The 72089-nt window shown below is 40.8% G+C and overlaps 2 protein-coding genes and 2 pseudogenes across 2 annotated transcripts; 1 reads left to right on the forward strand and 3 right to left on the reverse strand.

Moving 5' to 3' along the window:
• Positions 1–2321: 2321 nt before the first annotated feature.
• LOC101404115 (olfactory receptor OR51C1-like) lies at positions 2322–3275 on the reverse strand. Its single transcript, XM_004433927.1, has one exon. It carries the CDS (start codon positions 3273–3275, stop codon positions 2322–2324), a length of 954 nt encoding a protein of 317 aa, XP_004433984.1.
• A 13785-nt stretch (positions 3276–17060) lies between these two features.
• On the forward strand, positions 17061–25766 carry LOC101398369 (E3 ubiquitin-protein ligase TRIM21-like). Its single transcript, XM_014790235.2, has 7 exons — positions 17061–17134; positions 18248–18703; positions 19199–19294; positions 20406–20636; positions 22524–22546; positions 23238–23338; positions 23622–25766. The coding sequence occupies exons 2-7, from the start codon at positions 18296–18298 to the stop codon at positions 24167–24169; spliced, it is 1407 nt and encodes a 468-aa protein (XP_014645721.1). The 5' UTR covers positions 17061–17134; positions 18248–18295; the 3' UTR covers positions 24170–25766.
• Positions 25767–33319: 7553 nt separating this feature from the next.
• Positions 33320–34286, reverse strand: LOC101398613 (olfactory receptor 52B4-like; annotated as a pseudogene).
• Positions 34287–43081: 8795 nt separating this feature from the next.
• LOC101404382 (olfactory receptor 52B4-like) lies at positions 43082–44026 on the reverse strand (annotated as a pseudogene).
• Positions 44027–72089: the final 28063 nt, after the last annotated feature.

A 72089-nucleotide genomic window follows, 5' to 3' on the forward strand; every position in this document is an offset into this window, starting at 1 on the left:
GAGCAGAGGAAGGCCTTATGGGACATGCTAAGATGTGTGCACCTTGAAGGTAAAGTTGTAGAGACATAGACCTCCAGATCTCTTCCAGCTCTTGACATCAGTGCAGCCATGGAATGACTAGCAATAAGAATGACCGTGCTATGGTGACAGGGATTACAGGTGGGAGAAGGCTCCAAGCTCAGAGCTGCTGTTGACAAAAGGCAAAAATGACAAAGCCAAAGGATCCCCACCATCCTAGACTGGGTGTCTAACATCCAAGCTTAATTCTTCTAACCTTCTGAATAGGAATTTTCCAGCCTCAGGGCCTGTATACAAGGGGTTTTGTTTTGCTTTGTTTTGTTTTAACTGCTCAAGGCTGCTCGTGGTCCTGAATACCATCATGTCAGCCAAGGGTTTCTCATAGAGATTGATGGGACCCTCAGCGAAATGAACACACTGGCTCCCTGATCAGAACCTTCTTGTTATTGGAGCAGAGAGAGAAGTGGGCAAAGTGGCCTAGATGACATGGTTGCTTGCTCAGTCCAAGATTTGTGTCCCTGATGAGGAACCTTGTCATATAGCACAAGCTATCTTTTCAAATGACCTCCTCTTCCGAACTGGCCAAACTGGATTTACTGAAACCTTTGAGTTGGCTACTACTAGACATAACATTCTGAAATGGTAACTCTAAACTCATGATTTGGTATCCTTGCTTCTTGGGCTCTATGGTAGGATCTGTGACCTTCAGACACACAGTGTTGGCAATGGCCTCCTCCTAGTTACTGATAGGCACAGGGTTTTGACTTCCTTGGAATCCATGGGTATGGTGGCCAGTGTAAATACACATAATGAGAACATCTGTTTCAACTAGAACCCCGTGTATAGGATTCACAGCTCCCCAGTCTGCCTTCTTGCCTCTGAATTCCTCATACTCCTCTCTCAGTTCATGGAAATGACACACAGAAATGACTACAATTATTAAATTCACAATTGTCTGGATGGCCATAGATATAGGCAAGGCACTTTCTAAGAGCTCTCTCATGGAGTTTTTTTTTAAATGTGAGTGTTTATTTTCCACCAGGAATATCCCTTTTTCAATTCTTCAAGAAACATTCTGGGTATTTTAGGACTGAGCAGGCCAAGGGCAATGGAGTGAGATATTCTTCAGTTTCTGGTAAAATTCTCCCTAGAGGTTGGGAAGCAGCTTTGGAAAAGGCTCCACAAAAAAACCTTAGCTCCTCTCTGAGCTGCACCTTTAGAAACAGCCTTCTTGACTGTATTGTATAGAGAGAATCACACCTTGTCCCCAAGGTCTCTGACATCCATCCTCACCTTATTCTATTCCAACTTATCAACTGTTTGTTACCCCCACAGGCCTCAGACGTTCAGATATCGCAGCCCTCTCCCTTCCTGGGGATCAGCTGTCAAGAATCTTTTGCCCCTTAATCTTCCCTACTTATTTACTCAACAATATGTATTGAGCACCTACTATACAGTAGGCATTATTCTTGGAGCTGGGGATACATCAGTGAACAAAACAGTGCCCGAATCCCTGGCCTCATGGAGCTTACATCCTAGCAGATAAGCTGTATTTGAAGTGAGTGGCTATTCCACCCTTACCATTAATGCTTGAGAAACCAGCACTATCCAGAAGTTATACTGAGCAGCTTTCCTAGGCCTAGTAGTGCCAAACTTTCCCTCTAGCTCAAAGCAGAGACACACAGGAAGAGAACCAAGAGAAAACTATCACTCCCTAAGCTGCAAATAATAAGTGCTGGATAAATTCAGCAGGAACACTGTTGTCCTGTGTGTTTCTCATCACTCACTCCCTTTTCTACTTCTTAGTACATGAGCTAGTTAATGTTAAATCTGGGAGAAGAGGGCCAGTGTTAAGGTGAATATAGCTTACTTATACATAGTCTTACTTATATACAATAGGAATATAGTTCTTCCTTAGGCTTGGAAATGAAATGGAAAAGAAGAAGTTTGGTGGGGAAAAGGAGAGAGGCACCTGCACAAATAGATATGCACACACATCCTTTCAGTTAGTGCGGTTAAGTCCCCTAGATAAGGAGATGTTACAGTATACATGAGGCTGAAATGGTTTGGCTCTAACCAGAGCAATGAGAGGATTATCAATGTGTTAGTTCAATATGTTTTCCAATGGTCTCAGTCCCCAAAGACTATAATTATAAAAGCTGATAGTGCCCCACAAAGGGCTCAACGGTAAGAGCTGAATCCTTCAAAAACCTCAAAAGTTAGCTCTCCACCACTAATCCTCCCCCACCCCAAGACCCAGGTTGACCCACAGGGGTCATGTGCCTCTGGGTCCTTTTGCTGTTCTAGGAGACATCAACTCTTTTCTGCTGGAAGTGCTTTAGTAGGCCCTGACGGATCTGCTTAGACTTGATGCAGTACACAATGGGGTTCATGAAGGGCGGGACCAAAAAGTGCAGGTTGGCCATGAGCACTGCCAGAGCAGAGTAGCTGTGCTTCTCTACACGGTGCAACACAGACAGCCCCAGTTTGGGCAAATAAAAGATAAGAACAATGCAGAGGTGTGAAATACACGTGTTGAGTGCCTTGAGTCGTTCCCCAGGTGATGTGATGCCCAGCACGGTCCATAGGATCAGAGCATATGAGAGCATGATGAGGGAAGAGTCAAGGCCCAGTGAGAGGAGGATGGACACGAGGCCAATCAAGCTGTTGATCTGGGTGTCTGAGCAGGCCAATCCCACAAGGTCACAGTGCAGGCAGTAGCAGTGAGAGAGCACACTGACCTGGGGAAAGAGCAGACGCTGCAGGAGGATGGGTCCCGGGAGGTTGAGCAGGACAGCCCTGACCAGGATGGCAGCCCCCACTTTGGCCATGGCTGAGTGGGTGAGAAGTGTGGCGTAGTGCAAAGGGTCCCAGATGGCAACAAAGCGATCGAAGGCCATGGCCAGCAGCACACCAGACTCCATGTAGGTGAAGGCATGGATGAAGAACATCTGTGCTGCACAGAGATTAAAGAGCAGCTCCCGAGCACCCAGCCAGAAGAACCACACCATGGTGGGGAAGGTAGAGGCACAGAGGCCAAGATCAGAGGCTACCAACATGGACAGGAAGATGTACATGGGTTCATGTAAGGCTGGATCTGTGAGGATCAGGAAGAGGATGATACTGTTACCCAGGAGAGAAACCACACAGATGAGGTTGATGGGGATGGAAACCCAATGATGAGAGGCTTCTAGGCCTGGAAAGCCAGTGAGGAGGAAGATGGAACGACCAGAAGTGCTGCTGTTGCAGGAGAACATAGTGATTCCAGGATGGAGTTGACCACCCTAGAAGTAAGAGGCATTTGTTCATGTGCTCATCACTTATGAAGTCCCTACTAAGTGTGGGCTGGGAAGGAAGAGCTGCCCCATAACCCTTTCTTAGGCCATGAAAGAAACCTCGTTCCTCTAGGAACCCCATTCCCCTCTATTTCCTGGCTAATTCAATCTTCTTCTCTTTGAATAAAGTTGTATTGAATAAATTGTATAAGTTGCTCTCTGCTTATTGCTTATGGCTATTTCTTTAGCCACACAGAAACTAAGTGAGAAACTCCTTTTTTACTTAAGCTATACCTAAAAGCCTACCTCCAGACTGTCTTCTCAGACTAAATAATGAAGAAAGGAGAATAATTTTCTGTTGAAATTTAGGGTGGTTTGAGGAACAAGAAATTTAGACTCCATTTCTATTTATTCTTGGAGGCAGGTTTTCCACAGTCTGACATATCTGTTAACAAATACACCAGAAAGGACACATTCAAACAAATGATGTATTTTCAAAACCATCCTCTGAGTACACTGGTTGGTTTTTCCTCTGGTGCTGTTATGAAACCAACATTTTCTGTATTTCTTTTCTGGAAATGCCTTTGAGGCCCAAAACAGGTTCTTTTGAACATGTTCGATGGTGATAAATTTCTCTCCTGTGGAGATGGGTTGGCTTAGAGGAAATATTCAACAGTTCTTCAAAGCTAAGTCTGGTGAACAAGATGGGATCGCAGATGCATTCACTTTTGTTAAACTCCTTCTTCCCCAACCCCACCTCATTGGCTGCTTAATGCTGGCACGTTTTCTTCTGACTCTGCCTTTGAGACAGTTCTATGGATGTGGACTCAATTAGATGGTACTTTCCTCTTAAATATCTCTTTTTCAGCCCTCTTACCATAAAAGCTGTTATGACAGCCCCAAGTATTTTGAAGTTCTCCTCACTGTGGGCAGAATGGTGGGGATGACAGGTCTTGAAGAGCACCACCTGAAGAGTCAGGCACAGAAGCATGAGCGTCCGAACCCCGGGATTAATTATGTTGAACAACGAGCCCAGAGTGTAGTGTGTAAGCTCATCTATTCCCATAACTTCACATAGCACTTGCAGGCTATACAGTCCCCCCAACTTCTCTCCTCAGCAACAGGACTGCATCTCCATTTATCTACTGAGTATCTTCACATCGATTTGCATTGTAAATTGATGTCCTGCAGAACCACAAATTGTAATTCCCCTACTTTTTCCCCAAAGCTCACCCTCCGATATCTGTCAGGCCTTCCTTCTTTTCCTGTTATCCAAGAAATCTCCAAGAAAAAAAAAGAAAACTCTCTCTTTTCACTCTGTAACATAGTCTTCAAGTCAACTATATTTGAACTATCCTCTCTTTTCAGATCCCAGTGAAACTAATCTAGCCAAAAGCACCATCATTTCCCTAGATATTATAACAGCCTCCTAACCATCCCACTTTCTTCAGTCTTTCTGTATTCTGATTCATCACCCACAATTCCATTAGAATCATCAGAATACTTAAGTACGGACATTTAAAGGAGTATGTGCAGGGGGAGGAAATGTAGTGACCAGATTTGAATTTTAGGAAGATGTCTCCTATCATAATTTTGCTTAATGATCCTCACTGGTCCCTGATGCTACAGGATCAGGTCTAAGCAAGAGCTTTACACTGGGTCCAGAAGGAGAAGGACCTTGTCCAACCTACATCTGTAGCCTACTCGATCACTTCTCCCCTAATCATTATAAATACTACTTATAAGACATCTTTCTACTCACCAAATTTACCATATTTGATAATTCTTAAAATATCTTTTTGGTTGAAATATACACATAGAAAAGCTTACATATCGTAACAGTAAAGCTTGATGAATTTCCTCAAAGTGAACACACCCATATAAAAAGCACCCAAATCAAAAAACAGAACATTGTCAACACCCACAGAAACCCCTGTGACCCCTTCCAGGCACCCCATCCTCTCAGTGATAACCACCATCCTGACTTCTAATACCACAGATTAATTTTGCCTACTATAACTATCTTTTCTATCTCTTCCTGTACTCTTTTTCTATCCTTCCTTTGTTCAACTTTGTCTATTTGTTGAAGGCATGAATAGACGATTTATGTTTTACAAGTACTCTCTCACTAAACTGGCTTTATGTGTCAAGCACTATGCTAGGAAATGGCGTATAGCAATGAAAAGTCACATAAGGTAGGAATACCCCAAAGGAATGTTCTTATTTGTTCCAATATGAATGAACACGATTCTACCAATTGGTTTCTGATGACAATTATTAATGATGATAAGAATAGTTGCTAACATTTATTCACCATGTGTCAGACACTGAGTAAGGATGTTATCTAAAATCTTCACAATAAGGAGCTGAGTCTCAGGTTGAATAACTTGCTACAAGCCAAACATCTGTTAAGAGAATGATCCCGATATCTCAGCTCTGCACTGATTCTCGAGGCCATGTGCTAGCAGACAGCTTGTGAAACTTTTCCCAAACTGTCAGGCAAGACATACATTATCTGATAGGCCGGGGCCCAAATGGAAAGTCTTTTTCTCTGGAAACAACTTACTCCATATAGCAAAATAGCAGCTTGGGGCCCACCTATGAGCAATCTTTTCACTGACTATCACGCCACATAGTGGCATATCATTTTGTACAAAGCTTCTGTCCACAACAGAGTGAAACGACAACCACACACCCACAATCCCACCTGAGGAAAGGTCAGAAGTGCCTTCTCAGTTCTGGCAATTGATATCCACTTGGCAACTTAGACACCCCCTTTCTCTTCGGTTCCGAGGGATCACTACATCACTATGCTGGAGTTCAATCCACCTTGCTGGACCCCATTTTCCCCCTTTTTGCCATGCCTCTAGCTTTCTGACACTTCTTCAGGGCCTTAAGTTTATTTTATCACAAAATAACAGTAAGAGTCAGAAATTAACACATTTGTCTCCTATAAATGCTCTCTACGCATATTGCTTACTTAATCCTCTATCCTTGTGGGATATTCTTCCATTTTCTGATGAAGAAGTTGGGGGTCAGAGAGGCTAAAGAACTTTCTCAAGGTCATGAAGCTAGGAGGTAGATCCAGGATTTAAATCCAAGCAGGCATAAAGACAAGGCTATTCACTTAATTGCATCATATAAAAAAAGCATTTATGGCACTTTGTGGTAATTAGATCCTTTGCCCTCAAGATAATTTAAAGGCCAGTTTCTCTGTCCCCCTCCCTCCAACTCTATCTCCCTCTAAAGCAGATGCAGAGGTTTGAGACAGGAGTTTGGTTACCCGCTAAGGGGAGTAGTCCTCAGATCAATCCAGCCTCTCTGCTTCCATCACTCCCAGTTTGCCTAAATTTTCCACGCAGATTGTGGCTCATCCTCTGGATGTAATGGCCAAGTTACCTTCCACAGCCCACCCACCCAAGACCTAAGAATGCAGCAGGGTCTGATACAAAGGAGGCTGCATCCTACTCCCCCCGTTCTAGTGCTGTGGGGGTGACAAGGAGTTCACCAAAAAGTTGTGCCCTTGACATGGGAAAAAAAGGACAACACTACTGACCTCACAAGAGTGGTTGTGAACATGGGAAAGACCATAAACTGTTTAGCACATAGTAGGCGTTTATTAAAATGTAACAGTAAGCACAGACACCCTAGGATTTCACATCCATTATCTCATGAAGTCTCCCTCCTCCCAAAGCCTGTGAGTGGCATCATCCCCTTTCTGTAGGTTAGGAAATAGAGGCTGAGAGGTGAGGAAACCTGTCAATGACAGAGTGAGCAGAAGAGACTGGCTTCTAGCACCGTCCATTTCACTCCAAAGCTTATGCACCTGTCCATTTCTCAGCACTCTCATCTCTAAAATCTTTGAAAATATTTGTCTCTTGAGATTATTGTAAAGATTAAATGAGAATACATGCAAAGCACTTAGGTCAGTGCCTAGCACATAATAAGCATTTAACAATAATAATGATGGCTAATATTTATTGATTATTTACTGCTTTCTGAGGTGGGTATAATTTTCATTCCCATTCTGCATATGGGAAAACTGAGGTTCCAAGTAGTTGGATAACTTGCCTAAGACCATGAAGTAAGAAAGTGTATGAGTTAGGGTTTAAATCTAAGCAGCCTGAGTCCAGAGCCCAGATTCTTAAACACTGCATTATGCTGTTTCTGTCTGCTAGCTATGATGATTATTAATATTATTAATGCTACAAATTCTCATCCCCAATGAAGATGAAATAGGATTACAGATTTATGGGATCTTCTCATTTACCACCCCTGCATCCTCCCTCACTGTTTATCTGCATCAATCCTTGAACTTCCCCATAGAAAAGATCTAAGATTATATGGGGCCCGTGTGCTTATTAACTGTCCTTGTGTTGCATACTGCATGAGTGTAATTATAGGCTCATGGCTTAGGAAGAAGAACTTTCGCCTCACAGAAGTAATCGCTAGAGACAGCAAAGGAGAAACATGATAAGACTAGATTGAAAAGAAAAACAATGAGAGAGAGACAGAGAGAGAGAGGAAGAAGAAGAGAGGGAGGGAGGGAGCAAGAATTAATGCAGAGCAGTCTCTTTCAAGGAAGTGGGGAAACAACTAAACTATCCTCTCTGCCCCTCTACTATCTTACTCATCCAGGTTCCAGAAGACCATGAATCGTGCAAAGATTGTGTCTTTCTCTAATTAGGGAAGTCTTTCCCCAAATGCCTCATGGCCAAACTATGAACTGCTGAGAAGAAATGACCCAGCTTAGAGAAGGTTGGAGACCCTTCTCCCACAAGAAGATTTCCATGGCAACCAGGCATCAGTCTCCAGCACTCAAGGGGATGTAAGGCTGTAAGCCTCTGGATTTGCCACCTGATCCTGGGACTGAAGGAGCCCCAGGCCTGGGGCCAAGAGGGAGGTGACAGAAAAACAGGACCCGGCACTGCAGCCCTAGGCTAGCAAGGACTATCAGGAGCTGGAGACCCAAGTTTTCCCCAAGCCCTTGATGCTGGTGTGCTTTAGCCAAGATTAGCTCTAACACTGCTCTGCCCAGAAGTAAGCCTAGCGTAAACCCACCTAGGCTGGGCACCTGCAACTGAGCAGTCACAAACGGTCTGCAGGCTCTCAAGCTCCCCAGAAACAACTCAGAACTCCTCCACCTCCTGCTGCCTTCTAGCAATTTGAAGCTTTTATTATGTTCTGGGGATGAACAGGGGATGTGTGGGGAGGTGTCCTCCCCTCCACATGTCCTCCCTCCCCACACTAGACACAAAGAGATGCTCAGAGGCTACTGCTTTAATACAGGACCCAGATCCTGAAAGCTATCAATGAAATTACAGTGAAATCTGAGTAAAAGGCTACAATTGGAGTTCCTCAAAAGGTTTTATTTTGTTTACAGATTTGGGATCCATATAGGAAAAAACCATGATTAAATAAATCTGATCCTATCAGTCCTTTTTTTTCTTAATTTCTTTAAATATTTTTAAACAGCAGATCCCCTTTAAATCTGACTATGTAACTGTTGCCTCATTTCAAAAGTTGGCCACTATAGTCCTTGATTAGATTTGACTAAAGCCTGGTTATTTACAAAGAGATGCCAAGGTCTGGAATAGATTGGGTATATCTCTAGTACTGAATGATATTTAATTTAAGATGATAGACAGGTAGGCAGGTAGATAGACAGTATCAACCTGATATAGAGGCCTGGTTGTGTAAATCACTGGCACCTGTGAATATGTTGCAACCCAGCCTTCCATGATCTTCCTTCAGGATTAACACAGATAAATCTGGGGGTGGGGCCGGGTCTGAGATATCTGCAAACGTGAACTCTCTTTAGCTTCCTTGAATGTCTTTAATAGCACGAGTCATATATGTTCTATTAAAATCATGTGTCACCTCATATGAGCATTTCAGATGTTGGGACAGGTTGGCATCTTACAGATATTTTATCCTGGGCTGGCAACACAGAGGAGAAGCATGTGCTCTAGACCCAGGCTGCCTGGCTGTGAATCCTGGCTTCCTTACAGATTAGCTATCTGACCATTGGCCCATTTCTTAACCCCTCAATATCCTAGTGTTCTCACCTGCCAAATGGAGATAATAAGACTGCCTCCCTCACTGAGTTGTAGTGAGGTTAAATGAGTTCATCAAGAAATCATCATCCCTTAATAAGTGTCAACATGGTCAGCTGTTTCTTAGCTGACAGCCTTCCCAACTTGAGTCAGCTTAGGATGAGATGGAAAGTGACCCCTCCACGCCAGCTCAAACTAGTCAGAATATGCTGTCTCAGGGGAGGTTTGGTCACGGAGCTGGAGCTGGACCCCAAATGGAGGCAGAGTCTATCCTCTATGCCTATCTTTGCCCCCCTAATCAGAAGTCCCACAATAGGATGCAGGAAACCTGTTAGATTCAACCTGTGCTAAGAGCAGCCACTGCAGGTGAACCTGGGGAATCATCTATACTTTTTGTCCAGGTTTGATCAGTTGGTTGAGGATTGAGAAAGAGCAGTGTTTTCTTTTATTATGAGCAGAGCATGTTTCTCAGCAAGGAACTATCTAGCTCAAAAAGGGCATTGGTGTGATAAGATCTCATTACAGATGCCCACCCATGCCCATTATGTTATAAGAGGGAGGATCAGCAAAGGCCTTGAGGTAAGTCTCACCTCTCATGTTATGGAAAGACCTGGAGGGTAGCTGCCTGCCCTAACCATAGACCGTTCAGAGTGCCCAGAGGCAGAACACTGATGTGGGCTGGTGGCGTCCGGCCTCGGTGCTCAGTGTCCTCACCCCAGGCCGCAGCTTTGACACCCTAGTCCCAGCACTCACCATGGCTCCAAAGCTTGTGTCTCCTCTCATCCGTCCCTCTGTTTGTGAAAAGCATTTTTTGCTGTGTCAACAAAGACCATACTTTATAATCCTCCTGGTGGGTGTAGGGAAATAACAGGTCTGCTGGGATATGGGTGCAAATCCAAGAGATTTTCATATTTGAACTTCTTGAGCCCCCTGAGTGCTGGGCCAGGCATCTCTGGGACTGGGAAGGAAGCATCAGGTAGCACATCTGGTGACTTTCACCGGGGCCGCCAGAAGGATACTAACATGTCTGTACTTGAGCATCTGCTCTTCCCAAAGAGCCAGCCCCGTGAATTGTCTGGTGACAGATGGAGGCTGGTGAGGACCAAGAGGATAGTTAGGGACTGGGATATATTCTATCCTTTTGGGGGCTACAGAGGCTGTGAGGAATATCCTTTTCTAAAGAGAATGAGCTCTTTCCAAATTCTGCTGAAGAGTTACCAGGCAGTGTAACCAAGAGATGAGCGTGTTAGAGAGGAGAAAAGAAGTTCTCTCTCTAACTTTATGCCTGTCCCTGGGGAATGAAGGTGGTTGAAAATAAAGCCATAATGATGAAGCAATATATCTCTCTTCTGGTAATACTCTTGGAGCTCATGCATCATGTATGATGTAGTAGAAAAGCTGTGATCTATCCTGAATCTCTCACTTACGAACTGTGTGATAATGAGCAAATTAATTTAACTCCTTGAGCCTTTTATGCTTCACTTGCAAACTGAGAATAATGGTTATTTCACAGGATCATTATCAGAATTGTATTAGACTATGAAGGCACTCAGAAAAAAACCTGGCACATCAGATATGCTCCATACATACTCCCTTTCCTTTCCAGTAGGAAATGGAGAACAGGCTTCAGTAATCAGTCTGGACTCCTCTACATTGCCCATGCACATGTCACACTTCCTCCACCACTCATATATGGTCAGAGTTTTGGATTTTTTAAATCAACTTTATTTGGGGATAAATTTAAATTTACAGAAAAGTTATAGAGATAGTGTATAGAGTTTCTGTATATCCTTCACCCAGTTTTCTTAATGTTAACATTGTACTTAAAAATGATATATTTGTAAAAACTGAGGAATTGGTATTGGTACCTTACTATTAACTAAAGTCCATTTATTGGATTTCAGCAGTTTTTTTTGTTTTGTTTTTGTTTTTTTATGAGGAAGATTGGCCCTGAGCTAACACCCAGGCCCATCTTCCTCTGTTTTATATGTGGGACGCCTGCCACAGGATAGCTTGATAAGTGGTGTGGAGGTCTGCGCTTGGGATCCAAAACTGTGAACCCCTGCTGCCAAAGTGGAGCACTCGAACTTAACCACTACATCGATGCGCCAGCCCCATGTATTTCAACAGATACTAGTTTTTCCACTAGTATCTGTTTTCTGTTCCAGGATCCAATGCAGGGTACCATATTGCAGTTGTCCTCACATCTCCTTAGTCTCTTCTTGACTGTGACAGTTTCTCAGTCTTTCCTTGGTTTTCATGACCTTGAGAGTCTTGAAGAAAAATCATGAGTAATTTTGTAGAAGGTCAAAGCTTTTAACTCACTAACTTCAGCCATACCCTCTTCCTTTCTCCCCAACATGGAGAGGAGGACAATGTAGAGGTGATGGGCTACACTGTAGGATGTCCTGACTCCTATTTATTCTACTCCAGATCCCAGTGTGTCCTGCAGATTAGAGAACAGGACATTTCAAGGTTGTATCTGCTTAAGGCCATTAGCAGTTCCTGAGGTTTTCCAGGTGGTTCTTCCAACCAGGAGACCATCTCTGTCCTCCATGGGCTGCACCCCAATATAAGCCTCCCCATAACTATCACACACCCTTTTTTTCATTCTTTGATATTTTAGTAATTTTGCAGGTTCTTGTCATGTTTCAGGCTCTAAAAGTAAAGAGAGAATTTTTAACGGATTCTTAACCATTTTGTTGAAATACTGACATCTCTGAATCTTTTCTTTAACTTTTTTAGCACCTCATTCTGGGATGCTTTCTTTGCCTTAAAACTAAGAAACATGGCTAATGCCGGGTTGTCTCTCCAATCTGGGATGGGAGAGAAAATGATAAATGGAAGTGGAAGGGTGAAATCTAAAACCAATTCTATGTGCTCATGGGAGACTTCTCCCATTCTGCTCATTCTAAATCTACATTATCCAATCGTCTTTGAGTTGGCTCACAAAATTGGGGTTGCTTTCTTCACTGTGCTTCACCTAGAGATTAATCAGTGGCCAGTCCTCTCCTCTAGTAGCTTATGCCTCTAAAAGAGAATAAAGCAGGTGTAAAACTAAACTGGTACATTACTCTTGAGTAGACAAGAGAGAAATAGAAAAGGCATCATATGAAGAGGATGATGTTTGAGTTAAGACTTTCAGGATGGGTTGATCTTAAAAGTATAGAAATAAAAGACTTGACAGGATTACAGTTAAGATCATTATATATGCAATCAAACAGAGCTTAAATGCCTTATTATTAAACTAGGTACCCTGTGCCAGGTACCTAGACTCTAAATGCATCAGTATCCACTCTGTAAAATTGAAATGTTAAGACTATCTGGAGAGTTGTAAACGAGATGATATACATAAAACACCAAGCCAGTTATTTGCTTGTTTGCTCTCAAATACATTCCTTCTCCCTCTTCATGGCAAGAGGTTAATCCTGAATGCTGGGTTTCCCAGGCTCCCTTGTGATCTGGTTTCTAATTGGGTTTAGGCATTGCAGATATTGGAGGAAGATTGACCAGGTCCTCTAGATGAGCCTGAGGTAAGATTAAATTGGTGACCTTTATTCAGTTGGCAGTGAGAATAAGAAAAAAGAGAAGTGAGGCAGTCAGAGTTGGCGGAAAGGCAAATGAGGCAAGAAAAAATGCAGCACAATGCAATGCATTCTCACACTGGATAATGATTCATAATGAGTTTCAAAAAGACACAGGAGATCCCTCAGCCAGTGGCTTGCTCATCAGTAGAACTGCAAGCAGTAATCTCACTTGAAGTAGTCCACAAGAGAGAAAGGAGGGGAGTTTGTTTGTCCCACTCTCTCCTATCTCCCATTTCTCATTAGTCAATGTTCCCCTCAAGGGGAACTAACTCCTTGCAATTTTTGGTCATGTCATTTGCCTATAATGGCTGCTCGGACACCTGGATCCCATACCCTGCAGTGTGATTTTTCATGCAAATCTGAAAGTATGTGTATGGAGTGGTGACCCACACTGGTAGGGTGATGACTAAGAGAATCAGAGGGATTCAAGAGAATCTGAGATGTGCACAAGATTAGTGTGCAATACCTATACCCTGAAAGAGAAGTGTGAAGGAAAATCTTCCCAATGGACAGAACTTGAAACTAGCTGTTGTCCACTTTGATGAAAGAAGAATTGATATATATTATGTATATACCACCTTAACTATGTCTAACAGATTAGCCTGCGGGTGAGAGGCTGAAAATAAACAAGACTGAAAGATTAATAACTAATAGTTATGGGTAGAAGCATGCATTGAACTTCTAGGAAAAGGTCTAGAGTGTGAAAATGTTTTTGTCCCATGTGAATATCTACCAGAGGACATACACTCAGAGAAAGCACTTAATAATCAGGTGGATAAGATGACCCATCCTGTGGATGGTGATCAGTCTGTGCCCCAGTCCCCTGTTGCTTGTTCAATGGGCTTATATACAAGTGTCCATATCAGTAGCAGTAAACAGATAAGCCTTAGTGAGGGGAAATCTATGCTCAGGCAGAGCCTCTATCCCTGCTGCTACGGACACTTTTGTACATAAAGCGCAAGTCTGAGCCTGATTTTTCACTATTTCTAAGAAAGTCGGGACAGTCTTCCAGTGGCACATTAGTTACACTGAACCAACAGCAATTTGTCCTCACAAAATAGGTAATATTCCAGAGACAGATTTGTTTTCCTTCCTACATTGCTTCTGCCAGCACCACCATGTTTAAAATTACACATAGGGGATCCCAACAACATCACTTGCAACCAAGGAACTGATTTTACAATCAAAGAGTTCTGATAATGCGATTTCCCTCTGGAATGCACTGGTCTTATATTGTACGTCATCAGCCAGGAAAAGTTGGCCAAGAAATTATGAGATGCCCTGCTGAAGACTCAGGTATGGCACCAGTTTGGAAACGTCACCCTATGAGATAGGAAGGTTGCCCCATAAATCTGGTACATGCTTAAAATCAGCAACACTAATATTGGTGGCATTTTTTTTCATATCTAGTATACATGTACTCTTCAGATAATCAAGAGGGGAGGAGAAAGTGACCCCTGTAACCATCCAAGTAGTAACTCATTAACAGAACATTTTCTTTCCATCCCCCCACATAGGGCTCAGCTCTGTTTAGAGGGTCTAGTAAAGAAGAGAGAAGCCCTTCCACCAGAGTAAGCCAACTTGGTTCTAATGAATTGGAATGTGCAACTATCCCCTGGCTCCTTGAGGCATCTCAAGCCACTGAGAAATGGGCAGATGATGGAGTTTCTATACCGGCTGGAGCAACTTACCCCTATTACCAAGGAGAATTTGGGTTGCTGGCACATAATGGAGGCAGGGAGGACTATGCCTAAAACCAAACTATACATTGGAGACATTCCTAGTTATCATTGTCCAATAACAATGGCCAGTGCATTAAACACAGGAACATTAAGGACAGTGATCCTTCAGGAATGAAGATTTGGGTCACCTCACCAGGAAAAGAACACTGAAGTACTGGCAGTGAGTGAGGAGAATTTGGAATGAGTGGTCACTTTGGTCTTATAGCCAATTACTAAGGAGAGGACTGTTGTAGCTATGCATATGTCATGTTCATTGATCTGTATGTATATGATTGAACATGTACCAAAGCAACCCTGTGGTGTACATATTAATACCCTTATTTAATAGATGAGTAAATTGAAGCTCAGAGAGATGGCACTTAGCTAGTAAATAGCAAAGTTAGCATTGAATCCATGACTGCTCTGTCATGAGACTCATGTTCTTTTCTACCCCCTCAATAATGGTTTACTCTGTGCCTGCAGGAAACAAGATAGGGTCTGCAGTGATGTGAACAAGAGTCATTTTCGGAGTGTCTGTGGATTCACATACAGGTCTCTTCTTCCTCTGATTTTTTTTTTATTCTATTTCAACTTTCCTTTCTGGGACTATGTTCCCAGAAACAAATCTGAGTACAGTGGCACCATTTGGACGTGAGATGTCACCTGATAGCCTCTCACTAAGCAAATTGTCTTAAAAACAGACCTGGAGATTTCAGAGACATGAAGTGATTTTAGGTTTCCTAAATCTGTAGAAAATATCAATCAAAGTTCAACTGATGTTTTTACTTTAAGCTATACAGGGACAAAAAAAAAAAAGGCAATGTGTGAGCTGGAAGGAATTGAGAATTCTTCTAGCCTTCTCAGCCTTCCTCTGTTTTCTTTCCTCCTCTACAGCTTATGACCACATCACTACCAGCTGTCCCTACAGCCTCTGTTGAACTGACAGCGCAGCCTGTTATCTCCAGACTGTCACTAAAATGAGGGTCTTCCCTGGATCTTTAACTCTCATGCAGCTGTGCTTACTATGTCACTTCAAGCATCACTTCACTCCCTTCAGCCTCAGTGTCCTGTCCTATAATATGAATTTAACAACCCTTAAATTGCTAAATTGTTGTGTGTCTTAACTACTATAAGTAGGCGTGCTAGCCTAGTGGCTTAGTGGTTAAGTTCATGTGCTCCGCTTCTGCTGCCCAGGGCTCACAGGATCAGATCCTGGGCGGGAACCTACACACCACTCATCAAGCCATGCTGTGGGCGTATCCCATATGCACAAAAGAGGAAGATGGGCACAGATGTGAGCTCAAGGCCAATCTTCCTCACCGAAAAAATAAACAAATAATAATATAATTTGACATGGCCGCGTTATTCACAAGAACCAAAAGGTGGAAGCCACCGAGTGTCTATCCACAGATGAATGAATAAACAAAATGTACATACATACAATGGAATACCATTCATCCTTAGAATGGAAGGAAATCCTGTCACATGCTACAACATGTATGAACCTTGAGGATGTTATGTTAAGAGAAATAGACCAGTCACAAAAGGACAAATACTATGTGACGCCCCTTATATGAGACACCTAAAGTAAAGTTCACAGAGACAGAAAATAGAGTGGTGGTGCCAAGGACAAAGTGATGGAAGGAATAGGGAGTTATTGTTCAACAGGTAAGAGAGTGTCAGTTTGGCAAGATGAAAAAAGTTCTGGTAATGGATGGTGGTGATGGTCGCACAACAATGTGGATATATTTAATGCCACTGAACTATACACTTCAAAATGATTAAGATGGTAAATTTTATGTTATGTGGTTTTTATCAACACTTTAAAAATAATAATTAAAACGTAACCTGAGAAAATCCCTAGCTCAGTGACAAGAGCACAGTTGGTGCTCAGTAAATGTCACTTCCCTTCTCACCAGCTCACTGGTGTGCTACCTGCCTTGGGGTCATACGGAATAAATCTTTCACTCCCTGATGTTAAAAGAACATCAAGTCTCCTGATAGCAGCTGTTTCTGGAAGTAGGAAGTAGATGGTGGCATGTGAAGGAGAGCTCCAGGCACCATTCTCTCCACCCAAACCTCCTTAAGAGCGGGCACAGCATGCAGGTGTGGGGTGAGGACTAGCGTCAAAAGAGCATGACTGCTCCATCTAGTAGATACGATGTTTTACTGTATTAGATAATGAGGACACGGGAGGGAGCACAAAGCAAGAACGAAATGCTGCGGGATTGTCACTCAGTCCCAGCCTCCCAGAAACACTAGCATGGGGCGTCAGAAGCTTCTGACACCTGCTGCCCCTCAGCTCCTCCTTGTCTCCTCCCACTTCGTCTCCCCTCCCTCCCCTGCGGCCTTCGCGCCTTCGCTTTTCCTTCCTCCCATTGCTCCTCCCACTCTCCTCCTCACCCCCCTTCATTTCAGACTTGGCCTCTGACGGGAAATCAAAAGTGAAATAGCGAGGCCCTGAGTCCCCTGAAATGGTGAGTGAACCTGGCTAGACCGAGCTCCCGCAGCCCTCCCTGGGGGACCTTTCTCCCTTGCCCCAGATCTGAAGAGCCTCTTCCAACTAGTCCCCACCCCTAGAGCCTTCAGTCTCAGTTTTCCCCTCTCCGCAGCAGCGCTTGCTCACCCCAAGCCCAGGAGTTCTTCCTGCCGTGGCGGGTCTGCCTGGGAGGAGGCTGGGCTGTGAAGGGGACTTCCAAAGTCACCTGGGAAGAGCTAGGGCTTCCCTACTGCTGGCACGTGAGCTAGGAAGAGGGTCCCTGTGAAGCTGGGAGAACCAGGACTGCGACCTAGCTCCGAGCGTGGTCCAGGGGAGCACAGGGTGCGGTAGGTCTACAGTTCTTGGGATTCTAGTCCCCGAAAGTACCCCTCTGGGGGTGAGAGGGGCAGGGTGGTCTAGGATGTTGGAAATGTGTGGGTCTCTGCCCTGGAGGATTTGAAGACAGGTACCAGGTTGGGAGTAGCTGAGAGAAGAGCCCAGCAAGTGCTCTACCACATGTTCCTGTGTGTATATATACATATACAATTATGTATACATGCGCATACATATGCACACCTACATATATACACATACATGTACAGATATATACAGTCATGTGCAACATAACAATGTTTTGGGCAATGACCGACCGAATATAAGACAGTAGTCCCATAAGATTAGTACCGTATCCCATAGGTGTGTAGTAGGCTATCTCATCCAGGTTTGTGTCAGTAAACTCTAAAATCACAAAACACAGAAATAGCCTAAGAACGCATTGCTTAGAATCTATCCCCATAATAAGCGACACACGACGGTATACTTATAAGAATATATAAAATATAAATGTTCTTCTGCATATATTCATATAACATATACAACTCCTGTGGTTGTTGCAAAGACTAATGAAGATGTGCACAAAGCATGTAGCACCTTCTCTGGCACATGGAAGGTACATGGTAAATGGTCACTATTGTTGTGATTAACTTCACAGCAAAGTGGAGGACTGTTTTCAGCCCCTCCAGTTCTCTCTCCCTCATGTTTTTCTTTGAATTGTTTTGTTTTTCTCACACAACCCTTCTCATATTCTTTCCATTTCTCCTTTCCCCACTAGGCCACCCTATGATTTCCACAGTGCTGCTTTAATAGGAACATTACCGCTATGGCCTCAGCAACGCCCTTGGCAATGATGTGGCAGGAGGTCACGTGCTCTATCTGCCTGGATCCCATAATGGAGCCTGTGAGCATTGAATGTGGCCACAGCTTCTGCAAAGAATGCATCTCTCAGGTCGGGAAGGATGGGGACCGCAGCTGTCCTGTGTGCCGGCACAACTTCATGCTCAGCAACCTCCGGCCCAATCTGCAGCTAGCCAACATGGTGAATCACCTTAGACAAATCAGCCAGGGTGCGAAGAAGGGCACACAGGAGGAGCGGTGTGGGGTGCATGGAAAGAAACTTCACCTGTACTGTGAGGAGGATCGGAAGGCCATTTGCTGGGTGTGTTCCCAGTCCCTGAAACACCGTGACCACCCCATGCTCCCTATTGAGGAGGCTGCTCAGGGGTACCAGGTGAGCCCTTAATATGGAGGCATGAACAGGTAGAAAGGAGATGGGGCCCTGATAAGTGCTTTGTTCCCCAGAGCTGCGGATGGGAGAGAGTCATCTGTGGAGTTGAGGGGTTGGAGAAAGGAAGGGTGCTTCCCGCCTTCCATGGCTAATTTAAGGGGAGAAGTGCAAGCTCAGCACAACCTTCTCATTCCCCAGGAACAGGGGATGTGCTCTGGGAAAATGCTGCAAGGATCGTGTTTCCTTGTGGCCTCCTGGTTAATTAGGAGTGGGTAGTACCCCCACCCCTGCCACCTCACCAGTGTGGCTCTATTTTGTAAGATCAGGCTTTATCCAAAATCATCCCATCCACAGAATGCCTGCCTCAATCAGGTTCTAGTCCTCCCTGCTTCTCTGCACTCAGGCTTTTCTAAGATCCGGTATGATCTTCCCCTACCTCATGTCTGCCTGCCCTACTTCTTGGTCTGGGTGGCGTTAACCTGTTATCTTTCTCTGCAGGAGAAGCTCCAGCTGGCATTAGGGAAATTGAGAAAAGATCAGGAGTTGGCTGAGAAGTTGGAAGTGGATGTTGCAATGAAGAGAGAAGACTGGAAGGCAAGAATCACGTCCCAAAGGGAATCCTAGATCAGAAGCCTGGGGAGGGACCAGGGTCCTGGACTCAAGAAAGCCCTAAGTATAGCTCTGCCTGTCTGAGGAGTGATAGAGTCGGAATATCTCACTCTGCAAGAACCAGCCATCCTTGTCTTCTGATGAAGAAAATGAAAATGTGGTGGCTCAAAGAGAGCTCACAATCAGACTCAGAGATCAAGAGTCTTAGGAGAAGGTGCCGAGGAACAAGCCGTACACTAAAGCTCCTGTTCCTTGAGCCCAGTCTTAGGGGATGACAGCACCAGTGCCTTGCTCTCTGGGACAGAGGTGTCCCAGGAGAGATGCCCAATGGCTAGGCCTGATGGGAAATGACAAGGGCTGTGAGGAACAGACTTAAGGCAACCAGCGAGGCCTGAGGTAGGAAACCCAGACTGCCCAGGTAGTTTCTTTATTGTGTCCAGATCACTGGTCCAAAGTAGAATGCAGAACTAATGCTTGTTCTGCACTGGTGATTTGGAGGTGGGGGAGGTCAGGGATTAGAGAGGAGTGGAAGGAGCTGACGGCCAGTAGATCCCATGAGAGGAATGTTTGTGAATGGAGAAGGGTGAGTCAGATGGTGGCGGCAGCAGGGTTCATCCTGTGTCATTGGGCAACTGTCCACTCACTAGCAGGAGAGAGGAAGTAGAGAATTGCCCAAACTCCCTTTCCCCAGGACATAGGAACAGTTTTGTGAGCCTGTCTTTGTGAGGTGGTTGGGGGTGGGGACAGGTGTTACTCTCCTAATAACTCACTGAGATGAAGACAATGGGGCACATTTGGCTGGTGACAGGGTTTTCAAAGAGGTTGAGGAAGGTCTCTGATACCATAGGCTGATGCAGCTCTGGTTGTAGGGCAGCTACAGTGTGGCCCCCACCAATCCCATTCCCCTCTTAGTCCCAGAAGCTTCACCCACCTACCTCCCCAGCAAATTGTGTATGTGTGTGTCTCTGTGTGTGTTTATTTCAGAGAAAGCAAGAGTGGTGAGTCTACAGGGAATAGAAATAGGTGTGGACACCTCCATTCCTGAGCCTGGCAGATTTTGATAAAAACCATGTCTCTCTTTCCATTGACACCAAAGAGGAAGGTTGAGACACACAAATTGCGGATTCAAGCGGAGTTTATGCAGGTGAAAAACTTCCTGGCTGAAGAGGAACAGAGGCAACTGCAGGAGCTGGAGAATGAAGAGGGGATACAGCTGAAAATCCTGGGGGAGACGGAGGCCAAGCTGACCCAGCAGAGCCAGGCCCTGCAGGAGCTGATCTCAGAGCTGGAGAGGACGACTCGGGGCTCAGCGCTGGAGCTGCTGCAGGTGAGACCTGGGGACAGACCTCACTCTGAGATTCAAGGAGTAACTGAAAAAAGCCAGAGCTCTCTGGAGCTACCATCAGAGCAAACAGAAACCCCGTCTGTTATTTTCTTAAATGAAACAACCTGGAATTTGGATTCATGAGTGGTTTGCATTCAAGGCATGGAAAGGCACAGATTTAGGAAGGAATATTCCATGCACTAATTAAAAGAAATGGACTTCCCTGGTAGTGCCGGCTCCAACACCTCCCAGGTTCATGACCTTGAGAAAGTTCCTTAATCTTTCTGAATATCAGGTTTCTCATATGTTAACTGGATATCATAATATAACATATCTCAAATAATTTTGTGAGGATTAAATGAGAGAATCCATGAAGGCTCTTAGGTGAGTGTTGGGCCATGGGAAGATTTTCGTAAATGTAATGTAACTAAAAACACTGAACTGAACATTTGAAGACAGTAGCCCAGCCCCAGCCCTGCCACCAATTCTCTCCTTAACCCTAAGCTAAGTCATTTTCCTTTCCTAGAACTAATTTCTCCATTTGTGAAACAGGGGGCAGGGAGTGTGCAAAATAACAAGGGTTCCCCAAACTTTAGTCATAAATGCGTCATTTTTACAATTTCTGCTACTTCGATGAACTACCCAAATGACTTGAGCATGTTCTTTTTCTTTAAATTGTCTCACTCTTTTACCTGAATAAATTTCGTTTAAAAGGAAATTTGTCCTAAGCAATAGTAGCCGAGAAATCATGTGTTGATATGTTGGTGATATTTTTTCTAATTTATTTTATGACAATAATAATAATAACTGCAAATGCTTAAATATCACACATGACATGCCAGGCATTCAATCCCTCGTGACAAGGCAAGGGGTGGGTACTACTATTGTCCCTACTTCACAGGTGAGAAAACCAAGGCGCAGAGATGTTAAAAGAGTTAGTGAGAGACTAAAGCTAAGTAACTTGACCAAGTTCACCTGAATAGTAAGAGGTAGAGCTAAGATTAAAATAAGTATGTAACTATTTTTAAAAATTCATTGGTGTATTTTCTACCTGAAGTCACCTCACATCCGCCCATGATATGTCTGCCTCACTTGAGGAAACTATGGACTAGATGGCCTCTAAGTTTTCTCTTCTATAACATTCTATGGTTCTCCTTTTCCCACACCTTTCCACTGTCTCCCAGTCATATGTAGTCCTGAAACCATTTCTTTCTGGTTTGTGCAAAGCTGACTAGCTTGACTTGACTTGGCAGGCTCTCTCCTTCTCATTATCTAAATCTGACTTCTGCCCAACATAGAGCCAAGCTTTCTAATGCACACTGGACTGGGCCTGGAAGCCTGCCAGTTCCCAGGGAAGGGCTTCCAGCCCCTGCAACAGAATATCCTCAAGTGATTTGATTTCACATACATGAGGGGGCAACATCAACTACAGCACAGGACAGAGCTTCAACTAGCCACCCTTTCCTCCCTAGACTACTCAAACCCACAAAAGAGAGAGAGCAGTTTCTGTGCATCCTGACTTGGCCATTCTTTCCCTGTGACTGTCTCTGGGCCTCAGGAAGTCTGGGCTATTTGCCCCTCTCCCTTCTCTTGCCCCTCTTTTCCCTAGAATCTAGTCTTTCTAATTTGTTTTCTGAGTCAGAGTTCTTAACTTTATCATCCTTCCCCTGCTTTAGGTCACACCCATGCTGGGTTTCTGGTTACCCCACAAGCCTCCATACATTCCTTCTGCTCCAAGTTGGTCAGAATATCTTTTGGGCCTTGGCCCAGAGGAAGCGGGTAGAGCAGTGTCCTATGGACCTCAGGGTGGCATCACATCACCCACAGGACTGAAGTCTCAATGGTAAACCAGTGACCCCAGAACTTACTTTCTGTCTCTTTTCTCCTCAGGAGGTGGACAGTGTCCTGGAAAGGTAAGGAGGGGTTTTCCTGTTAGAGGACGTGCAACAGGAAGCATGCGTACCTGTCAAAAAGGTTATTGAGTCTGAAAAACATGCACTGATGTTTCCCCGATACTTCTCCTTAATCTCAAAGACCCAATCCTCCATAAGACATTTTCTGGTCTCAGAAGGCTAATTGATGGACATCTCTGTTGGTTAGTTGCCCAAAGTAATTGAACTGTAACATCTTCACAAAGTGAAGCTGTGACAAATACGCAAAATCTGGGAAGTTCTGCATCTACACCCTCCTGGGACTCCTTCTTTAAAAAGAATCTAACCAATGATAAACTTCCCAGAAAGGGTCATGAGTAGGACCCATGGCATGGGCGAGATACCATGAGGTTCCTTACAGAAGTGTTTCATCATATGTCAGATGCCTTGCCTGTAAAATGAAACAGAAAGTGCTTGTGTGGTGACCTCAGGCTTGGAGAGGAGATATAGACTATCCACATGCTGTGGAGTCCCATGTAGCCAGGAAGGCCTGGATAGGAGCTAAGTCCTACCTTCTTTGGCCTCCCTCCCCCAGAGATCCTAACATAGGAGGCGTTTGTAAATTTACACTGAATTAAATTATCAGTCATCCTCAAGGGAGGCTATAGTGTTAGGGTTTGGGGAAGATGAGGTAGAAGTACGGAACGGGGTCTCTAACTCTATTTTCCCCCAGGAGTGAGTCCTGGAACCTGAAAAAGCTGGACATTGTCTCCCCACACCTGAGGAGTGTGTGCCGTGTGCCAGTGCTGAAGAGGATGCTGAGGACTTATGGAGGTAAAGCGAGTGCCAGGAGGGTGAGACTGGCCTGCTAGGGAGCAAAAGGGGATATCAAGGGTGCAGAGTATGTCCTAGGGTCCAGAAGAGATGGCAGGTTGGAATAGGTGGAGCAAGGGTGGATGACATTCCCTCAAATGTCAGGGCAAGAGCCAGAGCTGGCTAAGGGGTCATTTCCTCACACAGTGAGGCTCAGGATCACCCCTCATCCCCATCCCCTGACAGGCACAGAGTTACTGACACCTCGCACTCTCCATGCCTGACTGTGGTCCTCTCTTTGCAGTTCACATCACTCTGGATCCACACACAGCCAATCCGTGGCTCATCCTTTCAGAGGATAGGAGACAAGTGATGCTTGGAGACACCCAGCAGAAAGTGCCTGAAAATAAGGAGAGATTTGATAGTTACGCCATGGTCCTGGGTGCCCAGCACTTCAACTCTGGAAAACATTACTGGGAAGTAGATGTGACGGGAAAGGTGGCCTGGGAACTAGGGGTTTGTCAAGACTCTGTGGAGAGGAAGGGGTGTTTTAAGATCAGCCCCAAGAATGGCTTCTGGACAATTAGGCTGTTGAAGAAACAAAAATATAAGGCTGTCACCAACCCCCAGACACCCCTCCACCTTCAGGTGCCTCCACGCCAAATTGGGATCTTCCTAGACTATGAGGCCAGCACTGTCTCCTTCTATAACATCACTGACCATGGCTCCCTCATCTACACCTTCTCTGAATGTGCCTTCGTTAGACCTCTGCATCCCATCTTCCGTCCTGGTGTCAATGTCACGGGAAATAAGACAGCCCCTCTGACCCTCTGTCCACTGAGGATGAGATGATAGGGATCCACTGACTGTTGATGGCTCTCTCTGGATACTGACACCCCCTCTATTGGTATCCCTTCTCAGCTACTGACACTGCCTCATTTTCCCATGAATTCTGAAACAACTTTGTCTCTCCAGAGGTGTTTGGTACCAGCAAGCACAGTTGGCAAGGAGGTCACTGAAAGTCTTTGTCAAATGACATTCAGCATCAATATTCCTGCCCTAGATTGCTTTATGATTCCCTCCATGAAACAAACTACTGACATTTGGCCTAGACTCATCCAGATCAACCAAAACATGTTTCTGCCTTCTTTATGTTACTCAACTTTTGTTTTCTCCTCTCCTTCACTAGGCCTTTGGTCAGATCTCTGTCATCTATCTTGCATTGTTAGGAAGGGCTTCCTAAAGAACTTGGGCCTCCATCTTTCCCATTCAGTTGTGGTTCTTGTGCACATCTAGGAGTATCTTTCCAACATGCACACATCTGATCATAAGTAGCTCCACCACTGCCTATAGAAAAATAGCCGTACTTTATAAATAAAGGCTGAATTATGCATGCCTTAGACTGCCATGTTAAATATCCAGCCTGCTGTGCCTCCCACAGTCCCACCGTTATTTCCCAACCACATCCTGTTGATAATGGAGTTGGTTAAAGGGCATATCAATCTAAATTGTGTGATGGTTTTCTGATATGTCACCCTGGCTAGCCTATAAGCCCCCAGCATTTCAATCGAACACTTATCTAGATGTTAAGATATTTTGTAGATGTTAGTAAAGTCCATAATCGTTTGCCTTTAAGTAAGGGAGACTGAATTAGGCCCACCCAGCTTATCTAGGACAATCCAGTGGCAGGCCGTAAAAGCAGAACTGAGGCCTCCACCTGTGAATAGCTGCCTCAGCTTCTGCCCAAGACTTCCAGCTTGCCCTTCCTGATGGCCTGCCACAGATTTAGGATTTGCCTTGCCAGCCCCCTTATTGAGTAACCTAATTCCTTGCAATAAATCTCTTAATATTTATCTCCTTCTAGTTCTGCTTCTCCAATTGAACCTGATTGGTATGAAGGCCAGGACTAAGGTAACAGCATCACCTAGTGACAGCAAACACCTTCTTGAGTTTAAGCTTTTAAGGTTGGAACAATGAAGCTCTACACCTGAGCCAATAGGAGGCTGTGAGAGAGCCATATCCTTCCAGGAACCCTTATTCCTTATCTAAAATAGAATCTCAGGTTTCCCTTAGCATATCTGCTAAATATTTCATGAGAAATTTAGGTACTTTACAAAGATGTCAGTGACCTTGAAAAGAGTTTATTGATAAAAGTTGTTTCTAGTTCGTCTAGAGATGAGTAATGGTCTCTCTTAACACTGGACAGAAAGAGGGTACTTTGAAGGGCGAATACAAAGAACAGAATCCTCAGGCAAGATGACAACATTACAGAGCTAAATTAATATAAGTTGGCAAAGTCCACCAGTGTCTTGGTGATAAACTGGAGGAAGAATATGGAGGAGAACTCAGTCCTACATGAATGGGGATGTCTTGGGAAATGGTTGGATTCTGTATGTCAGGGTCACAGAGAACTATTTTTAGAAAGAAAGATAGAAAATAAACTCATTTTTCTGCTTCTCTGTGTCTCTGCCTTGGGGTTGACCAATGTAAATGATGGTTTGTTCCCTTCAATTGATATACTGGTGGGAGGAGACTATTATAATGATATAAACTTAAATACTCTTACTTCTCAAAATCTGAATACCTTGGCATATGGGGTTACCCTGGTACTTGGAGATGTACATTACATAGATGATGTACTACCATCCCTTGGACTCCACCTAAAGATTAAGTAGTAAAGATTTCATAGTATCTCAACTTTTATCCCTACCAATAATTACTAACAAGTGATTTAGGCATATCTCTGCATGTCACACAAAGATTCTCCTGAGCGGGGCTGGCCCGGTGGCCTAGTGGCTGAGTTTGGCGTGCTCTGCTTCGGCAGCCTGGGTTTGGTTCCCTGGGGCAGACCTAAACCCCTCAGCAGTGGCCGTGGCATTGTGGCGACCCACATACAAAATAGAGGAAGATTGGCAACAGATGTTAGCTTGGCAAATTATCCTTAGGGAAAAAGAAAAATTCTCCTGAGAAATGAGGGAAGATTCTACCATCACCAATTCTGATTTTGATTAATATATCCTTTAAAATGCAAATAAGGCCTGTTGACTTTTGTGATATTTGATTCTACAACTTCTTTTTAATTAGCAGAGGCAGAAATTAATACACCAAAATTGTAAAGATAAATAAGCTAAGGCACAAAGAAGTTAAATTTATTCACTGCTTACTCTGTCATGCATATTCAAGATGCTGTTTATATTTTTTAGTTCTATCGCAGCCATATGATAAAGGTATAATCAAGAAATTTAAAGATTATGGTGATCCTCCGCTTTTATTTATGAAACTATATATTTTATATTCTAAATTTTTTCAGCGGTTGTGGTATAATTGACAAATAAAAATTATATATACTTAGGATGTACTCTTAAATATATATGTATACTTTGTGAAATGATTGCCACAATCAAGCTAATTAATGCATCCATCACCTCACCTATTTACATTTTGTATGTGTGTAGTGAGAATACTTAAGATCAACTCTCCTACCAAATTTCAACTATACAATACCATATCATTAACTGTAGTCACTATGCTCTACATTAGATCCTCAGAGATTATTCATCTTATAACTGAAAGTTTGTACCCTTCGATCAGCATCTCCCTATTTCTCCCACCCTTGCGCCCCTGGCAACCACCTTTCTATTCTCTACTTCTATGAGTTTGACTTCTTTAGAAACCACATATAAGAGAGATCATACAGTATTTGTCTTTCTGTGTCTGGCTTATTTCACTTAGTATAATATCCTCTAGGTTAATCCATGATGTCACAAATGGCAAGATTTCCTTCTTTTTATAGTTGACTAATATTTTTGTATATATATACTACATTGTCTTTTTTTCCTCCAGGTTTATTGAGATATATTTGACATATAACATTTTAGAAGTTTAAGACATACAACATAATGATTTGATATACGTATATATTGCAAAACAATCACAGCAATAAGGTTAGTTAACACATCCATCACTTTCCATAGTAATATTTGTGTGTGTGTGTGTGTGTGGTGAGAAATTTTAAGATCTACTGTCTTAGCAACTTTCAAATATACAGTACAGCATTACTAACTATAGTCATCATGCTGTACATTACATCCCTAGAACTTATTCATCTTGTAACTGGAGGTTACAACTGATTTTTGTATGTTGGTTTTGTATCCTGCAACTTTACCGTATTCAGTTATTACTTCTAAAAGTTTTTTGGTGGATTCTTTAGGGTTTTCTGTATATAAAATCATGTCATCTGCAAACAGTGAGAGTTTCACCTCTTCCTTTCCAGTTTGGATCCCTTTTGTTTCTTTTTATTGCCTGATTGCTCTGGCTAGGACTTGCAGTACTTGGTTAAATAGGAGTGGTGAGAGTGGGCATCCTTGTCTGATTCTTGTCCTTAAAGGGATAGCTTTCAGTTTTTCACCATTGAGGATGATATTAGCTGTGGTTTTGTCATATATGGCTTTTATTATGTCGAGGTACTTTCCTTCTATACCCATTTTATTCACAGTTTTTATCATAAATGGATGCTGTATCTTGTCAAATGCTTTCTCTGCATCTATTGAGATGATCATGTGATTTTTATTCTTCATTTTATTAATGTGGTCTATCACGTTGATTGATTTGCGAATGTTGAACCATCCCTGCATACCTGCAATAAATCCCACTTGATCATGGTGTATAATCTTTTTAATGTATTGTATGCGATTTGCTAGTATTTTGTTGAGGATTTTTGCATCGATGTTCATCAGTGATATTGGCCTGTAATTTTCTTTTTTTTGTGTTCTCCTTGTCTGGTTTTGGATATCAGGGTAATGTCGGCTTCGTAGAATGAGTTAGGGAGCTCCCCCTCATCCTGAATTTTTTGGAAGAGTTTGAGAAGAATAGGTATTAAGTCTTCTTTGAATGTTTGGTAGAATTCCCCAGGGAAGCCGTCTGGTCCAGGACTTTTATTTTTGGAGAGGTTTTTGATTACTGTTTTGATCTCCTTACTGGTGATTGGTCTATTAAAATTCTCTATTTCTTCCTGATCCAGTTTTGGAAGGTTGTATGATTCTAAGAATTTATCCATTTCTTCCAGATTGTCGAATTGGTTGGCATATAGCTTTTCATAGTATTCTCTTCTAATCTTTTATATTTCTGAAGTATCTGTTGTAATTTCTCCTCTTTCCTTTCTGATTTTACTTATTTGAGCCTTCTCTCTTTTTTTCTTGGTGAGTCTAGCTAAAGGTTTGTCAATGTTGTTTATCTTTTCAAAGAACCAGCTCTTGGTTTTATTAATTTTTTCTATTTTTTTTAGTCTCTATTTCATTTATTTCTGCTCTGATTATTATTATTTCCCTTCTTCTACTGATTTTGGGCTTGGTTTGTTCTTCATTTTCCAGTTCCTTTAGGTGCATTTTTAGATTGTTTATTTGCGATTTTTCTTGTTTGTTGAGATAGGCCTGTATTGCTATAAACTTCCCTCTTAGAACTGCTTTTGCTGTATCCCATAAATTCTGGCATGTCATATTTTCATTTTCATTTGTCTCCAGGTATTTTTTTATTTCTCCTTTGATTTCTTCATTGACCCAATCACTGTTCAGTAGCATTTTGTTTAATCTCCACATATTTGTCTCTTTTCTGATTTTCTTCCTATAGGTGATTTCTAGTTTCATACCATTGTGGTCAGAAAAGATGCTTGGTATTATTTCAATCTTCTTAAATTTATGTAGACTTGTTTTGTGGCCTAATATGTTATCAATCCTGGAGAATGTTCCATGTGCATTTGAAAAGAATGTGTATTCTTCAGTTTTTGGATGGAATGCTCTGTATATATCTACTAGGTCCATCTGTTCTAGTGTATCATTTAAGGCCAATTATACTTATTGATCTTCTCTTTGGATGATCTATCCGTTGGTGTAAGTGGACAGTTAAAGTCCCCTACTATTATTGTGTTACTGTCTCTTTCTGTTTTTATGTCTGTTAATAATTGCTTTATATATTTAGGTGCACCTACATTGGGTGGGTAGATATTTACAAGTGTCATATCCTCTTGTTGGATTGTTCCCTTGATCATTATGTAATGCCCTTCTTTGTCTCTTTTTACAGTTTTTGTTTTAAAGTCTATTTTGTCTGGTGTGAGTACTGCTACCCCAGCTTTCTTTTCATTGCCATTTGCGTGGAGTATTTTTTTCCATCCCTTCACTTTCAGTTTGTGAGTGTCTTTAGGTCTGAAGTGTGTCTCTTGTATGCAGCATATATATGGGTCTTGTTCTTTTATCAAATCAGCCACCCTATGCCTTTTAATTGGAGCATTTAGTCCATTGACGTTTAAAGTAGCCATTTATAAGTATGTACTTACTGCCATTTTTTAACTTTTTTTTTCTCAGTGTTTTAGTAGTCCTCTATACAGAATTGATGGTCTCTTTAGTTTGACCTGTCTGAAAGTTCTACTCTGTAACTCCCTTCCTCCCTCATTTTATGTTTTTGATATATCTAACCTCTTTATTGTGCATTTGTATCCATTACCCTCTTATCATGGAAATAGATAATTTTTCCTATTTGTGATCTTCTCTTTTCCCCTTAAATCAGTCCCTTTAACATTTCTTGTAGCACTGGTTTCTTGGTGACAAACTTCTATAATTTTTGCTTGTCTGTGAAAGTTTTTATCTCTCCTTCCATTTTGCGTGATAACCTTGCTAGGTAAAGTATTCTTGGCTGTAAGTTTTTTCCCTTTAGCACATTAAATATATCGTGCCACTCTCTTCTAGCCTGTAAGGTTTCTGCTGAGAAGACAGCTGATAGCTTTATGTGGTTTCCTTTGGATGTAACTTGTCTTTCTCTTGCGGCTTTTAGGATTCTCTCTTTATCTTTAATTCTAGCCATTTTGATATGATGTGTCTTCGTGTGGGCCTCTTTGGGTTTATCTTGTTTAGTACTCTCTGTGCTTCCTGTACCTGGATGTCTGTTTCCTTCCTTAGGTTAGGGAAGTTTTCATCTATTATTTCTTCAAATAGATTCTCTGCCCCTTTGTCTCGCTCTTCTCCTTCAGGGACACCTATAACACAGATGTTAGTGTGCTTGATGTTGTCCCAGAGGTCCCTTAGACTGTCCTCACTCTTTTTAATTCTTTGTTCTTTTACCTGTTCAGCTTGGGTAATTCTTCTAGTCATTCGTCCAGCTCGCAGATCCCTTCTTCTGTATCCTCTACTCTGCTTTTGAGTCCCTCTAGTGAATTGTCCATTTCCAGTACTGTATTCTTCATTTCTGATTGGTTCTTTTTTATATCTTCCATTTCTTTGTTGACATTCTCACTGAGCTCATCTATTCCTCTCCTCAGATCAGTGAGCATCCTTAACACTCTTTGTTTGAACTCTCTGTCGAGTAGATTGTTCATTTCTGTTTCACTTAGTTCCTTTTCTGGGGTTTTGTCCTGTTCCCTTACTTGGAATGTGTTCCTTTGTCTTCTCATTTTGCCTCTTTCCCTGTGCTTGTGTCTGTGTATTAGGTAGGTCAGCTACATCTCCTGCTCTTGGTTAGTTGACCTTATGTAAGTGATGCCTTAGGAGGCCTACAGTGTGCTTCCTTTAGTTCTCAATGTTCCAGGACTGACCCCTATGTGGGCTACGTGTGTCCTTCTGTTGTGGCGTGTTTGCTCTCCCTGTAGGCACCCAGGAAGGCTGAGTTATGCTCCTGGTCAGCTGTTGTAGTGCTCAGCTGCTTGTAGTTGTTGTGGGCCCTTCAGTCTCTTTATTGGGTATCGGAAGCCCCAGCACAGTTGGCTGCAAGTTCTAATACCACATTTGTGTTGCAGTATTTCTTTTAAGTGAGTAGGCCCCTAGCATGACAGGTTGTTAGGCTAGGGGCTTACAATTGCTATAAGCCTCCAGCTTTTAGGTCTCTTGTCAGCTCTCTGAAGATTGCAGCTGTGTGGGGCTGGCCTCAGGCACAGGAGCACCCAATTGTTTCAGGCTTTGGAAGGTGGGGCAAACCCCCTATGTGGGTCTTTGAGAAGCACAAGTCTTCTGCAGCTGACAAGCCCCGCTGCCCACAGGTCCACACACACAGTCAACACAGTCCTGCCCCATGTGCTCACCCCAACCTCCTAAAGTGGACCCAGTCTCTCCACGGCAGGAGCCCCACTCACTCCACCACTGCCCCACACTCTCCACCCGCTCCTTGTGCACGCCTTGCCCCACTGAAGTGGGCTCAGTCACCAAGCTGCAGAGAATCCAGTCACCAATCTATGCAGCCAAACAAGTTGCCTGAGGGCTTGTTGTTAGGTGGGGCCAGTCCCTAAGGTGGGCTGCCTGCCCTGGCTGAGCTGGATTAAATCGGTGCTCTAGTGGATGGGGCTGACCTTGGGCTAGCAGGCCTCAGGGAAAACTCCAATGGCGTCCATGTCAGCACACCCACACCAGGCCACAACAGTGTCCGCCGCCAATGTCCCAGTCCCTAGAGAGGTCTCACCTCTCACTGCAATACACTCAGAGCCTATCAGGTGAGTCTCTTTTCCCCAAAGAGCTGTGCACCTTTCTTTCTGGTGATTTTAGGTTGCTTTCTGAAACAGGTGAGTTTGGGCGTGGGCCCTTTAACAGCCAGTTTTAATTTCTTTGTGAACCAGCTTTTCTGGGGGTACTCCCCAATGTTTTAGTAGCAGGCAAAGTCAGATATTATGCCACTCGTCTTGATTGTACTGGGTCCACAAAATGCCTACAGTGGGGGCACTCCCCAGCTCAGGGCCCTGCTCCTCCAGGGAAGGCTGTGTACCTTGGGCTGCTGCCTGGCAGCCATGAAGCTGGTGGCTTGTGAAGGCGGCGTTTTCTCTCTACAGAAGGGAGTTTCTACCTCTTCCACCTCGATTAGGATTGTCCTTTGTTGCAGGAGATCCTCTTATCCAGTTTTCAGTTTTGTCTTAGGGGTAATTTTTCCACGAGTAGTTGCGAATTGGCTGTGTCCGCGGGAGGAGGTGAGTTCAGAGTCTGCTTACACTGCCATCTTGACTGGAGATCCCCAGTTGGCCATTTGTATGTCTTTTTTGAAAAATGTCTCTTCAGGTCCTTTGCCCATTTTTAAATCAGATTATTTGTTTTTTTGCTATTGAGTTGTATGGGTTCCTTATATATTTTGGATATTAACCCCTTATGAGATGTATGATTTGCAAATATTTTCTCCCATTCCATATGTTGCCTTTTCATTTTGTTGGTGGTATCCTTTGCTGTGCAGAAGCTTTTTAGTTTGATGTAATCCCATTTGTTTATTTTGCTTTTCTTGCTTGTGCTTTTGGTGTGATTGCTAAGAGCAATGTTAAGGAGCTTTCCCCTGTGTTTTTTTCTAGGAATTTTATGATTTCAGGTGTTATCTAAGTCTTTAATTCATTTCAAGTTAACTTTTGTGTATGGTGTAAGCTAATGGTCCAATTTCATTCTTTTCCATATGGACATCCAGTTTTCCTAATACCATTTATTTAACACACTATCCTTTCCTCATTTTTTATTATTTGACACTCTTGTCAAAGATTAGTTGAACAGATATGCAAGGGGTTGTTTCTGTGCGTTCTATTCCTTTCCATTAGTCCCATTTCTAATTCAAAGTAAGTGGGTTTTTTTTACTATCAATTGTATATATGATTAAATTAACATGTATTCTGTCTAGCTGTTCTCACTGCAATGTCCTAGATAAGTTCATTCTAGAAAAAATTCTCATTATGCAATATGATTTAGTTTGGTTTTGATATCCCTATTTTTCTGGGACCCTATACGTGTGCTAACAAGAGTCCCTAAGAGAATAAGTTGCTTCCACAAGGTCAAACGCATCATTTTTGGTGAAGCCAGGATCCAAATATAATTCTGATCCAGAAGCTCTTTTCTAAACACTACCGTTCTCAGGGTAACATGGCAATCTATCTTTCAAAATCATGACAAATCACTTTGTTCACAGTCAGCAGAACACTTAGTTCATAGGTCTCCACAAAGTAGACAAAGAAAATGTGAGAACCTATGTTGGTTAACATACCACAAATTCAGTCACACAAATTCAGCAGTGTTTCCACTGTGAAGACAAAGTACTGACCACGTGCTCTCGAATCTGCCTGGTCTTGACACCGTAAATGATGGGGTTCAGCATGGGAGGGGCTAACATGCAGACATTGGCCAGCAGAATGTGAGTATGGAGAGGAACATGATGCCCAAACCACTGGGTAATTATCGTAATAATGCCAGGCAAGTAGAACATGGAAATGACGCCAAAGTGGGAGCCCCACATGCCCAGGGCCTTTTGCCGAGCTCCTCAGGAAGGAAGGCAGAAGACTGCATTGAGGATGAGGGTGTAGGAAACCAAGATGAGCAAGGCATCTAGCACTATAGTAGAGTGAAGGACAGACAAGAGATACCAGACATTGACACGAATATCAGCACAAGCAAACTTGGCAACAGCCATGTGCTCACAGTAGGTATGTGGTAGCACATTGCTACAGCAGAAAGGCAATCTCTTCACCAGGAACACATCTGGGAGTATCACAGAGAAGCTTCTCAGGACCACCGCCAGGCCAACTCTCATGATTACTGCATGACAGAGCACTGTGGTATAGCACAGTGGGTCACAGATGGCCACATAGCAGTCAAATACCATGGCCAACAGAATCCCTGATTCACCAATGAAGGTGGCATGGATAAATAAAGAAGATTTGGGTGACACAGCCATCAAGGGAGATCTCCCCAGCACAGAACCAGAATATGGCCGGGGCTTCGGGCACAGTGGTAGTGAACAGGATGAGGTCAGCCACAGCCAGCATGCAGAGGAAGAGGTACATGGGTTCATGGAGGCTGTGCTCAGTGATGATGATGAAGAAAAGAAGGCTATTCCCAAGGACAGCAACAAGGTAGGAAATAAAGAAGGGGAAAGAGATCCATGTGTGCTGGTCTTCCAGGCCAGGGATGCCCAGAAGAATGAAGAGGGAGTGCCTGATACTAGTGTGGTTGGGGATTGCCGTGCCCAGGACAAATCACCTAGGTGTTGGTGTATAGGATTTGGCAATCACCTCTTCTGTCTTCCCCAGAAGACGAATAGGGTTGGAGTAGGGGAAGTGGGAACAGATTATTTTTCACTGGATGAGCAGTGGAAAGAGTCCTGGTCAGGAAGTCAGGAAACATGGGTTAGAACTCTTTGCCATTCTCTTCACTTGCTATATGATCTCAGTAAAATCACTTCCCTGCTCTGGGTCTCTTTTTTTTTTAAATAAGATTGTTATTATTTATTTATTTTTTGTTGAGGAAGATTCACCCTGAGCTAACATCTGTGCCCATCTTCCTCTATTTTTTGTATAGGGGATGCCTGCCACAGCCCGGCTTGATGAGCGGTGGATAGGTCCATGCCTAGGATCTGAACCTGTGACCCCACACTCTCAAAGCAAAGAGCGTGAACTTAACCACTGTGCCACAGGGCTGGCCCCTCTGGGTCTCTCTCTTATTACCTTAAAACTAAAGGTGGGGAGAAGTTGGATTAGATCATCTATAAAAGAGTCATTCCAGCTCTTGAATGCCATAGCTCTGAGTCTCAGGTTGTTATAAACAGTTAAGAGCTATGAATAACAAACACTGCAGGTTCCACTTTGGATCTGCAGATTGTGATCTGCATCTCAAAAGGAAAATGGTAACTGAGTTGATTGTCAATTTACTGAGCAGGTACCATGGCTCCTGGAGGACCCACTTGGGAGGAGACAGACAATTAAGTAAAATATCTATCTATATAATATGGATAACATAGAGAAAAAGTTGAACACAGGGAGCTGCAGAAACATAGAAAGCTTCCTAGAAATTCAGAAAAAGTTTTCTAAAAGTGTCACCCTGAGTCAAACCTTGAAGAATAAGTAATAGTTTGCCAAGTAAAGTTATGGAAGGAAGGAATTTATGGAAAGGAGGGAAGTACAAGAAAATTTATGTGAGGAGGGAAAAACATGAACAAAGTCACAGATCTGAAAGGATGTGGAGTTTGGACAAAAATTATAATGATTCAGGGTTACCAGAGCAAAGAGGACATGATACAAAATGGTAAAAAAATAATGCCAGGCAGTGAGTTAGGGACCAAATCACTGAGGTCTTTGAGCACTAGTCTAAGGAGTTTAGAATTTATGCTGAAGCAGTAAGAGCCACTGAAGGATTTGTAGTAAGAGAATGGCATGGTAAAGTTAGCATCTTAGGTAACTCTCCCTCTCGTTGTATTGTGTAAGATGGATGGGGAAGGGAGGAGGCAGATTGGAGAATGGAGACAGAGATCAGTTAGGAGGGGCTCTGTGCTAAGGGCTGCATGTGTATTACTGCAGTCACCACAGTGTGAGATAACTGTGGTCATCTCCCCCATTTTACTGATACAGGAGCAAGCAGAGCTTAGAGAGTTTATGTAGTCCCTCCACTCAAAGTCACCTGGCTAGTAAATGGTGGCGCTAGAATTTGGCTGCCCACACCATCCTTTAAATCACTTCACCTGCCCTACTCCACCTTGGTCCCCATCATCAGGTGTTTGTGACTTCCTGACTTCTGGTTCAAGGAGGAAAAACAAAAACAATCATCTGCTCTTCATTCCCTTAACCTCCCCACCCTAACCCTACCTACAAATTTATTTATATTTGTATCGTCTTTTCCGTTTCCCTCCTATTCAAGGCTTAGCCAACTCCATCTGTGCACTGGGCCCTAACCTTCTCTTCTCTTTAATTACCTCTCCTTGTTAATGTGTCACTCGAGTATTTTCAAACTCTCCCTCTGTTGGCTCTTTCTCCTTAGTATGTAATTATGTTCCAATGTCTCTTCCCCTTTCACCTTGGTTTCACAAAAGGAGGGATGTGCTCTCTCTTCATCTATTTTCTTATCACCCTCTTAATCTTTACCCAATGCCATTTTACTTAAAACCCCAATATGCCACTAACGGTCCCTTCTGTAAAATAGTCTATCACATCACAGTTGCCAAATCATGTGTTACTTTTAATTTCTTATTATTAGTAATCTCCAATTTCTATTATTAATACTTCTTTGTTTGATAATGGCAACCATTAAATATTTACTGAGTGTTAGACATATTTATTATTTATAATTATCACACCAAACCTATGAAATTGAAAGTACCAGTAATTCATGCATAAAGAAACTGACTCGCAGATAAGTAATTGCCCAAAGTCAAACAACCTGTTAGTAGCTAGGCTGATATTTGAATCCAAGATTATTAGAGTCAAAGCTTCCATTAGCTTTAAAAACTTCTATTTTGTTATGTTGATTACCGAAACCACCTTTCTTTGGTTTCCTCCCTACTCCCTTCTAATTCTCCTATTTATTCCTCAATGTCTAAGGCAATGTAATACAGGAAAAATAATATGGGCTTTAGAGTCAGACCTACCTGGGTTCAATTCCACCTCTGCCTGCTACAAATCCACATACACACAAACTTCCATTCAGATGCATATTATCACACACATTCATTTATACAGTCAACACACCCACATTCACTCACACAAATTCTGATGAAGATTTACACACTAACACATTTACACTATTCACACAAATAGCCCTTCACTATGAACACATTCACACACACACACTTTTAAACTTTCTCTCACATATATACCCGCCCAAATTCACACACAGTCATTACCCAGTCAAACTCACTCTCAGAGACAAAGTATCACTTATCTAATCATGAATTTGCCTGTCTTCATTCAGCACACTGACTCTCCTGTCATTAAATCAGTTTCCCCAGGGAGGTGGAGTTTCCAGAGGTCGTTCCACTCTTACCCCTGCCTCCAGCCTTACAGTCCCCTACCTATACCAGAAGAAGGGACTCACAGAAATGCAGTTCATAGGGCAACACCCCTGCTTCACCAGTTCCACTCTTGATTTGCCCAAACATGAGTCAGAGATATAAAATACCAGTGCTGGTCGGCACTTTATACCAGGTCTCATCAAACTGCAGCCTGTGGGCCAAATCCTGCTTACCATCTCCTTTTGTAAATAAAATTTTATTGGAGTATAGCCATGCCCAGTTATCTATGACTGTTTTCGTGGGACAGAGTTGAGTAGTTGCAACAGAGACCATGCTTGAAGCTTAAAATATTTACTCTTGCCCTTTATAAAAAATATTCACCAATCCCTGCTTTAGAATAGTCTTATCATACAACTTCTTAGTTACAAAGGCCACAGAAGGAAAGGCAATTTTCCCAAGTCACAGAGGAAGTGAGTTAAGATTTCTTGCCTCTCATTCCACTAGTATTTCTACCATGCCACAAAGCCTCTGCAGAAACGTTTTGTTCTGTCCTCTCTGACTCTGCCCTAAGGGGATGGAGAATTCCAAATATGGCCTCTATTGGGTGACCAAATGATGAAGGCAATCCATTATTGTTTCCCATGTCTCTCATCAATAAACTCAGTGTTTCCTACCTCCTTTATCCCCACACTCAGTCAGACCCCACCTTTCATGCCCCTGGGCAGAAAGGCCCACTGAGGCACCAGGCTATCCCCGTCAGTACCAACCTTCATCTCTCCTCACCCCACACTGTCCATCACAGCCATCAGGAACCAGACTGGAGCCATGGCCCTGCCTGGATGGCAGGGTGTTTCTACAACCAACAGACTATGTGCAGTGGCCAGGGGACCAAGCCAGAGGAGGAACTACAAGGCAAATTATTTTTTATCTGAACATCTTTTGGGAACCAGGAGCTTATTCATGTGTCTGTCTTCTCCCCTAGGATCTCCTCTACTGCCAGTGAAATAACTGTAAATCCCTTAGCTCTTCCCTGTCTGAATGCCAGGAGCCCCCTGTGAAAAGTATGCCTGAGAGGTTATATGAGCTTGGGAGAGAAAAGCAGGTGGGAGAGAGGTTTTGGAGGGGAGAGCTCAGGGCAGAGGATGGGAATATGGTTAGGGACCTTGATCAAGGCCTCAGAACTTACTCCAGCTCATCCCCTTCAGCCCTGATGCCCAGAAGGCACAGAGCACTTTAGGAGCTGGAATCCCGTAGATTCTCTCAATATTCATTTATTCACTTACCACCCGTTCAACCAACATGTAGCAAGTGCTAACTATGTTGACAGCACCATAATAAAATGTGGAACAAAATCAAATCCACTTAAAATTTATTTATATCATTTTGTATGTTGAACTAATGCTTTGATTCCATCATCCATGGATTATCAATGGAATATTTTCATTGATAACCTTCCACGCTTTTTTCTCCCCTATTTATGGATTTATATATTGTTGAGATCATAGTGTACACGTGGCATGCTCTTTCAATAAATTTCATAATAGAGGAATTTTCAATGGTAACAAATGTCCTATAAACCACATAGCTCCTTTAATGCAGCTACATTTGTCTCTAGCCTGACACAATGCCACACACATAGTACTCTACAAATATTTCCTGAAGAAATTGAGTGACTAAAGATTTCACCTTGGTGATGTACTACAGTATGTTTAACCATTCCATTATTATTGAATATTTATATAGCTCCCATTTTTCTCTGTTAAAAATATTCTGTGATTGAAAATATGTTCAACATCACTAATTATTAAAGAAATGCAAATCAAAACTACAATGAGATACTACCTCACACCTGTCAGAATAGCTATTATTAAAAAGACAGGAAAAAACAAGTGTTGGAGAGGATGTGGAGAAAAGGGAACCCTCATACACTGCTGGTGAGAATGTAAACTGGTGCAGCCCCTATGGAAAACAGTATGGAGATTCCTTAAAAAATTAAAAATAGAAATACTATATGATCTAGCTATTGCACTTCTGGGTATTTATTGAAAGAACACAAAAACACTAATTCAACAAAATAAATGCACCCCTATGTTCATTGCAGCATTACTCACGGTAGCCAAGAACTGGAAGCAACCGAAGTACCCATCAGTGGATGAATGAATGCAGAACATGTGGTATAGGGGCCAGCTCAGTGGCGGAGCAGTTAAGTTCACACTCCGCTTTGGCAGCCTGGGGTTGGCAGGTTCGTATCCCAGGTGCGGGACTGACGCATAGCTTGTCAAGCCACGCTGTGGTGGCGTCCCATATAAAGTAGAGGAAGATGGGCATGGATGTTAGTGCAGGGCCAATCTTCCTCAGCAAAAAAAGAGGAGGATTGGCAACGGACATCAGCTCAGGGCTGATCTTCCTCACACACACACACACACACACACACACATACACAAAAAGATGTGGTATATATACACAATGGAATACTACTCTGCCATAAAAAAAGATGAAATCTTGTCATTTGCAACGATGTGGATGGACCTTGAGAGTATTATGCTAAGTGAAATCAGTCAAATGGAGAAAGACAATTACCTTATAGCTTCACTAATATGTGGAAGATAAACAAACAAACACATAGATACAGAGAACAGATTGGTGGTTACCAGAGGGGAACAGGGTGAGGGGAGGTCAAAAGGGGTAAACAGGCACACGCGTATGGTGATGGTTGGAAACAAGACTTTTGGTGGTGAACATGATGCAGTCTATACAGAAGTCAAAATATAATAATGTATGCCTGAAATTTATATAAAGTTATAAACCAATGTTACCTCAATAAAAAGAAATATTTTGTGATGAACACATTTATAATAAGCTTTTGTACATGTTCTGGATTATTTTATTTAAATATTTGATGTTCCAAAGAAGGAAATTGTTATGGCAATGTTTCTATTTCCATGTAGTGTTTTTTATTATTTATGTAAATTTTTCATAATTTAATAATTATTTGTAATTCTTTTTTTTGTGAAGAAGTTAATTTTTTTTCACAGGAAACCTACATTTTGCCAGGCACTTTGCAATATGGGAGTGAACAAGACGGATGCCTTTGTGGAATTTATGGGACAAAGTAAAAAATAGACAATAAAGAAAAAATAAAAAGCAAAATCTTCTAACTAAGTATTTTTGTCCAGTAATATTTTGATGCCATATATTTAGAACTTGTGGAAGCCCTTGATATTTTAAAGATATAAAACCATTTGGAGGCCATTTTACTTCAAAATATTGCCCAGGTTTTATTCCAGACTAATGCCCATTTGCTTTATTGTAGAAGCTAATACTGCTTCGAGACTCATGTTATCTACCTTCTCCTATTCCTTAATGCTATCTGAAAGTCTTCTAGATTCCCTCACAAACAAATGCATGCAAGTTTAATACTGGTATCATAGGAACTTCAATGTCCATGTGGAAACCTGATTCTTCACCTTGTGCTATTGATTCCATTTCCTCCTAATCTCAATTGCATTTCCCTTCACTCCACTTTAGTTATGCATTCCCATAATTATATCCGTTCTCCACCACCAAGTCACTTATTCAAACATCCCACTCTCTAGCCACAATTACTTGCCCAAGTATGTGCTGACTATATCTGTCTTTTAACCTCACAAAAACTATTAATCTATTAACACCACAATTTTCTTTCTAAACCTCAAACCCACTCTGTATGATTTTCATTCTTAATTAACTTTAGATTCCATGCCCTTCATTATAATAACTTTCTTTTAACTATACTCAAATCCTTTAAATCTTTTCCTCCATTCTATCTGTTCCATCTCAACTTTATTATGAACCAAATCAAGAACCATAGTTGGGTAGTGACCGGGAGAGCAGAATGGTGCTACTAAAATGATTACCAACCTAGACTATTAACAGAGCCCAGCAAACTTACACATTTGCTCATCAGCTCACTCTCCCACTCCACCTAATTAAAGCATCACATATACACTCTATTCAAACCTCTAACCTTGTTTCCAGAACCTACCTCCCTATTCTTGTCAGAAAAGCTTGCCTACTAAACCAGAATCAATTAGTTAGAAACCCACAGAAATTCAAGACAATAAATTTAAAAATATATCTGCATCTGCTCCCACCCGCTCCTCCTTCCTTTCTGTTGGAGGAACAGTCTCTCCTGTCAAGGAATAATTCCTACATTTGTTCTCTGGACACTGTCTAAGAAAGAACAGCCTGAGCATTCATAACCATGGACCTGCAAAGCATTACTTAGTGTGAAAATTTGCAGTATCTGTATTGTCTGGGAAAACACCACCTGAGAAATTAACCAATAGCTGTCCTCATGTGGAGAATCCATTAAGATGGCAAATAAGCATATGAAAAGATATTCAACATCATCATACTTCATTAAGGAACTGCAAATTAAAATAACAATGAGATACCACTACACACCTATTAGAATGGCTAAAACCCAATACACTGACAACACCAAATGCTGGTAAGGATGTGGATCAACAGGACTCCTTACTCATTGCTGATGGAAATGTAAACTGGTAAAGCCACTCTGAAAAACAGTTTGGCAGTTCCTTATAAAGCTAAACATACTCTTACCAAATGATCCAGCAATCACATTCCTTAGTATGTGCCCATAGGAGTTAAAAACTTATGTCCACACAAAAACGTGCACATGGATGTTTACAAAAGCTTTTTCATAATTGCCAAAACTTGGAAACAACCAAAATGTCTTTGAACAGGTGAATGGATAAACAAACTCTGGTACATCCATACAATGGAATATTATTCAGCCATATAAAGAAATGAGATATGAAGCAGCAAAAAGACACAGAGGAACTTTAACGATTAAAAGCAAGTGAAAGAAAGTAGTCTGTAAAGTTTATATACTGAATGATTCCAAACTTATGATATCCTGGAAAAGACAAAACTATGGAGACAGTAAACCAGTCAGTGGTATCCAGGAGTTCAGGGAGAGCAAGGAGAGATAAATAGGGGGCATGTGGGAATTTTTAGGGCATTTAAAATACTCTTTATGATACTGTGATGGTGGATACATGTCATTATACATTTTTCAAAACCCATAAAATTGTACAACACAAAGAGCGTACCCTAATGTAAACTATGGACTTTTGTTAATAACAATGTATCAGTATTGGTTCATTAATTGTAACAAATATACCACACTAATGCAGGATGCTAATAATAGGAGAAACTCTCTGGGCAACGGAGGATCGAGGGGGGACGAAGATGTATATGGGAATTCTCTGTACATTCCTCTCAGTTTTTCTATAAAACTAAAACTGCCCAAAAAAGTGATATCTATTAATTTTCTTAATGTAATCCTTTTTGTTTATTTTTTCTTTTGTTTCTCTTGCTTGAGGATACATACCAAAAAGATATTGATAAGACCCATGTCAAAGATCATACTGCCTATGTTTTCTTCTAGGATTTTTATGGTTTCAGGTCTCACATTCAAGTCTTTAATCCATTTTGAGTTAATTTTTGTGTATGGTGTAAGATAGTGGTCTACTACTGCCATGTGGTGGGGGATGATCTTTGAGAAACAACTCCCAAAAAGTCAAAACTTAGGAGGATAGCTCCCTTAATGATGCCCGTGATTATACCCATCATACTTTGAGAAAGCATATGAAGGAATACAGGTTTTACATGGGTGTCCAAAGATGTGGTGAAATGTCTCCTGGCTTAACATAGTTCAAGACAGAAAACTTAGTATTCATCTAAATGAGACAATATTACATTGACTATTCCCAAAGCTGACTTGAATATTGCAGAGTTAGACATGCTTTCTAGAGAGCAGGGTGTCATTCCCCAAACAAGGAGCTGTATTTCAGTCAACCCACAGGCACTGCTTTCAGATTAGAGAGGCAAGTCTGAAAGTCTCAGGTAAGTTGCTCCAGAGGTCCACACTCAATGAGCCATTTTTCCTAGTGCCTCAGTTCCAGTTCTCTTGTCCACTGCTGCCAAAGCACATCGCATGGAGGACCAAAATTTCTGAGAAACCAGTCTCTGCCATCACCAAAGTCACTTCTGCTTTGGAAACAGCACATAAACCACTTGGTCTCATATCTGTTTCGTCTTGACCCCATAAATGATGGGATTCAGCACAGGTGGAGCAAGCATGCTGACATTGGCCAGCAGAATATGGACATGTAGTAGGATGTGGTGTCCAAAGTACTGAGTAAGAACTGAGAAGACCCCAGACCCATAAAAGAGGATGATGACACAGACATGGGAGCCACATGTGTTGAGAGCTTTGTGGTGGGCATCTTTGGAGAGGATATGGAAGACAGAATGGAGAATCAGAACATAGGAAACAAAAATGAGGACAATATCTAGGATCACTGTTGACATTAAGACAAAAAACTCATACCAGATGTTTACTTGGGTGTCATCACAGGCATATTTTGCCAAGCCAACGTGTTCACAGAATGTATGTGTAAGGATATTATTTCTGCAAAAAGTCAGCCTCTTCAGAAGAAATATCATGGGAAAAAAATGTACAGTGTGCTCTCAAGAAAACAGCCACACCAATTTTTCCTCTCAGAGAGTGGGTGAGTATCATGGTGTACCTCAACAGGTAACATATTGCAATGTAGCGGTCAAATGCCATAATCAGCAAGATGCCTGACTCAGAAATGAAGGAGGAATGTTGAAAGTAGAACTGGGCAATGCAGCTATCAAGAGAGATTTCCCTATTATTGCACCAGAAAATGGCCAATGCCTTGGGTTCCTGGTTGTGGCAAAGACAACGTCAACTCCAGCCAGCATACAGAGGAAAAGATACATAGGTTCATGGAGGCTGCTTTTGATGAGGATAATGAAGATGAGCAGACCATTTCCAAGGTGGGCAAAGACATAGGAGATGAAGAAGAGGATGGAAATCCACATATATAGGTCTTCTCAGCCCAGAATGCTCAGCAGATAAAGGACTACATTGTTAACACCAGTGTGGTTGAAGCTAGCCATTCCTGAGGCAGGCTGGTGTGGACTTTATCTTTAACTTTACCTAATGGAGACAAAGATAAATATAGATTATATATAAATGTTCTCCTTGAGTTTTCTTATTAAATATATCAAATTAAATACCTGAATTTACCACTGTTTCCTCCTAATACCCTGATAAAATGTCAGTAAAATAAGAAAAAAACATACAAACATAGAAAGAAGAAGAGAGGATAATAGCAGAGAAGTGGCAAAAACATTTTGAAAGCTTAAAAGCAGATAGATGACTATTGACTAAGCAGAGGGAATAAAACTAAAAGCTTCTAATTGAAAACAAGAATCAAGATAATATTCATTGCAGAACCCAGACAGTCTCAAGCATTAGAGGTACAAGGTAATTCTCTAAGTAAGGATAAAGATGGGATTTTTTTAAAAGGATTATTGGTTGAAAATCTGTGTAAAGAGCAGTTAGACTCCTGGATCCTCTTTCCCAACCTGCTGACCCAGGCACCACTTTCTTTACCCAGAAGAATACTGGAAGTTTATTCTCTGGTGAGGTTAAGCCTGGAAAGTTCTGGAGACTCTAAGCATAGCTAGAGCAAGTGTACTATGCAAAAAGCAGAGGATTAAATGAAAGGCTGCATACTGAACAAAACGAAACCCCAGTGAACTTCTATTTTTGTCTGGTAATGCTAGCTTACATAACCCTATATCCAGATCTTACGATTCATTCCAGTTGAAGAATGAGGTACCAAAATGTGACCAGAGGTTCTGTGTGTAGGCATGGGATTTGTTTAGGGAGAGACTTTCTGTTCAATTACTCCAATCCAAAATTTTACACCAAGATAAGTCAAAAATTTCTAAGAGTAGAAAAAGTTATTTAAGATTGTCAAAGACCTCAAAAGATTTACCCCCCTTTTAAACAAGACTTAACCCTTCCACAGGAAACTACTGGAAGATAAGTACCACCAAAGTGAGAAAATGAGCCAAAAATAGATAAACATAGGCTTCAACAAAGGAGCTAAAACAAAGTGATACAATAAAGGAGAGAGAATTGTGAAGGAAGGAGGGAATTCCTTCAACAACCGTGAAGGCTGACAAGGTGAAGAAGCCTAGAGTATCATGAGTCTAGACTGGATCAAGGGCACAGAGGACACCTAAAGGAAATTCTCAAAGGAAAAAAAGAAAAGCTTGTTTTAAAACATAATTTATATTTCTAGTGAAAACTAAGGCACCTAAAAACTAAGCAAACAAAAAAATACATAATTATTTTCTCCAGGGAAGAAAAAAATTTTAACAAGAAAAGAAATGTGATCATATGTCACTATGTAACTCACTTATTATAATCATAATAATGTAAACACATGTATAAAGAGAACAGACTAGTGGTTACCAGAGGGGAAGGGGGTTTGGAGGCGGGCGAAAGGGGTAAAGAGGCACATATGGATGGTGACGGATAAAACTTAGACTATTGGTGGTGAGCAGAATGCAATCTATACAGAAACCGATAAACAATAATGTACACCTGAAATTATACAATGTTATAAAGCATTATGACCTCAATAATAATAATAATAATGTAAACATAAATATGCATCTTAAAATCATGATATAACTCTATGTATTAATACAATCAAGAAAAAAGAAGTTTGTATGTGTGTGTGTGTGTGTGTGTGTGTGTGTATGGGGAGAGGGCAGGATTTACATATAGGGAAGCTAAAGGTCCATCTTTATATAAATTTATATAAATGCCCATCTTTATATATATTTATGTGATTTACATATATATCAAGAAATAACAATATAAACATGCTGTTTATCTATGTGAAGGTAAATACCAAAAAAACAGCTACAAGTGTTAAAGTGGTTGCTGAGGAACAAGAATCAGAGCTGGGATGGGGCAGGGAACCTCTACTTTTATTGTGCACCTGATAGGAATCTTGGAGTTCTTTTAACTATGTATATGTCTAAAATTCACAAAAATAAAATTAAAAACAAGTTCTATTAATAAAATACCTAGCTCTTCACCTAAAATATATTGACTCCTCTCTCTTGAGAAGAAGTCTAGGACAGCTGGCATTGGAGCAGGCATCGTCAGTCTGATGGAGATGTTTCCTGCAGTGGACAATTACCACCTGTATATTGCATGGTCACACAGATGCTGCAAGAAAACATACTTTTCCAAGGAATGTCATATTCCTAGAGGAAATGGAAAAGTGGCATCAAAAAGAGTAAGGGCATGATGTGTGTGCCATAGACCTAATGCCAAAAGAACAGGTAAAGACAAGAGGAACAGAGACAGAGATCAAACATGATCAGAATTTGGATGGAGAATAGCCTTCAGAAGCTGACGGACGCTTTGAGAAAAGGAACAGCCAAGGAGACTTGTTGTGGTTAGAGCCATAGAGGAAAATCAGGGAATTGTGGAATGGCCTTTGGAAATGGTTGCCCAGAACAATTGTTGGTATGATTCTATTTTTTCTAAAAGACTCTACCGCGTGCCTCCTTCCCAAAGAAGTTTTCCTAGGCCTGCCCCAGATATCTCCCTGCTTTGTGCTGCTGAGCACTTTCCCTATCCCTCTCACCTGGAACTTCGTAGAATCTGCCAAGGGAAACAGTGTTTTGCCTACATGATCCATCTCCCGTAAGTCACAATTTTCTAAATGTTAGAAAATACGTCTCATTAATCAGAAACTACCTTCTTATCTATCAAGCATCTCTAACAAGCTATGAATTCTTGGATGGACTTGCCATGTCCTTTGATCAACGTGTGCCTAAAGCAAAGCACAGAAGGAAAGACAAATAGGAGGGTGGGAGGGAAGGAAGGCCAGTGAGAGAGCAAATTTAAGATCACTGGCCAAAGCAAGGCTTTCCTTTGAGGACTCAGGTTCTCAAATCCAAAAGAGACTTAAAACGTCCTCTGAGACCTACCATCTATTTCTGCCCTGTCATCCCAAATGCTAGCCATTGGTCTCCTCTACAATCTATTCACGAGACTCCAGTCAAACATCCCGATATTCCAACATTCCAAATTAGTTCCATTACCTTGGGCCTGTGAGGGGTTCTAAGATATAGCTCTACTCTCCCCTACTCCTAGAATCTTACCTCACACGTGACAAAATCAGTCATCAGCCTCAGACCAAGTCTTTTGAAGCAGAAATGGAATCAGTGACTGGCAGAAACTTAGAGAGTTGAAGATTAGACTACAGAATGACTCTCTTCATGAGATCTCAGGAGGTCACTTATATTCCACAGCCCCATTGCCCTTGGGTTTTGACTCCACCAACTCACCCACAGTCCCACGTGCACCGAGTCATTATGCCTACTTCCTATGACCTTTTTCTCTTGACATCTGGTCCTCTGACACCTCCCCTGTTATTTGATCTCTATCTTTAAATTTTATGTGTGCATGTTTGTGGCTTTCCATACCCAGAGGCTCTCACTCCTAACCTAATGTCCCCTCTTGAGAAATCCCTGTGGTTTTTTCAAGAAGCATTACATCCACTTTAATCAACACTCTCCTTTACTTTAAACAGGCATCCATTTGTTTTAACTGGCATCTATTCTTAGGAAATATTTATTTATAATTAAGATAAAATTAGAAGTTCAATTTATCCATGTGCTGTGATAAAATCTGTGTTTTGGAGTCTTTAACTAAAGGAATATGTGTGACACGCAGGGCTATTTACAGCAACATGTGAATTATAATTGTAACGAAAGTACTATATCTTTTGGCTTGACTAGAACTGCAACAAGCCATTTAATGTTCAATGTAAAATACACCATCACTGAGGTCAGTAATTTATACTCTACTTTTCTTCATATTCTTTTCTTGCTTTGTTTTTATCCTGATCATAAATGTCTGATTATAGAAGTAATACATAAGCATCGTAAAAGAAAAAACTTCAATTCAGAATGGCACACAAAACCAAGTGAAAAATCTCATCTTTTGTAGATAACCATTATGCATATAATTTCCTAATGGAATCCTTCCTAATACATATCATTTTGGAGGACATAACAAGACTATCAGCACATTTTTATTTGTTCATAAAATTAATTGAAAGACAATTAATTTTTTTCTCATATACTGCATTTGTGTACCAGGTTTCGCTCTTAAGGCAGCAATTTTCCAGACTAAATACAGATTTCCAAAGTTTATGTCCAAATTCCATTATATTCTCCATCCACCTTAGCCTCCCCTTACTTAGTCAACGTGCAAAATTCTTTCTATTCTTCAAGGTGTTTGTACGTGCTCTACCCGCTGCCTGTAGTACTTTTTCCCATTGGCTACTTCCTCTCTCTTTCTACGCATCTCCTACAATCCTTTTGCCTCTTTTTAAACATGACCTCCTTGGAAAGGCTTTCTCTGACCACAACAATTAGATAACTCTCCCTCATTCTAATTATCTATCACTACAGCATATTCCTTTCCTTCAGAGTACTAACCACAATTTGTAATTATTATTTTTTTCCTTATTTGTTTCTCTTGTCATCTGACATTGCCACTAGATAGTCGAATTCAACACATTTTTGCCAAATGAATGATCAAGTGGGTGTGATTCTCTCTCCCCCAACTTGTCCAATTTAAGCTTGCTGTAAACATCTGGGGAGGAGAATTGTTCTGCCCTAGAAATGTCCATTCTTGAGCACCAGAATATCATGTGTGGTAACTTTGAGTCATGGGTGCTTTGGTCTCTAGGTAAACTCAAAGATCCTTTTGATTCATCCCTACAAAACACCCTCAAAGATGCTTCAGCTTATGAAGACACTGCATAACCTCCAAACGACTTCACACAAGTGAAATCTGAAAGTATGTACCTCCTGCCCATGCTGCATTTTTCTCTCCTCCTGGATCAAGGCTTCCTTTGATAGGAGTGCCATAGGATTCTCCTCAGCACACACACATGGTCACCCCAGAAGTGCAGGGGGAGTAAATGCTCCACGAGGTAAAACTTTGACCAATTGGAGACAGAAAACAATAAACTTCTTACCTGTCGGGGAAGAGGGAGAATCCTGTCCCCACCCTTTCCCTTAAGGTTTTTATGTCTAGCCAAATAATTAAATACGCAGGTTAGCAGGAGAAAATAAAACAAAGTTTAATAACATGTATACATGGGAGAAACTCTGAAAAAAACTGAGCAACTCAGCCATTCTGACTAAGCTGCTCTCTTAAGTATATTCAGCTAAAGACAAGGAGGATGTTTGGGGTAGTGCTCTGGGATTTCAGAGGTGGGGAAGATAATTTACATGGAGATGGAAATGCAAATTCTGTCAAACCACTCTTTAGTGGGCCACCTATAGAGAATGTTGCCCAAGAGACAGAATTTTGATAAGATGGGCTTGTTGGTGCCTTTCTTATTTTACTTATTTTACATCATACAATAGCTATCCAGGAACAGGCCTTCTATGTTTCTTTTAGGTGGTTTGTGGGAAGGTCAAATGTTTTCCCTGAGTCTTATGAACCTTTATTGTCTTCACCTCAAAATAATCCGCATACCAAAGTGATGTATCATGGGGCAGCCTGCACTGAACTCCATCAGTTCCCTCCTCTGAAACTTCCCTGGAAGTTTCACATATTAAAAGCTGAGCTGGTGACTGTGAAGAGAAGAATCAAATTAGTATCTGAGTGGTAAGAAATCTGCAAAGAGAGAAAAGAACATATATTAAAATGAGGATAAACAGGCAGAAAACAACAAATCGAAGCACATTTCCCCACACTCCATTAAACCAGTTCCCCAATCCTGGAAAAAAATGAGTCCAATAAAATGCATGAGCTTCGTTTATCTGGTGGAAAATGTCAATCTTCTCTTTTAATAGATGTAAGTTAGATACTACTTGCCCTGTTTGATTCACATAAAAGCAATATTTTTCACCAATGATTGTACACGCTCCTCCTTGCCAGGCAGTTAGTGTGTGCAGAGCACGTCGATTTTGGAGCACCACGGAGACCAGGCTGTTAATCTCTGACTGGAGTATTTTCAAAGTTTGCATGGTGGTGTTGAACACTGCTCCTTCACCTTAGAGAAATTTAAGATCACCTTTTCCAACTTGTAATCTCCAAAGCTGGAGAGTAAGACTCTCAATGCTGAAAAGAACTTGGAGTTCTGATACACAAGCGGATTTTCCGTGATTTCTCGACTGGCACATTTATGCGACACAATCTTATACACAAAGGAACCCAAGTTTGTAATTTGGCTGGCATTTAAGGTGGAGTATTTGGTGACAGAAGGGGCCAGGTATTCAAGGCCACATTGTCCTGACCAGTTAGGTGTGAATCCTTTATATACTGCATTGCCACATAAAATAAAAAGACCAGGGCCGGCCCCAGCGCTTAGCAGTTAAGTGCGCGCGCTCCACTACTGGCGGCCCGGGTTCAGATCCCGGGCACGCAATGATGCGCCGCTTCTCCGGCTGTGCTGAGGCCGAGTCCCACATACAGCAACTAGAAGGATGTACAACTATCTACTGGGGCTTTGGGGGAAAAAAAAATGAGTGTGCTTGAAAAACAAGGCTAGAATTGAATCTGTAGTTCCCGGGGTCTAGAGTATTCCATGACATTTGCCACTGGTACTGTTAGTGCCTAAGCATCTCCACTTTCCATGCACTCCTGTCAATCTACAGAGAACAGAACAGATTGTGGAATAGCTGGTACAGGAGGCCTGCGGTCTGATTTTGGCAGCTATAAAGCCTGGTCCTGTCACCTGACCAAATGAGTCCAGATTTTTGATCCACCCATACATAGTCTGTGGTATTGGGCAGCTTAACCACGCAGGCAGCTGCAATACCCCAAGTTATACATGGGTGGCTCATAAGCCACTCAGAGCATTTGGTGATTTGGCAAATGTTTGTGCCAAAGGGAGTAGTGTCAGAGTCACTTACAATTCCCTTGAGAGTTTTGAAGATGCCACCACAGTTTGATTGCAATATTGTCCTGGTATGTCACCAGGAAACGTCCAGTGTCATGTTTACTTTCAATGCAGAGGGAACACCTTTCACCTATTGTCTTTTCCCGGGCAAGAGACAGTCCTTGAGCTTCTATGGAGTCTTTCTGGGGCCCGAGTGGCTCACCAGGAGAAGAGGGAGAGTGAAGTTTTCCTTGTTGTGGATACCATACCCTGTCATTCATCCATCTTCCAGACTTAGTCCACCAGGTGTTCACATCAGCAGGAACAAAGACTAGTTCTGTCACCAAATACTCCACCTTAAATGCCAGCCAAATTACAAACTTGGGTTCCTTTGTGCATAAGATTGTGCTGCATAAATGTGCCAGTAGAGAAATCACTAGATTGTGCTATCTAGCTGTTGACATAACCAACAGTCAGATTGATAAGTTAGAGTGGCCACGGCTTGGTAAACTGGTGTAAGGGGGTGTTTGGTCTGTGCTCGACCTGTTGAAAAACAGAGGGTTAGTAAAAGCAAGACACAGATTGGGAAAAAGCCCATAGCAGAGACTTAGAGAGGAGAAGAGGGACAGATAGAGACCAGCACTCTCCAGTCAGCTTTCTAATAAATGACTAAAAAGGATATATGTATTCGCTAATAGTTTTGTGTGTGTGTGTGCATGTGTATAGGGAGTTTTAAAGCAAGGGGGAGATAATAGGCAAAAGCAAGCTTTCTTGATCTGTGATCTTGGGAAAAGCTGTCTACTGTGTGATGCTGGCTGCCTCTGGGGCCTGGGTATTGGCCCTGGAAAGCCTGAGTTTAAGGACGCCTGTGGGGACTGTTTCCCAGCTGTCTTGAGAGCGATGTTCTGGGTCTACTTTGGCATGGCTTGCATGGATCCAGGAGGATTTTTCCTTTATTTTGATGGCAGTGTAGGTGGTCAGTAGGACTTCATAAGGTCCTTCCTAGCAAGGTGACAGCATGTGTTTTCTTCTAAAGACCTTGATGTACACCCCATCTCCTGGTCAAAAGGGATGGCAAGGTTTGTCAGAAGGTAGGGGCCACGCCTCCTTTACCTGTTGACGATATGCTTCAAGCATACTAGTTAATTTTTGTATATAGCTAGTCATAGCATCAAATTGGTCGCTTAAGTTCCCATAATATTCACTTAATCCAGGAATTGAAGGTTTAGAGACACCAGTAAGCATTGGGTGTCCAAAAACTATTTCAAAAGGAGTCAATCCATGCCTCCTATTTGGAGTGTTTTGAATCTTTATAAGGGTCAAGGGCAGAGCTTCTGGTCATTTAAGTCCAGTTTCTTGACAGACCTTTCCTTAAGTTCTTTTAATGTCTAGATTTTTACATTCCACTTGCCATGAAGACTGAGGGTGATATAGGGTATGCAATTTTAGTGAGTACCCCAGAGTTTTGGCAAGCAAGTGATTTATCTCTGCTGTAAAATGAGTTCCTTGGTCTGATTCAATCCATAAAGGAATGCCATTATTAATTCCTTTACCACTGTTGTAGCATCTGCATGTCTAGTCGGATAGCATTCAGTCCACCCACTAAACATGCAGATGGTAACCAAACAGTGAGAATAGCCTAAAGCTGGGGGCAAGTCTATAAAGTCTGTTTGGAGTGCTGCGAAGGACAGTGTGGGCCTGGGAGGACTTGCTGGGGTGTGCTGGTTTCTCCAAGAAACTTGGTCAGGCTTGCAAGTAGTGCACTGGGAAATAATTTTGGTCAGAAATTTTATGGATGCTAGCGCAAAACCAATTGTCTTTTAGTTCCTTAACTATCCCCTGTTTGCACATATGTCCCATTTGGTGGGAGATAAGTGCAAGCCAAAAAGTCAAAAGAAACGGAGCTACAGGAAGTGACTTTGGCCCACTGTATAACCTACCTGATAATTGTTTGGCACCCTTTTGTACCCAGTTGTCTTTTTCAGATGGCGGGGCATTTGCCTGATAGTTAATAATATCAGTAAGGGATAAAGGCAGGTTTAAAAATGAGGTGGAAAAAGGATAAGGAAGTCCGTTGTGAGCTGCATGTTTAGCAGCTCTGTCAGCCCTGTCGTTTCCTAAAGATATATCAGTCTCCTTAGTATGGACTGAACAATGGACAATGGCTATTTTAGAAGGGAAGTGAATAAATTTTAATAAGGTTGCAATTAAGTGTCTATTAGCAATAGGAGTTCCTGCAGAAGGGAAGAATCCATGGGATTTCCAAATTGTGCCAACAGCATTGCAGACTCCAAAGGCGTATTTGGAGTCTGTGTAAATACCAGCAGTTTTTCCTTTCGCTAATGTGCAGGCCCTAGTAAGAGCTATGAGTTCAGCAGCTTGGGCTGATTTTACAGTGGGCAAAGAAGAAGCTTCAAGAGTGTCACGTGGGGAAACTATGGCATAACCAGTTATTATGTTTCCCCGGAAATTTCATTTACAGGAGCCGTCACAAAACAGAAATAAACCTGGATTGTCTAAAGGGATGTTGGAGCGATCCTCTCACGGCTTTGAGACCATTTCTATAGTTGTGAAGGCAAGCATGTGGAATGGAGTGGGGCTCTCTATCATCAGGAAGGGGCAGTAAAGTAGCTGGATTTAAAGTGTTACAACGATGTAAGGTAATGGGAGGGTTAGTTAGAAGAGCTTGCTCATAGGTGGTCTGTCGCTGTGTAGAGAAGTATTGTGTCCTATGGACTTGCAAAATAGTGTGCACAGCCTGGGGAACATAGAGATGAATGGGAGAGCCTAATGTAAGAGTACTGGCTTTGTCAATCAGGGTGGCAGCTGCAGCCACCACACTTCAGAATGGGGGCATACCTGATGCCACAGGGTCTAGTTGGCATGAGAAACATGCTATAGGATGTATTTGAGAGGCAAAAGATTGTCGTAGAATGCCTGCAGCAATTCCATTATTTTCATGACAGTATAGATGAAAAGTTTTGTCAAAATTAGGTAAGCCAAGAGCCAGAGGCATGGACAAAGCTAATTTTAAGGCTTCAAAGGAGTTTAATGCCTCTGAGGGCCAGGAAATAGGCTCTGGAGTGATATCTGGGAGAAGAGCATACAGAGGTTTAGCAAGGGCCACAAAATCAGGAATCCATTGGCGGCAGTAACGAGCTGCTCCTAGAAATTTACATAGCTGTTTCCTCGTTTTGGGGAGAGGGATGACTCCAGGCATTTGGGGGTTAGCTTTTGAATGCCTTGAGATATCTCATGCCTTAAGAAGGTGACAGTCATTTGCACCCACTAAAGTTTAGATCTGGAGGCTTTATGGCCTCGTTCTGCCAGCGCCTTCAGAAGAAGGAAAGAGTCTGTAGGAGCTCCCTGCTTAGTCTGATTACACAGTAGAAGGCCATGAACATATTGAACGAGAATAGGAAACTTGAGTAAAGGCTACAAAATTCAAGTCAGCTTTAAGGACTTGGGAAAATATTGAGAGGGACTCACAATATCCCTGAGGTATGCGATAGTCTATGTTAATTGTCTCCCTTTACATGTAAATGCCAAAAGAAATTGTGAGTCAGGGTGCAATGGGATTGAAAAGAAAGCTGAGCAGAGGTCAATCACTGTAAACCAGACTGCCTCAGCAGGTATTGAGGTCAGGATGACAACTGGATTAGGGACCACAGGATGCCAAGGAATTACAAAAGAGATTATGGCTCTGAGGTCTTGTGCAAATCTCTAGATTTGGTTCCCATCTGTGTCAAATTTGCCTTCTTTTATCACTGGCCAGATTGGAGTGTGAGGAAGTGAAAACTAGGACACACTGTTGCAAAAGGGAGTCTGTCATGGGTTCAGTTCCTCTCTCTGCGTCTCTGGAGAGCGAGTATTGGGCTACTGCTATAAACGGTTTATTCTTCTTCCAAGCAATGTGCACAGCTTCTGCACTAAGCAACAATCCTACCTCATTTTCATGTGCAGCCCAGAGACTAATTAGGACATCTTTTAAAGACTCATCCTCTTCAGAAGAATTTAAATCAGGACAAGTTTCTAGCATGGATAGCAGGAGACTTGGGGTTTGGTCAGAGGGCAAGGAGATGAAAACACCTTTTTCATCACAACTTATAGTGGGATTAAATTTACATAACAAATCTCTGCCAAAGAGGTTTGCTGGTGAACAGTCAGAGACTAGAAAGGCATGGTGAATGTTAAGGGGGCCTAAAGATACTGGAGTGGCCTGAGATATGGGCAGGGAAATAGGCTGCCCAGAGACTGAACAGCTTGAATAGAATCAGAGCTGACAGGTAGAGATAAAACCATTGAATGGATAGTAGAGAATGTCACACCAGTGTCAATTAGGAAATCCAGTCCCCGATCCTCTATTTTAAGTTTAATGGTAGGCTCGGGGGTGTGACTGAGGATCAGCTGACCCCATCATTTAAGGGAGAAATGCCCCCCAGGTGGAGAAAAACACGCCTTCTGGGGGTACTGGGGCCAAGCGGGGACATTTTTTAAACTTTCCCTTCTCAATGCAACAAGCCTTTTTGAGGAAAGACACAGAGGTAACTTTCCAGGCTTAGAATAGAACTTTACCATGGCCCCAAATGCATCCCTGGAGAGGGCGCCGATGATGTAGCCCCCATGATCCACAGAATTCACTCCTAAAGATAAAGACATTTGTTGCACAGTCAGTAAGGATGGTGTAGTGAAAACGGTGTCTCCAGTCTCCTACGAGACTGTGGGACGTCTCCAGTCACAGACCTGCTAATCTGTGACACTGGAATGGAGTTTTTCCAGCAATATTGAGCAATGAAGGTTAAAACAACAAAAGCCCTCGTGGACTGGGCCCTTTATGACAAACTCCCTGAGAGCATGGCACAGCCAGAGAGAGAGAGAGTTTGGAACTCCAGTCTATTTGGCTGGCCACAAAGGTGCCCCCCAGTAAATACACCTTCCGTATGGTGGAGACCAAGGAGAATGTTCTCACTGGTCAAAAAGCCGAGTTCTCGGGACTTAGAACATGCCTGAATGAAAAACCTCATCTGGTTTTTTTTCTTACATTTTTCTTACATGACAGCTTTAGCTAAGCCTTGGCTCTCTTGGAGCCAGAATAATATCTAGGGGGGAGGTGTCGCAGGGATGGGGATTGTGTGTGCCGTACAGAGTACCTCATCATTGCAAGGACATTTTCTTGAAGTTGGTGGGGGACCCATGTCATCTTCCCCATTCTATGACCCAACTGATCCTTTCACAGGAGACTTCTTGAGGTGGCAAGCACCCTAATGGCTCTTAACTGTGCGACCTGTGCCCACCAAATTTGTGGCCTTTTTGGCTTCCAAGATGCCCTTAGCAACAGCTTTCACTTCATGTGGATATTAACCCACAGCAGAGTTTGTCTAAATAGACACCGGTCGGGTGATACCATAAACTCACCAGCCTGTGGGGCAGGCCCAGACAGCAGGCTTATAGGACCGATAACTGTGGTATTTCCTTCTTATGACATTTGACACAAAAGACAGAGACAAATGAAAAAACAATGGCTATCTATTGGGAGAAAAGGATCAAGCCAAGAGTACTCTACCAAATTTACCAGAGTCACTAAAAGCACAAGAAACTAGTTTCCAAATATTTTATCCTGCCAATCTAAATTTAGAAAGAGAAAAAATTCTTACCACTTGCTTCCACCAGACCCCACAGATAGAGATTCTGGGAGGCAAATGTGGCAAGAAATCTTACTTTTGGCCAGCTCTCATCAGGAGACCCAGGATCTCCTCAACTGCAGTAGTCCCAGGGGGAAAGCAGTTCTTCTAGCCAGAGAAGGCAACTTGCCAGACAGTGGGGATCCCGCTGGCTACACCAAAACTGTTGGGGAAGAGGTAGAATCCCTCCCCCAACCCTTACCCTTAAGGTTCTTATGGCTGGCCAAATAATTAAAAAGGCAGGTTAGCAAGAGAAAATAAAAGAACATTTAATAACATGTATACATAGAAGAAACTCAGAAAAAAACTGAGCAACTTGGCCATTCTGCCTAAGCTGCTCTCTTAAGTATATTCAGCTAAAGACAAGGAGGATGTTGGTGGTAGTGTTTTGAGATTTCAGAGGGGAGGAAGACCATTCACATGGAGATAGAAATGCAAATGTTTGTCAGAGGAGTCTCTACTGGGCCACCTATACAGAATGTGGACCAAGAGACATAATTTTGATAACATGGGCTTGTTGATGCCTTTCTTGTCATACCTATTTTACATTATACTATAGCTATCCTGGAACAGGCCTTCTATGTTAAATTCTTTTAGGCAGTTTTGGGGAAGGTCAAATGTTCTTTCTGAGTCATCTAAGCCTTTATTGTCTTCAGCTCGAAATAATCCACATACCAAAGTGGTGCATCTTGGGGCAGCCTGCCCCAAACTCCATCAACCTCTTAAACTTCCCACAATAGTAAGTGGTCTTGATACACAATGTATATGACTGTCAGGCATGGTTCCTCGGGATTGAGCAATCTGGCACTTAGCTGTGGACCAGCTTGAAAACACATCTCTACCTCCATTTAGGTCCCTTAACCCTTACCCTTTAGAATATAATTGTCACATATTTCCTCTACATACATTGAGAGCCACATCATGCAATGTTATAATTCTTGCTTCAATTGTCACTTTTAAAAACTCAAAGTGAGAAAGATAATATATTATATTTATCTATAACCATCATTTCCATTGTTTTTTATTTATTCCTGATGTTCCAAGTTCCTTCTTTTATCATTTTCTTTCTTTTGGAACAGCTTCCTTCAGCCATTTTTGTGTAGGCCTTCTGGCAGCAAATTCTCCTAGTTTTCCTTCACCTGGTAATGTCTTCCTTACACCTTAATTCCTGCAGGATATTTCCACTGGAAATAGAATTCTGGCTTAATATTTCCTGTTCTTCAGCACAGGAAAAATGTGGTGCTACTTCCTTCTTGCCTTCATGGTTTCTGATAGGAAATTCACCCATCTGAATCATTGCTCCCTATAAGAAATGCACTTTTTCTCTTGCTCCTTTCAAGATTTTTTTTCTTTAGTTTTAAGAAGTTAGATTGTGATGTGTGTTGGTGTGGATTTCCATTGCTTTATACTATTTTGAATGATTCAGCTTCTTGAATTTGTAGATTTGTCTGTTACCAAATCTGAGAAGTTTTCAACCATTGTTTCCTTGAATAATTTTCAATTCCCACACACTCTCTCTTCTCTTTCCTGCATTCCAATGATATGATTGTGGAATTATTTATTGTTGTCCAATAGGTCCATAAGGCTCTGTTCATTTTTTTTTCCAACCTACTCTCTATTAATTACTCTGTTCTTCAGTTGGGTGATTTCTATTGCTCTGTCTTCAAGTTTACTATCCTTTCCTCTGTCATCTCCATTCTATTATTGAGCCCATCCAGTAATTATTTTATTGTATTTTTTAGTTCTAAAATTTCTATTTGGCTCTTCTTTTTACCTCCTATTTCCTTTCTGAGTCTTTCTGTTTCTTCATGTGTTTCAAGTGTATTCATAATTGCTGTTGAAGCATTTTTATGATGGCTGCTTTAAAATTCTTGTCAAATAATTCCAACATCTGCGTCATCTCATTGTTGGCATCTGTTGTTTCTTCTCATCCTAGTTGAAATTTTCCTGGTTCTGTAGAAGATACATGACTTTCACTGTTTCCTGGACATTTTGTGTATTATGTTATCAGATTCTGGATCTATTTTCATCTTTTATTTTAGCAAGAAGATGCTGACACCTCAGTGGCACAGGAAGGTTGTGCCACCTTGTTATCACCAAATGGAAGTGGAAATCCAGTTTCTCCATTCATCCTTCAATGACACTGTGGTGATCGCGAGTCATCTCCTTACTGCTGAGCAGGGGTGGAGATCCAAGCTCTCCACTTAGGTTCTGTTCATGGGAGGAGGGAGTCGTGGGCCATGACTTTTGTCTATGACATTTGGCTGGCATAGGGCAGTATTGTCAAAAACATTTCTGTCTTGCTAGGACACTCTTTTTAGAGAGAACAGGTTTCTTGGAGTTTTTTGTTTACACTCATTGGTGATTCTGAGCTATGGGATTCTCAACTTCCCAGGCTGGGAAATAAAGGAGGCAAAAAATAAAACCCAGAGAACACATCATTATGTCATTACTCAAGTCTCAAGGTCCCTAGCCAACTTCTCTCCAAGTTTCAGAGACTTCTTTCTTTGTTTTATATGTTATATCCAGGGTTTTTCAGCTGTACTTAGTGAGAGAAATAGGGAGAAATGAATCTATTCCGTCTTGTCTGGAACTGAAAGTCCCACTTTTCTTTATTTGATTGTTTGTTTTCTTATTAATAAGTTTTCAGAGTTCTTTATGTATCTTGAATATAACTCCTTTATCAATAATATGCTTTGCAAATATTTTTCACAGTCTGCGGCTCATCTTTTTATTCTCTTAACAGTATATTTTAAACAGCAAACATTTTAATTTTGATGAAGTCATTTTTTGCCCAAGTATATTTCTCTATTCAATGCATTGAAATTTATCTACTACATCGCCTTTGAACCTTTGACAAAAAATCATTTTCCCATATATTTGTGTTTTTATGTATGAACTCTATTCTGTGCCATTGATTTATTTACCTTTCTTAAACCAATGACACACTGTTTTTATTATTGTAGCTTTATAATAAGTCTTTAATCAGATAGTGTTAGTCTTCTAATTTTATTCTTCTTTTTCAAAGTTCCTTTGGCTGTTATAGGTGCTTCAAACTTCCATACAAATTTTTGAATGAGCTTTTCATTTTTAAGGCAAGTCTCATATTGTTGATGGAGATTTCATTGAATCTATACATCATTTTTGGGAGAAATGAGATCTGAACGGTCTTGAGTCTTCCCACCTATGAATATAGTGTGTCTCTTCATTTGCTTAAATTTTCTTTAATGATCTCAGCAATGTTTTCCAGTTTTATTTGTATAGGTGTCTCATTCTTGATATTGGTATTTTGTGTTTTCTCTCTGTTTCTCAGACAAATTTTGTCGGATTTGTCTCTAACTATTTAAAAAGTTTTTGCAAATTTTCATCTAAATGATATTGTCTCTTTAATTTCAATTTCTGATTTTTTCAGATGCCTAAAAGTACAATTGTTTTTTCTATACATGTTGGCCTTTTATCCTGCAGCCTCACTAAATTTACTTCTTAGTTCTAGTAGTTTTTCTCTTAAATTCCATCAAATTTTCTACATAGATTATCATATCTTTGACAAATAGAGAGTGTTATAATTCTTCTTTTCCAGTATGGATGCCTTTTAGCTGTCTCTTGCCTTATTGTCTGGCTGGAACTTTCAGTGAAACATTAAATGGAAGCGGTGAGAGTATACATGCTTATCTCTTTCCTGATCTCAGGGAAAAAAGTATTCAACCTTGCACCATGAATTATGTTGTTAACTATAAGTTTTTTAAAATGTCTATAGTCAGGTTGGAAAAGTCTCCTCTCTTTCTAATCTGCTGAGAGTTTTTAACATGAATCAACGCCAGATTTTTGTCAAATTCTTTTTCTGTGTCATCATATGATTTTTCATTTTTATTTTTTCATAATGTTGAGTTAAATTGATTGATTATCAAATGTTAAACAAACCTTAGATTCCTGGGTTGAACTCCACTTGTTTGTGAACATATGTATATCAGTTAAATTTGATTTGCTAATATTATGTTTAGAATTTTTCATCTATGTTCATGAATGTTATTGATCTGTTTTTCTTTTCATGCACTATCTTTGTTTCATTTCGATATCAGAGTAATGTTGGCTTCAGAGAGTGAAGTTAGAATTATTTCCCTCTTCTTCCATTTTCTGGAAGAGTTTGTGTAAAATGGGGATTATTTCTCCCTGAAACATTTGGTAGAATGCAGCAGTTAACAGATCTGTGCCTGGAGTTTAATTGTAGGTAATGTTTTAAGTACAATTTGTTTAATAAATATGGGGCTATTCAGAATATCCATTTCTTCTTGATTGAGTTTCAGTAATTTTTTTTTTAAGGAATATGTCCATTTCATCTAAGTTGTCAAATTTAGTGGCATGAAATTGTTTATAAAAATCCCTTATCAACTTTTTTTTTTTTTTTTGGCTGAGGAACACTCACCCTGAGCTAACATCTATGGCCAATCTTCCTCTATTTTGTATATGGGTCAACGCCACAGCAAGGCTACTGAGGAGTGGTGTAGGTCCATGCCCAGGAAGCAAACCCAAGATGCCAAAGCAGAGAGTGTTCTACATTACTGCTAGACAACCAGGCTGGCCCCTATCCTTTTTAAATCTCTGTAGAATCTGTTGTGATGTCTCCTCTCTCATTCCTGATATGGGTCATTTGTGTCTTCTCTCTATTTTTCCTAATCTGTCTGGCTAGATTGGATCTCAATAGAAATGCTTTGTGCCTCTTAGGGAACATTTGGCAATGTCTAGAGACATTTTTGATTGTCGTAACAGGGCAGGGTGTGAGGGATACTACTGTAATCTAGTGAGTAGAAGTGAAAGATGCTACTAAATATTATACAATGCACAGAGAAGCCCGCCAAACAATGAATTACCCAGCCCAGAAGTCAATAGGGCCAAGACTGAGAAACCTGGACCTAAAACTTTATTGATTTTATTGATTTATCCAATAACCAGCTTTCAGTTTCATTCATTATTCTATATTATATGATTCTATTTAAATGAAATATCCAGACCAGGCAAATCTATAGAGAAATAAAGTAGATTAGTAGTTGCTTAGGGCTGGGATTGATAGATGGATGGGGGTTATAGATAGCTGAAAGGTATGGAATTTATTTTTAGGATGAGGGAAAAATTCCAAAGATGATTATGGTGATAACCACAGGCATCTGTGAATATAATAAAAACAATTGAATTGTACATTTTAAATAGGTGAGTTGTATGTTATTTTAATTATATCTCCATAAAGCTGTTTTTAAAAATGAGAAAACAATGACCAAAAATCTGATTGGAAAATGGGCAAAAGTCACAGGTAGGTGATCCACAAACAATTATGCAAAATAAACATGAGATGTATGACTAGCAGTTATGCCTTAGTTTTCCTCACAATGATCTCTGCCCAAATGCTCTCTTATCATTTGTCTATCCTAAACTTCTTTAAATGGATGCTGCTCTTCAAAAAGGCAAAAATGGGAGCTGCAAGGCCTCTTAAAGCACATGACCTGAAATACACACATCACTTTAACCTAATTGTAATAGTCAAGGAATGTCATAAGACCATCTAAGATTCAAGAGGATGGGTAATAGACTGTATCTCATGGTAGGGAAAAAGATGTGTGTTCAGCAGAGGGAAGAATCATTGGTAGATATAGGTATCAAGCTCTCAAATACAACCAGAAGCAGCTCAGAAACAAAGCAACCAAAGGTGTACCCAAATAAGACAGGTGGTTATTACCACAAATGCATGGGAACAGGATCAATTCACCAAATACCATGAATAACTATAATCACAGAGCAGAACAGAAAGAGAATGACAACTCTCCAGAACCCAAACTTGAAGTCACAGAAGATTATAATCTAGCTGACAAAGAATTCAAAATAGCTGTCATAAAGCAACTCAATGACTTACAAGAAAACTCAGAAAGACAGTTCAATGAGGTCAGGAATAAACTTAGTAAACAGAAAGAATATTTCTCCAAAAAGATTGAAACTCTAAAAAGCAAACAAACAGAAAATCTGGAGATGAAGATCACAATGAGATGAAAAACAATATAAAAAGCATTAAAAATAGAGCAGATGATACAGAGGAGAGAAGTAGTGAGCTCCAAGATAGGAATATAGAAATGATTCAGGTGAAGGAGGAGAGAACTAAGATTTTTTAAAAATGAAGAATATCTTCAATAAATATCCAAACCAATTAGGAAAAGTAACATAAGGAAAATAGGTATACCAGAAGGAGAAGAGAGGGAGAGAGGAGGACGGAGCTTATTGAAAGAAATGATAGCTGAGAACTTCCTAAACTGGGAAAGGAACTGGACATACTAGTATATGAAACTATTAGAACTCCTAATTACCTCAATGCAAAAAGTCTTTGTCCAAGGCATATGATATTAAAATTGTCAAAAGTCAATGACAAAGAAAACATATTAAGGGCAGCAAGACTGAAAGAAATAACCTACAAAGGAACCCCCATGAGGCTTTCAGCAGATTTCTCTGCAGAAACCCTACAGACTAGGACAAAGTGGAATGGATGATATACTCAAAATACTGAAATACAAGAACTATCAGTCAAGAATACTCTATTCAGCAAAATTATCCTTCAAACCTGATGGAAAAATAAAAACTTTCCCAGAAAAACAAAAGCTGAGGGAATTCATCACCACTACACCTGCTTTACAAGAAATGTTCAAAGGAGCCCTCACACCTGAAACAAAATGGCAAGGGTTTACAAGACTTTGAGCAAGGAGACAAATAGAAAGAGAGAATCAGAAAAATGCAGCTCTAGATCAGAATAGGTTAGTAAACAGTTAATTATAACATAAGGATAAAGGGAAAGAGGCACCAAAGTTAACTATGAGCACTTCAATTTGGTCATGAACTCACAACACAAAAAAGAATAATTTGTGACAACAAATATAGAAGTGGAAGAGGAAAAGGATGGAACCTGCATAAGCTAATGGAGATAAGATGCTAACAGATAAAGGACTATCTCATATATGAGATCTTTTATACAAACCCCATGGGAACCACAAACCAAAAAATCAGAGCACAATCACAACTCATAAATAAATTAAAACCAGAAAAACACCCCGGAAAACCACCAAACTGAAATGCCAGACAAAACCACAAGGGAAAACAAACAATGGAAATTTATAATAGCCAGAAAACAAAAGATAAAATGGCAGGATGAAGGCCTCACATATCAATAATCACTCTAAAAAAAAAAATGTAACTGGATTGAATTCACCAATCAAAAGACACAGAATTGTTGGATGGATTAAAAAACAAAACCCAACAATATGCTGCCTCCAGGAGACCCAACTTAGCCCTAAGGACAAACATAGGTTCAGAGTGAAGGGATGGAAGTAGATACTTCAAGCAAATAGCAACCAAAAGAAAGTGGTTGTATCTATACTTATATAACACAAAACAGACTTCAAGACAAAAAAGATAACAAGAGACAAAGATGGACATTATATGATAAAAAGAATATTCCACCAGGAAGACATAACACTTACCAAACACAGGAGCACCAAAGTATATAAAGCAACTATTAACAGACTTAAAGGGAGAAATTGACCACAAAATGATAACAATAGGGGATTTTCACATGACAATTATGTCAACAGACAGATCATCCAGACAGAAATTCAACAAGTAAACAATGGCCTTAAAGGGAATACTAGACCAGATGGACTTAATAGATATATGTAGAACATTCCACCCAAAAAGAACAGAATATATATTCTCCTCAAGTGCACATGGAACATTCTCAAAGATAGACCATATGTTGGGAAACAAAGGAAGCCTCAATAAATTTAAGAACATTAAAATATCAAGCATCTTTTCAGCCACAATGCTATGAAACTAGAAATCAACTCCAAAGAGAAAGCTGGAAAAGCCACGAATATGTGAAGCCTAAATAACATGCTACTGAACAACAATTGGATCAATGAAGAAATCAAAGGAGAAATCAAAAAATACCTGGAGACAACTGAAAATGAAAACACAATGTATCATAGCATATGAGATGCATCAAAAATGGTACTAAGAGGGAAGTTTATAGTAATACATGCCTACCTCAAGAAACAAAAATCTCAATTAAACAGTCTTACACTACATGTAAAAGAAGTAGAAAAATGAGAAAAAACAAAGTCCAAAGTCAATAGAAGTAAGGAAATAATAAAAATCAGTGCAGAAATAAAAGAAATGGAGACTAAAAACAATAGAAAGGATCTATGAAAATAAGGGCTGGTTCTTTGATAAGATAAACCAAATTAACAAACCTGTAGCCAGGCTCACTAAGAAAAACAGAAGGAAGACTCAAATAAGTAAAATCAGAACTGAACAAGGAGAAATTACAGTGGACATCACAGAAACACAGAGGATTATAAGAGGATACTAAGAAAAACTATTCACCAACAAATTGGGTGACCTAGAAGAAAATGCATGAATTCTTAGAATCATACAAGCTTCCAAAACTGAATCAAGAAGAAATAAAGAATCTTAATAGACAAATCAAAAGTAAAGAGATTGAAACAGTAATCAAAAACCTCACAAAAAAACAAGTCCAGGGATAGGTGGCTTCTCTGGTGAATTCTACCAAACATTCCAACAAGATTTAATACCTACGCTTCTCAAACTCTTCCAAAAAACTGAAGAAGACAGGACACTTTGTAACTCATTTTATGAGGTCACCCTTACCCTGATAGCAAAACGAGAGAAGGACAACACAAAAAATGAAAATAAAAGGCCAGTTTTGCTGATGAACATAGATGCGAAAATGCTCAACAAAGTATTAGCAAATTGAATACAACAATACATTAAAAGGATCATACACCATGATCAAGTGGGATTTATTCCAGGGATGCAGGAAGGGTTCAACACCCTCAAATCAATCAATGTGATACACTACACTAACAAAATGAAGAATAAAAATCACATGATCATCTCAATAGACACAGAGAAAGCATTTGACAAGATCCAACATTCGTTTATGATAAAAACTCTGAATAATATGGGTATATAATGAAATTACTGCAACATAATAAGGTGATATATGATAAACCCACAGCCAACATCATACTCAATGGTGAAAAATTGAAAGCTATTCTTCAGAGAACAGGAACAACACAAGGATGCCCATGCTTGCCACTCTTGTTCAATATAGTACTAGAAGTTATAGCCAGAGCAGTTAGGCAAGAAAAGGAAATAAATGGGATGCAATTGGAAAGGAAGTAAAAATGTCACTATTTGTGGATGACATGATTCTATATACAAAAAACACTAAAGAATCCAATGAAAAACTATGAGAAGTAATTCATAATACAGTAGTGTTGCAGGGTACAAAATCAACATATGAAAATCAGTTGTACACAGGCCTATCTCAACAAACAAGAAAAATCTCACATAAACAATCTAAAAATGCACCTAAAGAAACTGGAAAAAGAAGAACAAACAAAGCCCAAAATCAGTAGAAGAAGGGAACCAATAAAAATCAGAGCAGAAATAAATGAAATAGAGACTAAAAAAACAATAGAAAAAGTTAATAAAACCAAGAGCTGGTTCTTTGAAAAGATCGACAAAATTGACAAACCTTTAGCTAGACTCACCAAGAAAAAAAGAGAGAAGGCACAAATAAGTAAAATCAGAAATGAAAGAGGAGAAATTACAACAGACACCTCAGAAATACAAAAAAAATTATAAGAGAATAATATGAAAAGCTACATGCCAACCAATTGGACAATCTGGAAGAAATGGATAAATTCTTAGAATCATACAACCTTCCAAAAATGAATCAAGAAGAAGTAGAGAATTTGAATAGACCAATCACCAGTAAGGAGATCAAAACAGTAATCAAAAACCTCTCCAAAAATAAAAGTCCAGGACCAGATGGCTTCCCTGGTGAATTCTACCAAACCTTCAAAGAAGACTTAATACCTATCCTTCTCAAACTCTTCCAAAAAATTGAGGAGGTGGGGGGAAGCTCCCTAACTCATTCCATGAAGCCGACGTTACCCTGATACCAAAACCAGACAAGGACAACACAAAATGAAAATTACAGGCCAATATCACTGATGAACATTGATGCAAAAATCCTCAACAAAATACTAGCAAATCACATACAACAATACGTTAAAAACATTATACACCATGATCAAGTGGGATTTATTCCAGGTATGCAGGGATGGTTCAACATTCACAAATCAATCAACGTAATACACCATATTAATGAAATGAAGAATAAAAATCACATAATCATCTCAATAGATGCAGAGAAAACATTTGACAAGATACAGCATCCATTTATGATAAAAACTCTGAATAAAATGGGTATAGAAGGAAAGAACCTCAACATAATAAATGCCATATATGACAAACCCACAGCTAATATCAACCTCAATGGTGAAAAACTGAAAGCTATTCCTCTAAGAACAGGAACCAGACAAGGATGCCCACTGTCACCACTCCTATTTAACATAGTACTGGAAGTTCTAGCCAGAGCAATCAGGCAAGAAAAAGAAATAAAAGGGATCCAAATTGGAAAGGAAGTGAAACTGTCACTATTTGTAGATGACATAATTTTATATATAGAAAACCCTAAAGAATCCACCAGAAAACTTTTAGAATAATAATTGAATACGGTAAAGTTGCAGGATACAAAATAAACATACAAAAATCAGTGGCATTTCTATACACTAACAACGAAGTAGTAGAGAAATTAAGAATACAATCCCATTTACAGTTGCAACAAAAAGAACAAAATATCTAGGAATAAACTTAACCAAAGAGGAGAAAGATCTGTACACCCAAAACTATAAAACATTGTGGAAAGAAATTGAAGAAGACACAAAGAAATGGAAAGATATTCCGTGCTCTTGGATTGGAAGAATTAACATAGTTAAGATGTCCATACTTCCTAAAGCAATCTATAGATTCAATGCAATCCCTGTCAAAGTTCCAACAACATTTTTCACAGAAATAGAGCACAGAATCCTAAAATTTATATGGAACAACAAAAGACCTCGCATAGCTAAAGGAATCCTGAGAAAAAAGAACAAAGCTGGAGGTATCACACTCCCTGATTTCAAAATATACTACAAAGCTATAGTAACCAAAACAGCATGGTACTGGCACAAAAACAGACACACAGATCAATGGAATAGAATCGAAAGCCCAGAAATAAACTCACACATCTATGGACAGCTAATCTTTGACAAAGGAGCCAAGAACATACAATGGAGAAAAGAAAGTCTTTTCAACAAATGGTGTTGGGAAAACTGGATAGCCATATGCAAAAAAATGCAAGTAGACCTTTACCTTACACCATACATAAAAATTAACTCCAAATGGATTAAAGACTTGAATGTAAGACCTGAAACTATGAAACTTCTAGAAGAAAACATAGGCAGTACGCTCTTTGACATCGGTCTTAGCAACATATTTTCAAGCACCATGTCTGACCAGGAAAGAGAAACAAAAGAAAAAATAAACAAATGGGACTACATCAAACTTAAAAGCTTCTGCACAGCAAAGGAAACCATCAACAAAATGAAAAGACAACCTAACAATTGGGAGAAGATATTTGCAAACCATACATCTGATAAGGGCTTAATCTCCAAAATATACAAAGAACTCATGCATCTCAACAACAAAAATCTAACAACCCAATTAAAAAATGGGCAAAAGACCTGAACAGACATTTCTCCAAAGAAGATATACAGATGGCCAACAGGCAAGTGAAAAGATGTTCAAAATCATTAACTATCAGGGAAATGCAAATCAAAACTACAATGAGATATCACCTGACGCCCGTCAGAATGGCTATAATTAACAAGACAGGAAAAAACATGTGTTGGAGAGGATGTGCAGAGAAGGGAACTCTCATACACTGCTAGTGGGAGCGCAAACTGGTGCAGCCACTATAGAAAACAGTATGGAGATTCCTCAAAAAATCAAGGATAGAACTACCATATGATCCAGCTATTCCACTGCTGTGTATTTATCCAAAGAACTTGAAAACACCAATGCATAAAGATACATGCACCCCTGTGTTCATTGCAGCGTTATTCACAATAGCCAAGACTTGGAAGCGACCTAAGTGCCCATCAAGGGACGAATGGATAAAGAAGATGTGGTATAGATACACAATGGAATACTACTCAGCCATAAGAAACGATGAAATCCAGCCATTTGTGACAACATGGATGGACATTGAGGGTATTATGCAAAGTGAAATAAGTCAGAGGGAGAAGGTCAAATACCGTATGATTTCTTTCATTAAGTAGTAGATAATAACAGCAATAAACAAACACATAGAGACAGAGATTGGATTGATGGTTACCAGAGGGGAAGGGGGGAGGGAGGAGGGCGAAAGTGATAATTCGGCACATGTGTGTGGTGATGGGTTGTAATTAGTATTTTGGTGGTGAACATGATGTAATCTATGCAGAAATAGAAGTATAATGATGTACACCTGAAATTTATACAATGTTATAAACCAATGTTACTGCAATAAACAAACAAAAAAAATCTGTGAAAAAAATAAAAATAATTTAAAAAAAAAAGAAAATCAGTTGTATTTCCACACACTAATAATCAAAAATATAATCCCATGTACCTTCACAACAAAAAGAATAACATACCTAAGAATAAATTTAACCAAGGTGGTGAAAGACCTATATACTGAAAACTGCAAGACATTATTGAAAGAAATCGGAGAAGACATAAAGAAATGGAAAGATATTGCATGCTCATGGATTGCAAGAATAAGCATAATTAAAATGTCCATATCGCCTAAAGCAGTCTACAGATTCAATCCAATCCCAATCAGAATCCCAATGACACTCTTCCCAGAAATAGAACAAAGAATCCTAAAACTAATATGTAACAACAAAAGACCCTGAGTAGCCAAAGAAATCTTGATAAAAAGGAACAAAGCTGGAGTTATTACATTCCCTGCATTCATAATATACTACAAAGCTATAGTAATCAAAACAGCATGGTACTGGCACAAAAATAGACACACAGATCAATGGAACAGAATTCAGAACTCCAGAAATAAAAGCAAACATCTATGGACAGCTAACCTTTGACAAAGGAGCCAAGAAAATACAATGGAGAAAGGGAAGTCTCTTCGATAAATGGTGCTGGGAAAAGTGGACAGCCACATGTGAAGGAATGAAGGTACACCATTATCGTACACCATTCCCTAAAATTAACTCAAAGTGGATTACAACTTGAATGTAAGACATGAAATCATAAAACTTCTGGAAGAAAACATGGGCAGTATGCTCTTTGACATCAGTCTTGGCAGTATCTCTTTGTATACCATGTCTACTCACCCAAGAGAAACAAAAGAAAAAATAAAGAAATGGGACTACATCAGACCAAGAAACTTCTGCATGGCAAAGAAAATCATCAACATAACAAAAATACAACCCACCAAATGAAAGAAATTAATTGTAAACCATATATCTGACAAGGGGCTATCTTCCAAAATATATAAAGAGCTCATGCAACTCAACAACAACAAAAAATGAACCAGATAAAAAAATTGGCAGAGAACATGAACAGACATCTTTCCAAAGAAGATATACAGGTGGCCAACAGGCACGTGAAAAGATGGTCAGCATCACTAATTCTTAGAGAAATGCAAGTCAAAACTACAGTGAGATATCACCTCATACCCATCAGAATGGCTATAATTAACAAGTCAAGAAATAACAAGTGTTGTAGAGAATGTGGAGAAAAGGGACCCCTCATACGCTGCTGGTGGGAATGCAAACTGGTGCAGTCATTATGGAAAACAGTATGGAATTTCTCAAAAAACTAAAAATAGAAACACCATATGATCCAGCTATTCCTCTACTGGGTATTTATCCAAAGAACATGAAATCAATAAGTCAAAAAGATATGTGCATCCCTATGTTGCTGGCAGCATTATTTACATTAGCCAAGATGTGGAAGCCACCCAAGTGCCCATCAACAGATGAGTGAATAAAGAAGTTGTGGTATACATACAAAACGGAATACTACTCAGCCAAAAAAAACTAAATCATGCCATTTGCAATAACATGGATGGACCTTGAGGGTATTTTGCTAAGTGAAATAAGTCAGAGAAAGACAAATGCTATATATTTTCACTCAAGTGTGGAAGATAAACAAACACATAGATAAGAACAGATAGGTGGTAACCAGAGGGGAAGGGGGTGGGGAGAGAGCAAAAGGGGTAAAGGGAACGTGAGGAATAAAATCTAGACTATTTGTGGTAAACACGATGCATTCTATACAGAAACTGAAATATAATAATGTACACCTGAAATTTACACAACGTTATAAACCAATATGACCTCAGTAAAATATGCAAAAGAATAAAACACTAGCCCCATACGAAAGTGAACCAATAGAACTCCAGATTTCAAAATGCTCCCACAGGGTAACAACACCTTTGTTGAGAATTAGAAGTTTAGGCAATTTAATCACCTGACTGGTCTCATGAATAGGTTAGGTTCTCCAGTTGTTCTTTGTCATAATCCAATTGTTACAAAAGCCAAAGAGGGTTCACCTCCTGGCGAGGTAAATCAGGCTCTCCACCGGAAGTAGTTGTCACACAAAGTAAAGTGTATTTGCAACAAATAGGAGACCATATGGAATCATTTCCAAAGTCATGGCTCCCCGAACAAAGGGAAGCAGGGACCTTTCATTTTGGATGGGGAATGAATATTCAAAAGTGGGGGGCCTGGGTATTCACTTGCACAGGCTCAGTAGGAAAACACACTTCCACATACACTGCAGGTTATAGTTATAAGGCCTAAGCTCCTCCTGGAGAGATCTTAGTATTAAAAATAAGGCAAAGGTCACAGGTGTAGCTCTTGTCGTGAGGCTTGGTCTGGTTCAGGGTGGTTGGCGATTGCATCTCCTTAACAAAACAAAAGAGAAAAAAAACAATTTGGAAAAACAGTTAAATGTTTCCAAACCCACCCTTGAGTTCCTTGGGGCAATTAGTCAGTGACACAATCAATCATACACTGCTGATGGGAGCGCAAACTGGTGCAGCCACTATAGAAAACAGTATGGAGATTCCTCAAAAAATCAAGGATAGAACTACCATATAATCCAGCTATTCCACTGCTGGGTATTTATCCAAAGAACTTGAAAACACCAATGCATAAAGATACATGCACCCCTGTGTTCATTGCGGCGTTATTCACAATAGCCAAGACTTGGAAGCGACCTAAGTGCCCAACAAGGGATGAATGGATAAAGAAGATGTGGTATAGATACACAATGGAATACTACTCAGCCATAAGAAACGATGAAATCCAGCCATTTGTGACAACATGGATGGACATTGAGGGTATTATGCAAAGTGAAATAAGTCAGAGGGAGAAGGTCAAATACCGTATGATTTCCTTCATTAAGTAGTAGATAATAACAACAATAAACAAACACATAGAGACAGAGATTGGATTGGTGGTTACCAGAGGGGAAGGGAGGAGGGAGGAGGGCAAAAGGGATAATTCACACATGAGTGTGGTGATGGGTTGTAATTAGTATTTGGGT

This window comes from Ceratotherium simum, chromosome 7 (assembly GCF_057802395.1).
Source record: "Ceratotherium simum simum isolate JZ-2026a chromosome 7, ASM5780239v1, whole genome shotgun sequence".
NCBI lineage: Eukaryota > Metazoa > Chordata > Mammalia > Perissodactyla > Rhinocerotidae > Ceratotherium > Ceratotherium simum.

Bases quoted from the DNA above. Each gene is read 5' to 3' on its own strand.
- LOC101404115 (XM_004433927.1), bottom strand. From the start codon at position 3,275: ATGTTCTCCTGCAACAGCAGCACTTCTGGTCGTTCCATCTTCCTCCTC.
- LOC101398369 (XM_014790235.2), top strand. From the start codon at position 18,296: ATGGCCTCAGCAACGCCCTTGGCAATGATGTGGCAGGAGGTCACGTGC. The intron at 19,295-20,405 runs GCAAGAATCACG...TTGACACCAAAG, and splicing joins TGAAGAGAGAAGACTGGAAG to AGGAAGGTTGAGACACACAA. The intron at 20,637-22,523 runs GTGAGACCTGGG...TTTTCTCCTCAG, and splicing joins CAGCGCTGGAGCTGCTGCAG to GAGGTGGACAGTGTCCTGGA.